General features: G+C 42.0%; 1 long non-coding RNA gene across 1 annotated transcript; it reads left to right on the top strand.

Annotated features, from left to right (window-relative positions):
- Positions 1-42,911: 42,911 nt before the first annotated feature.
- LOC116575241 lies at positions 42,912-66,482 on the top strand. The gene is made up of 3 exons (XR_004279668.1): positions 42,912-43,059; positions 50,706-50,802; positions 65,949-66,482. It is a non-coding gene; the product is annotated as an uncharacterized LOC116575241 (long non-coding RNA).
- The last annotated feature ends 5,607 nt before the right edge of the window (positions 66,483-72,089 follow it).

The raw sequence follows: 72,089 nt of genomic DNA, 5'->3' as shown, positions 1-72,089 counted from the left end.
CATTTAAAGTGTACAGATCAATGAATTTTAGTTTATCTACAGAGTTGTGTAACCTCCAGTACAATCTAATTTTAGAATATTTTCATCACCTCCAGAAGATACCTTGTACCCATTTCAGTCATTCCTCTATTGGTTGGCATTTAACACATCACTATTTTTAAATACTGAAAGGAAAAAAAAAAAAGAATGCCTCAGAACATCTCCATTCAATAGTGTGGCCTATTGTTGAGGGAAAGCTATTAACCAATTTTTAATGGATTTTTAAATCTATTGTAAGTTTTCCCATCACTCACCAATGCTTAAAGCTACTTGGTTAGGCATTCCAGTTGTAAAATCCTGTTTGTTCCTTGATGCATCACACCCCAGTGCATAAGAACATTTGGCTGTTGTGCAACAGCAGATCATTTTTGTTTTTTAACAAGAAACTGTGTCAACAGGACAGCTAATTCAGCCATCTTGATTGAACTGATGAAAAATGATTATTTGATCAAGAACATTTGCCATTTTATTCAAGGTTGTCAAATAATTTGAGTTTGTGGACATAGCCTTATATTTGCATTAATTAATTTAAAAACTTGGAGTGAAGAAATGGGACCTAATACCAAAAAAAAAAAAAAAAAAAATCAAGGAAACATCTCTTTGGGATCTAGCTATGTGTCTAGTTCCAAAGCTCCATGTACTTCTTGAAAATTGACAACAGTAATTTAAAACATCTCATTAAGCAAATGGGCCTGGCTTAGTGAGTAAAGCCATGGCTTTATAGAAGGCAAATCAGGAGCTGTAGTTGATGGAGGGACCTTATGCACTTGTGACTACTGCCAGTATTTGGAAACCATCAGTTGAAGGCTGACATTTTAGTATCTCTTTACTTCCTCATGGTTTTACATGGAACCTGTTGATTTTACCTTCTAAACATTTCTTGGATCTGTCATCTTCTAGCATCTCCCAGCACAAGCTCTTGTGCTCACTCTTGGGTTTCTGTAGCTCAGCCCTAAATCGTGTTCCTGCTTCTGCTCTCACGCCCCTTGCCTCTAACCCTGTCCCTAAGCTGACGTCTACTTGGCAGCCAGAGTGAACCTGACCCTTCAGACCAAATCCATTCAGGGCAGTTCCCTTCCGTATACTTCTACCACAGAAAAACGAAGGACAGGCTTCTTAGCACAGTTGATTAGGACCCTCCATGTCTTGTGCCCTCCTCCTTTGCCACCATTACCCTGCACATTTGATGTTCTACTCACACTTTATTGCTGGATGCTTCTCTGCACATACTCTAATATTTCATGCTTCTCCTCAAGTAGTTCATTCCGCCTGCACTGGTTGCCCTTCCGTCTTTCTTCACAGAGATAATTCGGATTCATTTTTAAGGTCAGTTCAGGTGTCCTCTCTATTGGAAAACCTTTCCTTGACTGCAGCTTAGGCAAAGGGCCCTTCTCTGGTGTGCCATCTCCTCGTTGTCAGGGAGCGTGGTTTAGTTGTCTCCGTGTTCCCAGTGCCTGGCAGGAGGTACCTTAAAAACGTTTGCCGACCTGAAGGCAATTTTGTTGAAAAAGTAACTACATTTCCTGATTCATGGATTGCCTTTGCCTTTTTTGTGCTTTCTTTCTGAATGCATGTTCATCTCATTCTAATTTACAACCAGTGTTTTTTAGGACCTGGTAGGTTCAAGGACACTTTTTCATCAGATCTAGGGGAGGGGATCAAGCCTGACCTTAGGATGGAAAATGAGAGGTAAAGGTCTGTGTGGTATTTCTGAAACTATACTAACCCTAGGACAAAAGGGCTCTTCAATAACTTTAGCGTCAACCTGATATTAACTCTTTACATGTTTATATTTATTTGTTGATCAGATATTTTCCAGACTGAAAGTTAGATTAACATATTATTATAGCTGCTATTTCTTCATTTATTGAGTACTTGCTATATACCAGCCTCTGTAAAAGCACCTTCGCATTTACTATATTTAAACCTATTGATAAAGGCAGAAGAAATTATTATTCCCATTTAACCCAGGGAGACTGCATCTCAGAGAGGTGAAGTAACTTGCCAAAAGTCACACAGCTATGGATTGCATAGCCAGGATTTCAGCTCTGAGGTGTTGAGCTTCAAAGCCCATATTCTTTCCACTTAGTCTTAGTGCCTCCATGAAAGGATCTTTCTGTAAGAATGAGCCATAAAGGAGCATGTGGGTGGTAAAGGAGCATGTGGGTGGCTCCGTCGTTAAGCCTCTGCCTTCAACTCAGGTCATGATCCCAGAGTCCTGGGATCAAGCCCCACATCAGGCTCCCTCCTGGGCAAGAAGCCTGCTTCTCCCTCTCCCACTCCTCCTGCTTGTGTTCCCTCTCTCGCTGTGTCTCTCTCTGTCAAATAAATAAAATAAAATAAAGAATTTTAAAAAATGGGCAACAAAGTAGGTAAACTGTGATAATGAGGTAGAGAGCAGGCAACACTCAGACTACTTGCAGGGGTAAGCATGGAAGTAATAGGTCAAAATTAGGGTGGCAGAGTCGGTGTCCCTGGTGGGAGAAAGGTAGGCCTCTTACGTGTGTAAAAAAAAGACACCGGGAAGGGGGTGAGGACCTGCCAGAGACACAGTGTATCCAAACCCCAATTTTGCAAGTGACTGGCTGTGATGGGAAATATTTTGGTGCTTGTTGCTCATCACATGAACAAGGAAAAACTATGAATGGAAGATTCTTCCTCTGCCCCTAAGTTTCTTTCTTTCTTTTTTTCCTTCTTAGAAAGTAATGAGAAAGACAACAAAGAAAGTAAAAGGAAAAAAAAAATGTCTGTATAAATTGGTAAAGAAATAAAGAGAAAAGGTTGGGAAATAATTATAACAGAGCTGGATGGGTCACCAGGCAGTTTTATATGCAAACATCAGATCTTTGGAGAAATTATTCTTTTCCAAAATATTTTGGAAGCCAAAATTATGTATGCCACAAATTATTTTTCAAGAAAATCCATTTGGCTGGATTTAACCTTAGTATTTAAAGACCTACAGTCATGGGTGCCTGGGTGGCTCAGTGGGTTAAGCCTCTGCCTGCAGCTCAGGTCATGGTCTCAGGGTCCTGGGATCGAGCCCCGCATCAGGCTCTCTGCTCAGCAGGGAGCCTGTTTCCCTTCCTCTCTCTCTCTCTGCCTGCTTCTCTGTGATCTCTCTCTGTCAAATAAATAAATAAAATCTTTAAAAAAAAAAAAGACCTGCAGTCATCATTTCTTTTTTACACTTTATGACTTTTTGAGGTTTTATTTTCTCAAGATTTGACCAAATTATTAAAACAAATGGAAAAAACATGGATTTCTCCCAGATGGTGTGAGCATTGCTTTATAGCTTGGTTAGCATGGAGAGCTGATAGAATGGTATTTCATTTTATTTGTAAACTCTAGGTGTGATGTTCAGTTTTAAAATGAACATAATTTGTGAAAGTTGTTATATCACTTGCTTCTAGAATTTTTATAATAAATCAATTTTTCTATCTCTTTGGTACTGAGTTAAAACTTTGTTGTAGGTGAGCTGCTTCCCAGTATAAAGGCAGATTTGAATTCACAGTCTTTTTGACATTAAAAAAAGGGTAAGTGTATTGATAAATTCTGTGATAAATGGTTGTGTAGAAGCCATTGACAGACATTGCATGGTGAATTACAATTTAAAATAAGGCTTAATTTTCATATATATATATATTCATTCTTGTAAATTAGACTCAATCACATGCCTTTGCTTTTAGCTGCATATCTATGTAAAATAGTACATTTGAAAGTAGTTTATTTTAAAATGAGACAAAATTTAAAGATTTGATGGAGAGCAAAATTGAACAATGGGGAGAATGAACTTCCTTTGACCTGGGACAAATGAAAAAGTGATTTCAACCAAAAATAACGTTTCTCCCTCTAGAGCAGGAAGGTAATATATGGAGATACCTTTGCAGCATCCAGACGTGTGATTTCAGGATGCTGCCAGATGTTACATGTGCTCCAGGAGACCTCACAGAATTGGATAGAAAGTGTGGAAAATGTTGCCTGAGCCACACACGAGGAGGACTGCGGACCAGTAAGAATCTGCATAAATCAAGGTGCATAAATGAAGATGCTGTAAGAGCAGGCTCAGGAGTGTCCAGTGCTTGCCTTAGTTCACCCCCACCAACAGGAGACAAGGCCGGGTGGACGGGGAGAACCAGATCCCAAACATACTCCTAATCTCGTTCCTTCTCCTCTTCCTCTAGGATGTGGGACGAAAGGGCATGTAAGCAGTTCAGATAATGCAGAGTTCACTTCATTTTAAATTTCAGGCCATAATGATATACCTACAGTGGTTAGGCCTGCCACTTATATATATATTCTCCTTTTACATATGGGCCATTTTTTTTCAGTTATTTCTTCATTCTTCCTTCCTTCCTTTAGGTGTTAAACATCAATCACATTATCATTTTGCTAGAAGCTGATCGTGAGGCAAGGCAGGGGCCCAGCCTGCAAGGAACCTCTGGAGGGGTGTTATCAGCCATGGCTCTTGGCATTTGGTCTAGGTAGGGATATGCTCAGTAAAGTTATAAATTGGACAGATAAATTGATTGTCGCACATTGTGATGGCTGCTGTGAAAGAAACGCGCAGGATATAATGATAGAAAACATTGCATGACAGCCCTTTTTGAGGAGACTCACTCTGGGAGTGAAGAGGAGCCAGCTCCGCAAAGAAGGGGAGAGAACATTCCAAGGAGAGGGACTAGCATGTGCAAAGGCCTGGGCGTTTGCCCTCCTTGAGGTGTGAAGGAGTGTGGTATTTTCAAGGGACAGAGAAATGGCTGTTTTCTTCCACAGCTGGAGCTGTGAGTAAGGGAGACGGTGGCAAGAACCAGGAGGACGGGGACGGGGGTCGCTGCACACCAGCTTATTCAGGGTCTTTTAAGGCCAGGCAAGGATTTTGGATTTTCTTTGAGATGAAATGTGAAGTCACTTAAAAGGGTTTAGTCAGGGGTGAAATTTGAACTCGTTTAGGTTTTCAAAAGAATGCTGGGCCTGCTGTGCGGAAGACAGCTGGAGGTGGGCAGAAGAGGAAGGAAGAGAGCCATTGAGAAGCTCCTGAGCCGGTCTGGGTGAAAGAGCTGTGCCTGGTGTCCGCTGGCGGTGGCGGTGGCCGTGGTGGTGGCGGTGGACACACAGGCTGGAGCCGACCGCAGGAAGCGCCTGCAGGCCCCGCTGTGGGAGCTGTTTCCTGCTGCTCCGGACGCCCAGCTCTGTGGAGCCCTGTGGCTCAGGGAACACAGTTTGAAAATCACGAATCCATATATCCCGAGTGTCGTAACAAGAGACTGACTGATGTTTTTAGACACGACTGACCCAATGACCTAGTGGTGGGGTCTAGGGTCTTCTGAAGCCAAGATCCTAGTTTGTCGTATTTAAAGAGGACAAGACACTTTTTGTTGATGGGAGTATATTTGTGGAGGTATACAAAAACTGTTGACCACAGCTGTTTCAGTTAATGTATTCTTTGGAGGAAATTCTTTTTAAATCCTTGACTTTCAGTCTCTTGATTGAAATCTCATGAGTGGACGTCAAAATCAAGTCAAAATCAAAACTGAGCAAGGGAAAAAGTTCATTAGGACAAAGAAAGAGCAAAGAGAAATTGAATCAGTGATTGAATCTCTCTCTCTCTCTCACACACACACACACACACACACACACACTCACTCAAACTAAGTCACAATGCCGGGCTTGATCTCAGTTTTTTTTTTTAAAGATTTTATTTATTTATTTGACAGACAGAGATCACAAGCAGGCAGAAAGGCAGGCAGAGAGAGAGGAGGAAGCAGGCTCCCTGCGGAGCAGAGAGCCCGATGCGGGGCTCGATCCCAGGACCCTGGGATCATGACCTGAGCCGAAGGCAGAGGCCTTAACCCACTGAGCCACCCAGGCGCCCCTGATCTCAGTTTTGAAAAACATTCGACCCCTCTTTGAACCAGTGGCGTCTGCGGGAGGAAGACAATGCTGTTTTGCCTCTCAGGCTTTAGGCAGGTTGTGCTTCTGTATTTAATTTTGCTGCAGTCACACATGTCCTGATGGAGCACAGGCTTGATTATTGTAATTCTCTTTTAGTAGGACTTCCAGCAGGGCTTTTCTGTCACTTGCTGCTCACGCAGAATGCAGCAGCACATCTGCTGGCTGATCTGAGAATGGGCAATCAGATTACCCCATCCTGTATAATTTGATATGTGCGGGTCACTGAGGACTCTGGCAATGTTTCTTTGTTTCTCTCTGTCTCTCTTTCTCTCTCTTTTTAAAAAGGATGAAAATTACATTTCCTCCATATCCAAGCTTATCTACTTTCACAATCATTTATCTTTTCTTAGAATTGTGAGTCAGTTTACCTCCTCTCAAGTCACCTGTCATTTTAGGCTAAAGGTGGATCTATATGCTGTTTGTCATGTGATGACAGGAAAAAAAGTGAGACTATGTGGTAAGATTATGTGGCGCTGTTTTAATAGATTGTATTCCTACTTAGCGAAAGAAGCTTATATCCCATGGAAGGATGAAGGGTCTATTCTATTCTATTCTATTCTATTCTATTCTATTCTATTTCATTCCATTCCATCCCATTCCATTTTGTTCCATTTCTTCCATTCACTCATGGATTCTTAAGCTGGCCAACAGCCTGGAAGAAGGAGACAGCTGCCATAGTATTGCAGCTTTGCCAGTGGTTGGTAAGGTAGCTTTTGACCCGCATAGTGAATGTTGGAAAAGCTGTGGATGGAGAGGTCAAGTCAGGAGTCATGACACTGTGGACTTCTCTGGACTCCCAGGTTCCTGTTTGTTGTTCCCTGAGCATCCGAGTTTAAGGTTGTTTGGAATGGCGGGAAATCGGGTTGGAAGAAAGATCAGCAATTTGTGTGCACGACACTAGGCTCCTCCGCAGAGGGGAAATGTAAGACAAGGCACCCACTCAGGTTGGGGGTACACATCCTGCCTTCAAGGTCAGATGGTCTTTGGACCTCTGGTTTCCTTCACTGGCAAGTTTACTGATGTTAAATTGAGTGTGTGTGGGGGAGGACATAGAGATTGGAAAGGGTGGCAGGCTGCTCAAATATATTACACTCACCTCAGGTGGCCCCATGGATAGAGGCAGGCTGACTCTAGAGAGAGTATCTCAAGGTGCATCAGTCATAACTCTCCATTTCCTAGTTGCCTAGCATCTTCTGGATAAGGAAATCAATCCTTCTCTATGGTCTTTTATAACATTTAATCTATTTATTCTTTTGAAACTTTTAATCACTACGGTCAGTGCTCATTTAATTTTTCAAAAGACAAGAATAAACTTTAAGAAGGAAATCAAGCTCTTGTGGAAACTAATTTTCCAAATTAAGCACTAGTGTGATTTACTCGAGGCGTTGACTACCTGGGTATGGGCTGGATTGGGAATCCTATCCCCGAATTACAACTTCAGTGTTTTGGGAGGCAGGTTGCTTTGCATCATTGCTCTTGGTGTCTTCGTGTGTAAAATGTGGGTAATCATATTATCCTCTCAGTGTTGCTATGAGGATTAAATGAGATAATAATTGTGAAGCTCCTGCGAGCACCTTCTCCTGCCTCCCTCAGAGTTAATCTTGGTTCTATCAAGAACAGAGTTAATTTTTTTTTTTCTGCCACTTAAGTATATGTTCTCTCTTTTGTGATGCATTTTCGTCTAGAAAAATGGCTTTATTCAAGCAAGTTTCTCTCTCCCTCTTTCCTTCCTACTTTCCCTCCTTCCTTCTTTTTTTTTTTTTTTAAGCCAGTTATGTCTTTTCTTTTTTTTTTTTCTTTTTTAAGATTTTATTTATTTAGGGTGCCTGGGTGACTCAGTTGGTTAAGCAACTGCCTTAGGCTGGGGTCATGATCCCAGTCCTGCGATCTAGCCCCGCATCAGGGCTCCCTGCTCAGCGGGGAGCCTGCTTCTCCCTCTCCCTCTGCTGCTCTGCCTGCTTGCGCTCTGTCGTATTCTCTGTCAAATAAATAAATAAAATCTTTAAAAAAAAGGATTTTATTTATTTATTGGAGAGAGGGACAGAAAGACTGAGAGAGAAAGAGCGTGAACAGGGTGGGGGACAGAGGGAGAGGCAGACTCTCTGTTGAACAGGGAGCCCTGATGCGACCTGTACTCCGGGATCATAAGCTGAGCGGAAGGCAGACGCTTAAGTCACTGAGCCACCCAGGTGTCCTGCTTCTTTCCTTCTTTCCATCTTTCCTTCCGATAAATTACTCAAAGTAGGCAGACAAAGACAGTCTTTTTAGTCTAAAGACCAGATTAGTGATTATGTGACTCATTAAATGAATCAAATTCTATGATAAATTTGTGAAAAATGTTCACTTTAACGCCGTTTTGTCTTTTAAAACAGAGTAGTGTACCTGAAGATTTATCTTACACAAATATTGTGGAAGCATTCTGTAAGGGACTAACACATACTCTGTTTGAGTGAGGTCTAAGAAAAGCCAGGAAGAAGGAATCCTAATGAGTAAGCGTTTTAATAGACAGACTGTTCCACTGAGATCAGAGAGTGGTTAGTAGAGAGAAGTAGGGTGGCTGTAAGTAGCATTGGATGCTTAAAGCAAGGAGGTCTTATTTCACGGAGCAGTGAAAGCCATCCTTGCTGTGTAAATATCATCACTTGTGCTGGAATAAACTGTACAGTGTCAGTCTCAGGTTGGTGATCAAAGAACCTCATTCTTGGGACACTTCTCAACCAAGGAGTACTAAAGCTCTTGAGAGAGTGTGAACGTCAAGGTTACCCTTGGCTTTATAGACTTATAGTGATGTATTGCTGGGCTCTGTCAGGGAAGAGATTTAATTGGCTTTTGGAGGGATTTGAGTTTAAATCTGAACTCTCAAGCCAGGAGTGGGACCTTTATTTGGCTGTTCATTATAAATAAACAGTTCTTTAGTGAAGCTGTCTCCTAGTCGGAACCTATGGGGCAGGGAGCCCATCGTCAAAGGCATCGTTTCCTGTGGATGAAAGATATGGGATCATACGATGCTACATTACAGTGTTTTTCTAAATAGAGATTACCCTATGGTTTATACTCAGAAGTAACACATTAAATATTTTGGGGGCATATACTAGAATCCGTCACTTCATGAATTTTAATGCGAGTGTGGAAAAAAAAAGATTTGTGCCATGCCCCAGTCTGTGGCTTCCCCAGGACATGTCCACAGGAGCAGTCTGACAGACATTGCTCTATCCATAGGAGACATTTTCTGATGCCACCCTTGAAGGCGACAGTAGGCTGCAGGTGATGGCAGGACTGGGGGAAATCGCTTTCTCTTGGGGATCTGGAAAGGAGATGCTGGGAAGGATAGGACCTGAGGCTTGGAAGGGATGGGGTGAGCTCGGAGGCATCCTAGACAAGTGTCTAGATTGGTGTGATTAACATGCTTCCCCAATCTCTTACAAAAACACTTCAGAAGATCCCTAAGGGAATTTATGTAGATCACATGGGGTTTTTATAAATATGCCTAACATACAGCGTGGTGACTATAGTTGGTAATCCTCTATTGAATATTTGAAAGTTGCTAAAGGGTAGATCTTGAAAGTTCTCATCATAAGAAAAAGCATGTAACTCTGTGTAGTGATGGCTAATTAAGTTTATTGTGGTAATGATTTTGTGCTATGTATGCATATACGAAACCATAATGTTGTACACCTAAAATTAAGGCAGTGTTAATTTCAATTATATCTAAAAAAGTATACCTCATAAATTATCTTCCAACTTGTAATATCATAGATGGATCAAGTCCACAACACCCTTTATGTGATCAGTAAAGCCTTATGGAAATAACTGAATTCATAGAGAATTTTTGTTTGGAGATTTAATTAATATTTCTTATGAATGTGTGTGACTAATTTCATTTCTTTCACAGTTTTTTTTTTCTTTTTCTTTCTTTTTTTTTTTTTTTAAGTAGGCTCCATGCCCAGCTTTTTTTAAGTAGCTCCATGCCCAATACAGGGCTTGAACTCATGTCCCCAAGATCAAGACCCCAGTTGAGATCAAGAGTCAGACGCTTAACAGACTGAGCCACCTATCCACTCCTTTCACAATTTTTTGTTCGTCCTTCCTTCCTTCCTTCCTTTCTTTTTTCTCTTTCTTTCTTTCTTTCTTTCTTTCTTTCTTTCTTTCTTTCTTTCTTTCTCTCTTTCTTCTTCTTCTTCCCTTTTTTTTTTAACAGTGTGTATGTGTGTGTTTTCATTTGTGGAAATGGCCAAAGAACGTACTGAAAGACAGAGTACAAAATGGCTTGGGTTTTAGCTCATCTCTGGCTCAGATCTCGTGACCGTGTGAAAGTCACTTCACTTCTCTTGTCCTCGGTTACTTCAGTCGTAAAATGAGAGAACTGATGCAGGTCCTTGGATTTATAAAATAAGTGATGCTGCTTGTGTGTAAATATGCTTTTAATGTGTCTAGACCATTGTTTATCGTTTTCACCCACCATTATGAAGGGGATACTTACAGGAAGGAGTGGAGCAGGAATGTGGAGGGGGTGAGGGGACAGATCACGCAGGAGAGGGAGCGCTGAGTGGGTGCAGACAGTGGCGTACCAGGAACCGAGGAGGGTTATTAGCACAGCTCTCTGCACCCGGGGTCCAAAAATTAAAGCAAAAAAGAGAGAGAATTGGACCAAGTGAGCAGTTTCCAATCTGTGTACTCATGTGAGCTAGCAATATTGAAAAAACAATGTTTGGGACTTGATAAATCATCTTATGTAAGGATATTAAAAATTTAGTCTGATGTATTACCTTCTTTTTTATAAACAAAATGGCATTCAAAGATATAAAATACAGGGAGCATCTATTACCCAAAAAGGAGACAGTTCTTTAAATTCAGCAAATGTATCTTTTGGGAGACTCATCCCATTGTCCTTGTTTTTCTGATTTTATTTTTCTTGGCTCGGTAAAAAAAGGTATCTTGCATGGTCCCAGGCCCTGCGGCTGGTGTTTAGAAACCAGTGAGTGAAGTTTCTGAGAGATAGTAATGTGAGTGCTCTACTAGGCTCATTTAAAATCCCGAGAGTCTAATGTTTAGTGGTGCTAGTAATGCAGGGCTGGAGGGGAGGAACAGCTCCTTGCTTGTCGCCTTCCTGGGACACCAGGGACTGGAGGGGAGGGGAGGCGCAGTTCCTTGCTTGTTGCCTTCCTGGGACACCAGCGGAGCTGCTCTGTGTGTATGGGGGGAAATGTGTGCACGAACGCCATTGCCTTTGTCAACAGTGGGGAGCGCTGAGACAGAGCCTCTGCAACCCTGCTGGGATTATCATCTTTAGATCCAGTTTACAATTAGAAGGGTATGAATAACATAAATAAACGGATGGTGATTTACCTTGCTTTTTAAATTTCATTTCCTGGAGTTTTATGACTTGAGTTTTGTAAAAATCTCCATTATCAGTCGGCGGGTAGCCCACCCATCTAAAATTATTTGTTGAGTGTCTGAGAAGTAATTTTTGCCCGAGGAAGTCCAGCATTGACGTAGCACTGATTTGATTGTTAAACAATTCTGCTGATTTTTCCAGGGCTTGTGGCCGCAGTTAGCCTTCCCGGGTGCTGGGGCCAACCCCTCGCATTGCAGTGGTATTGTCTGTGGGAGTCAGTCCGCACTTGAGTGGGAAAGCCTGCTTTCAGGAGACTCAGGCTCCCCTTTGGGTTTGGGGGCACTGACAACCAGACAGTCATCTCCTGGAGGCAGGGATAAGTGCGTCTGTGTGCCCAATCATGAGTCTCTAATCGTACACGACCAGTGTCTATCTAGAATGTGAGTCTCCTACTACCGGAAGCCATGATTTCTTGTTGTAACGTTGTAGTGTGTATAGTGGCATAATAATCAGGATCCCTTAAGAAGAAATGAGAAAGTACCTTGGATTATTTCTCTTAGCACATGCGTGCCTTCTGCGTTTTGGGTTTTTTCCGCTCGGCCCATTTGGCAGGCAAGAGGCCAGAGTTAGTGTTAGCCCAAAGTCACACCACGGTAGAAGGAGGGTGAGGGAGGGACACGTGTCTCCCTTGTTCAAAGTTACACAAGGACCTTAAGAGACATCCCTCTGATGTCTATTCCAGGTTACTCTTTCCCTCAATGAGGGGCGTTAGGTTCATTAAGTGGAAATTTTGTTGTACTCAACTCCAACGGAATGTTGTATGTAATTGAATTTACCGTCTATTTTCTTCTCTTTTGGTGAAGAGAGGGCTCTTTAAAGAAGGAAACAAAGGAAAGGGGCCCGTATACATTGAAAAGATAGCAGCCTCGAAAATGATGTGTGAGTGAATTTCTTCAGCTTGCTTCCTGAACTCAGTCTCTTCGCCCGTCACCCTCTGCCGCGTTCTTGTTTTTGGACTTATCTTTCCTCAGCCGCATTCATGTTGCCGTCTTCCCTGTCTTCACCAGTATTGGTGCAAGTCTCACTTCTGCTCTTGGAGCTTCTGCATGATTCCTCTGCTCCACAGGTGTTTACTGAGCACCAATAATGCATCAAGCATGGTGATAGGGGCCTGGCTGTAAGACAAAGCTCTGAGACCCACCTTTGATGAGCGTGGCTTCTTGTGCAGGAGAGAGATAGGTAGTGAAGAAGAGTTCTGGAGTCCAGGTAGGCTTTGCAAAGAGGGTGAAGCCCAGCTTGAAGGAATGGACTTCATCAGACAAAAGGGATTTCCAAGGAGAAGGACGTGTGTGGGTGAAGAGGGATGAAACGGCAATGACTTCAGAGGTGGCATCAGTTCAGAAGTGACTTGGGGTGGGTGTCGGTAAGAGTGGTCGCAGGGAGGGTTTGGCAGGTCGGGGAGAGGCAGTGGCTGAGCCAGGCCCCCTCCCTGTGGTTCCCAGCCTCCCCAGCAGAGGGCTTCGGCACTGACTGCACCTCCCTTGTGCCATCCTGGTCCTTTTCCCAGCGGGGCCCTCACTCACATTTCCCCCTCACTTGGAGTGTGCCATTCCCCCAGATCTTTCCATCCTTTAAGGCACAGTTCTCATGCCACTTCCTCTAGAGTCTTCGTAGACTTTTTGGGCCTTCTGTGCAATGCCTTCTGTTTTTCTAAACGTCTTTTTTTTGTGGTAGAATTTACCTAATATAAACTTGACCATTTTAACCACTTCTAAGTGTTCAGCTCTGTGTCATTCAGTACCTTCACATTACTGTGCGCTGTCGTCACCATCCGTCTCCAAAACTTCTTCGATTTCCCAGACTGAAACTCTGTGCCCTTAAATACCAGCCCCCTCTCTTGCATTCCCTCCAGCCCTGACAACCACCATCTTCTGCCATCTTCTGTCTGTGACTTTGATTGCTTTAGGAACTGGAACCTTTCACTTAGCATAATCTGTTCATCTTTCACTTAAGCATAATACCTTCAGGTTTCATTCATGATGTAACATGTATCAGAATTTCCTTCCTTTCTAAGGCTAAGTAATATCACATTGCATGTATAAACCACTTTTCACTTAATCCAGTCATTCATATAGATGGACACTTGGGCTGTTTCCACCTTTTGGCTGTTGTGAATAAGACTGCTGTGAACATGGCTTACCAGTATCGGTTTGAGTCCCTGAGTTCACTTCTTTGGGGGTGTTCCTTTTCTTTCTTTCTTTCAAGAGCGAGGCAGGAGAGGCAGAGGGAAAGGGAGAGAGGAAGTCTCAGACAGGCTCCATGCCCAATGCAGGGACCGACATGAGGCTCAGTCTCCCAGCCCTGAGACCATGACCTGAGCTGAAATCAAAAGTCAGACGCTTAACCGACTGAGCCACCCAGGCACCCCGGTGTTCCTCTCTTTTTAAAAGGTGATTTTTTCTTGTGCTACACAATTTGGTATGAAATCACTTAGTGTCTCCTTTATTGGTGATATTATTTTATCATGCTTTGGGACCCCTCCTAACTGGTATGGAATAGGGCTTCATGTACAGCAGCATCCAGGGCCACTAACATCTCCTGAGTACTGACTTGGAACTGAGCAAGGTCCCGCCTGCTGTGCATGCAGTAATGCATTCTGTCCTCAGAATAAGCTCATAAGAAAAACACACACTATCCCAATTTTGCAGATGAGGAAATGGAGGCACTGAGCTGCTATGTATTTATAAAGGCAGACAGCAGAGAAGAGGTGTGTGTTATTAACTCTCACAGCAACTCAGACCAGCAGAATCCATCCTCTTCATTTATTCCCATCAGAAAATGATTGTTCTGAGCAATTAATTGGCATTCCTAATGGCATAGAGTTATGAAGCAACAGAGTTCAGATACCTTGTTTACTTGGCTCCCTATTCCCATGTTCTTTCCACTGCAGTGTATTTTATTTTTCTTTCCTATCCTATCCTATCATTTGTAATTAGATTGTACATTCTTGAGAGACAAAAACATCCTTCTGATTCTTTTCCAAGTTAATAGTGATCATTACATAGTTGATTTCTCATTGTTAGGTTAATAAGCAGATAAATGCATAGGATTCAAGGCAAGGACATAATAGTTTTGAGTAGAGACTTGAGGAATTTGAGGACAAGGGAATAGGAAGGAATCATTTAAAGCAATACTTTCACAAAGAAATGAGTGCTCAATAACCATTGTTTTCCTTTTGTATTTCTGTAATCTATAAGTATGTCATAATACATGGAATGCAGTGTTACATACGCTGCATCCCATGGGGGGGAAAACCCATTGATTATTCACAAGAGTTACACTACTCTCGTGAATTATTAAAATTTGCTAATGAGATGAGAAGCAGCCCCAAAGTCCCATCAGGCTGCTCTCCTCCTGCCATGGAGGGGCCCTTTCTGTGAAGAGGGGAGAGCATGGGGGGAGCCAGACTCGGAGGGGATGGCTGACAGGGAGAGTCAGTGTGAGGATGGATGGCCCCAGTGGGAGGAGGGCACGCGTGAATTGAGAAGTAGGATCCATCCATTATATAAAAATAAACAATAAGCAACTTTTGAATCGCGATGCTGTATTTCCTTCTGGGATTCAAATGACTACACAAACCACTTGAGCTTCATTTTTATGGTTTATGAAGCTCAAGGGAATTATATGCTCGTAATTTATAGTTGCTGGTTCCACGTAGTGTTTATGGCTCCGTATGCTATGTAGGATGATATCGTGTGCATGCCTGTACACGGGGTTTAATTAATGACCTAGAGATTATCCTTGGCCTGACTTATTGATGTCTGTGTGTTGGAAAACATGTGCTTCTGTGCTGAAAAATAAGAGCGGTTCAGGGCCAAGAGCAGTAGCCTTGGAGTTTGGAGTGAAATTTCATGCCACTTGCAGATGCAGTCTTTGGAATTCTGCATGTATCGTGCACCTTTCCAGCTCATTCTCTTAAGCTTTTGCAATAAGTGAAGCAATTAAAAGTTAAATTAGCTTCTGAGTCCCTCTGAATCAATTTCTTTCCTGTATGTTTTGGAGAGTGCGATGGACATAAAAGTTACAATTGATTTTTGGGGGGAGTTATTCTTTCCTTGAGAGACAGTGAGTCTTCTCTATTTGCTGGAGTTGGGAGGGCGTCCTGCAGTGCACCCCTGCAGGCATGTCTTTTGGGGTTCCACAGAAGGAAGAGCAGAAGGAAAATCAGGAATGCAGGTTGTGATTTTATTTTAAGCTTTTCTCTTTAGAGTGGCGCTTGCTAAAACGAGATTGTAGAGTGTTAAAGTGACTTCATTAGATTAAGATCATCAGTGGTCTTCAAACTTTTATTTTTATTTAGTTATTTTTTAACGTTTTATTTATTTATTTGACAGACAGAGATCACAAGTAGGCAGAGAAGCAGGCAGAGAGATAGGAGGAAGCAGGCTCCCAGCTGAGCAGAGAGCCTGATGCGGGGCTCAATCCCAGGACCCTGGGATCATGACCTGAGCAGACGGCAGAGGCTTTAACACACTGAGCCACCCAGGTGCCCAGGTCTTCAAACTTTTAAAAAAAATCCACAGATCTCTCTCTCTCTCTCTTTTTTAAAGATTTTATTTATTTATTTGACAGACAGAGATCACAAGTAGGCAGAGGGGCAAGCAGGCTTCCCGCTGAGCAGAGAGCCAAATGAGGGGCTTGATCCCAGGACCCTAAGATCATGACCTGAGCCAAAGGCAGATGCTTAACCCACTGAGCCATGCAGGTGCCCCATAGATCTGTTTTTTAAAGGAAGGGGATGTGTAGAAGCTGACAGATCAAACAGATCCAAGAGGAGCTGCCCTATTAGTCCCGTTGGGTAGTTGAGAAGCAGTAAGGCTCAGTGCTTAAAGTATGAACTCTGGTGATAGACTGTTTGGGCTCAGGTCCCAAATTTTCCCACTTACTGAGATGGTCAAGTTACCTATCCTTCTTGTACCTCAGTTTCTCCACCTATAAAATGGGGATGATAGAAGTAAAAGCTGCCTCACTGGATTATTGTGAGGTTTCAAGAAGGGAGTTGCTATAAGTTAAGCACTTAGAGCAGTACTTGCAGGAGATACTTCCTATTAGCTGATGCTCATATTACTGAACCTACCCAACAGCTCAGTGAAGCAGCTGAGCTATTCAGATATTTACTGTATACTTACCATGTGCTGGGCACATGTCAAAGTCCTGGGAAGATGGTGGTGAACAAAATAGTCTGCTTTTCTGGCTCTTAGATTCTGTAGTTCTAACTCAGGGGTTGGCAAACATTTTCTGTAAGGAGCCGGTCAGTGTTTTAGGCTCTGCAGCCCATCCTGTGTCTGTCATCACTGCTAACCTTGCCGTTGTAGCTCCAGAGTGGTTACAGATAATATGTAAGTGAGTGGGCATGATTGTGTTCTAATAAAACTTTATGTACAAAAACAGGAAGTGAGCTGTACTTGGGGTGAGGGCCAAAGTCTCCTTACCCATGTTCTAACCTAACCTCTCCTTTTTCTTATTTTTAAAGACTTTATTTATTTATTTGACACACAGAGAGAGAACGTAAGTAGGCAGAGAGGCAGGCAGAGAGAGAGGGGGAAGCAGGCTCCTCGGTGAGCAGAGAGCCCGATGTAGGGCTTGATCCTGAGACCAAGACCCCAGCCGAAAGCAGAGGCGCAACCCACTGAGCCACCCAGGTGCCCCCTAACTTCTCCTTTTATAAACTAGACCATTGAGGCCTAGGTCACATAATAGTGGCAAAATCAAAACAAGAACATTGTTTTAACCATGCTGTGCAATACTTTTTCCTTTTTACTGTGCTCTCTGGTGTACTGGCTTTGTGAGGACTTCTTTTCCTTTCCTGTCTTTTATCAAACTGCACAGTGAGTTGGGTAAAAGTGGGTGACCCAGAGTCTCACCAGTAGATCCCGTGATTGTTTGCTTTTGTATCTGTCTTTAGAATGATATATTTTCTCATTCCACAAATATTTATCAGATGCCTACTATGTACTAGGTGCTGTTCAAAGACACTGTGGCTGCTGGTTAGCAAAGCAGACAAAGATCCCTGCTGTCTTGGAGCTTACATTCTAGAGGTGAGGAGAGAGATAACAAACGGTACACACAATAAAGAAATTATCAGATGATCAGGAGGATCGAAAGATCTAATAGAAGCAGGTTGTAGGGGTTCTGTAGGGTGGCCAGAGCAGGCCTTACCAGGAAGGGGAAATTTGAGCAAAGCCTTGAAGGGGACGAGAAGATTGGCAGAGTGAAACCAGGGCAAAAGCCTCTCGGGCAGAGGGAACTGCAAGAACAGAGACTGTGGGCCATGTCAAGAGTGTTGAAGGGATGGCAAGTTGGTCACCGTGGCTGGAGAGGAGTGTTGGGGGTCCATGTAACTGAAGACAAGGTAGGGAAGGGTGGGGAGTGCTTGTGTGTAATGGGGAGCCATTGCAGCTTTCTGAACAGAGACATGCATTGAAAGAACAGGCTCCCTCCCATCTGCTCTTGGGAGGAGATAGAAGCAAAGTCCATTGCATTGATCCAGACAAGAGCTGATGTTGACTTAGGCCACAGTAACAGTGATGGATGGAGGAAGCGAGATGAAGTCAGATCCTGAATACATATTTTGAAGGTAGCATCAGTAGGCATTTGCGATAGATTGAAGGTGGCCTGTGAAGAATGAGGGGAGTTAAGGACGGCTCCCTTTTAGTATTTATAGGATTCCTGGGCCGATCACACGGTGCAAGAGCTTTCTTCTGTAGATGAGAGAACTGAGGTACAAAGAGGAGGGACGGGTCCAGGTCCCAGCAGCAAGCAAGTGGTGGCCCTCCATCTGGGGGGGTACAGCTCTGTCCCTCTTTTCTATTCTCCATCATTTATCGTCTTGGGTTAATCTTTTTCCTGCTTCCCTGGACACCGAGCTGGGTGCCCCTCTACTCTTTCTGATGTATCCTGTTTTGACCTATCCTGCCATGAGATTTTCCTCTTTTTTAATTGCCTGCTTACTGTCTCTGTCTCTACTTGGCTCTTTGAGGGCTCCTAGCCTAGTGTTTCCCACATAAGAGGTACTTTATTAATGCTGTATGATGACAAATCGCTTTTCAAATGGTCTTCTCCTAATTTACAGCCATTCTTAAAATCTTGTTCTTTTATAGTTTTTTTTTCTTACATTGACTTTCCCTTATGTATTTCCTTTATTTTTTTCCTTATGGCCCCTCTATTTGGATTTGCTTTATGTTTTCCATCTTAAGAGTTTCCCTAGAGCCTGCCACTTTGAAGGGAAAAGTCCTTTGATTTTCATTTCAAAATTACACCCATTAAACAGTAACCCACCAGGTAGTAAGGCATTTGATATTTTAAATCTCTCTTTTCACTTTCTTTGGTTCCTCAGCAGGTCTCTCGGGGGCCATACGAGTTCAGAGTGTCTTGAAATTCTGCCAGGAATGTGGCACAGCGGCAGCGGTGTGCGTAGTACTGGAATGTGCGAGGTGCAGCTGGCTGATGCCCGGATTACCCACGACCCGAGTGTGACGCATCTGCTGCAACTCGCTCCTCTCTCCTGCCGTTCCTCTTCGTCGAGCACGTGCTGTAAAAACCACCAGGTGTCAGCCATGATGGCAATCATGCCCTGACTAAGTCTTCTCAGGATGGAGGTGCCTCTGCTGGAAACTTCTTCAGAACTGTTAGTTGCTGAATTTGCAAGTTCACATAACCCCTTGCTTTTAACAGAATTATTGCTCCAAGTCCTGCAAGATACAAACAAGAAAAAAAAAAAAAGAAAAAAAGTCAGGTCAGTGTATATTATTTATATTTATATACAATGTAAGATATAATATAATATAATATCTATTGAATACTAGAAACTGATAGATTTATTCTTTTGCAGATAGTTTTTGAGGGATATGTGAGTCTTTTTGTTGTCTCAATAAGGGCTGTGAATAAGCAGTAGAATATTGGTTCCATATTTTTGGTTTTGTAACCCGTTGTTTATTGTCTTATTCTTTTGACTTTAATGATAAAATGGTAGCTAAAAGTTATAGCCTAGTACTCTGCATGCATTCTTTAATTCCTATAGCAACCCAGTGCCACACATCTGAGGTAGATGCTATTCTTTTTCTTCCCATTTTACATATGAGGAATGAAGTTAAGTAACAGGCCCCCTGACAGTATCTGTAGAGCCTAGAATATACTTGTCATCACAGACGGTATTTGTGTATCTACAGTCTCTGTGATATTGTGCTGGCTTATGTTCAGTTTTTTTCCTTATCAATCTTTTAAATTATGATCATTGGGAGAATATAGAGCATATCTCAGTAAGCTTCAAGGTTAATTTGCGTTTCGCTTGGTATATGATATTTTATGAAAATTCCCAACATCTATATACTACCGTAGCATTTATAAAATGCTTTTACAAATAATTTCTCCCTTCATTTTAGTGTTCTGTGGACACTCCCCCCGTTTTCCTAGTATCAAAGACACATGGATGATTTTAAATGTGAAGAAAATCTTCCGTGTACTTCCTGTCCCCTTTTAACTTCCCCATCTCTCACCTCTCCCCGCATCTATTGTTTTACAGTATTCAAAGCAATTTCGTATCTATTATTCATTTGATATTCAAACTAGTCATCTGAGATAGATGTTATTCTTCCCATTTTGCTGTTGAAGAAGCTGGGCACAAGAGAAGTGATTTGACTGAAGATGAGGAGAAGGGAAGTTGGAAAGGTTGGAAGTGTGGCCAAGACTTGGCCATGAAGGAGGTCATAGCCAGGGAATATGGGCAGCCTTGAGACGCTGAGAACAACTCTGGCAAACAACTGGCGAGGAAACAGAGACCTTAGTCTTATAACCCCAAAGACCTGAATTCTGCCAACAACCCGAACGAGCCTGGAAATGTGTTCTTCCCTTGTGCCTCCAGAAAGGAAGCAGCCCTGCCAACACCTTCATCCCGCCATGTGCCATACTTAGCAAAGAGCCCACTGAGCCACGCTACACCTGGACTCCTGACTCACAGAACTCATGACGTAATACATTTGTTGTTTCAAGCTGCTGAATTTGGGGTAATCTGTGGCAGTGGCATTAGAATACAAATGCAGTCACAGAGTTGTTCATTTGTGACTCGGGTGATACCCCGTTGCATACTGTTTCCACTGGTTGCACAGGACGGCACTCAGTGCTATGGTCTCTAAGGGTGGAGGGTCCATGAGCCCCAGGTGTGCACATATTTTCTTTCAGTAAAGAAAGAATACTCAGCTTTTAATCTTAGAGTTTTGCAAAGGTTTGGTACTAGAATTAGTGTGTTAGTATGGCAGAATATTTATAGTTCGCATACGGTGTATCGCTGGCTCAGTTGTACTGACAGGGTTGTATGATCAAAAAGACCTTGATAGGTTGCCTGTCTTGTTGAACAGTGACCTAGTGGGCAGCAGAAGGAAGGGTTCACCTGCTCTAGTGGAAAGCTCACCGTATTTGGAGTTGGAGCCATCAATTTTATTTTCACCTATGAAGGTAATTAGCCCGGCGACTTTGGCTAAACCACGTAGCCTCTGGCTTACATTTCCTCATGGAACCTGAGTGAGGCATCCCGGATGCTCCTTGAGCTTTCCTTGAGAATAAGGAGATGTTTCACTGACATGCATATCATATCGAACTATCATCTCTGAACCATGTCTTTGTTCTGATTGAGAGAAGAACAGAGAAACTTAGACCAAAGAAAAAACCAAAACCAAAAAAACCCAAAACAAAACCCAAACCCACAAACCCCAAATCCCCCAAACCTCCAAAAAAACCCCCAAAACAAACAAAAACAGGTATTGCAGAGATGGCTGGTTGTTTGGACTAATTGATCGTGATGTTTGACTGAGTTGATTTAATATAGTGAGTGACTTCTGAGCAGGTGTTTTTCGGATTCATTTTTTAAAGTCTTCCTAATGTCTAATCTGGTACTTTGTGCCAGATCTTTTTTTTTTTTTTTTTTTAAGATTTTATTTATTTTATTTGACAGAGAGAAATCACAAGTAGATAGAGATGCAGGCAGAGAGAGAGAGAGGGAAGCAGGCTCCCTGCTGAGCAGAGAGCCCGATGCGGGACTCGATCCCAGGACCCTGAGATCATGACCTGAGCCGAGGGCAGCGGCTTAACCCACTGAGCCACCCAGGCGCCCCGTGCCAGATCTTTTTTTAAAAAAGATTTTATTTATTTATTTGACAGACAGAGATCACAAGTAGGCAGATAGAGAGAGACGAGGATGCAGGCTCCCAGCGAGTACAGAGCCAGATGCGGGGCTCGATCCCAGGACCCCGAGATCATGACCCGAGCCGAAGGCAGAGGCTTTAACCCACTGAGCCACCCAGGCGTCCCACTTTGTGTCAGATTAATAATAAAATCTTATACAATAAATGGGTAGACTTAAAATGGTAAAATGAAAGCATTAAGGTTCAAAAGAAGTGTTAAGGTTAAAAAAAAAAGCATTAACAACATAAATTCAGTGATACCTCTTATTTAAGAGATAACTAACTTTTCCGGATAAGTGACTACTTCCAGTAGACCACAAGATCTCAAGAGGACTGGTAGTACAATTGATTGTTTCTAGGGGTGATCAACAAAACTATCAGATTAATTTAGATACATGTACATAGTACTTGTTATGCTCCAAAGTTGTTTTAAGCACTTTCTGCATATTAACTCATTTAATGCTCACAATAACCATATTGGTTTGGTACTAATATTACTCCCTTTTTACAAGTAGGTAAAGCAAAGCACAGAGAGGTTACATAACCTGCCCCAGGTCGCACAGCTAATAATTATCTGGGCAGGGTTGAAACTCAGCAGGCTGACTTTGGGGTCTTTACCCCTCAACACTCTGCTCTGTTGCTTCTCCATGATGAGAGGTGGGGGAGCAGGTGCGGGAGGTCTCTTCTGATTCCTTCATGCATAAGTATGTCTTAAATCACCAACTCACCAGGAATAATCAGGACCACTTTCCTTCCTCAAGGACTCTGACTGTGGGACCAGAATAGGAAACCCAATAGTGGGGTGTTCAGTGTTGCCACAGAGAGCAGGAGAGGGGGGATCTTGGCACCGGGAGCTTTCTGGCCTGGGGAAAATTGAACTTTCTGAATCATAGTTTTCTCATGTTATCAACATGGAACAGAAAGTACCTCCTGGATAAGACTATTATGAGGATTATGTGAAATAATGGGGAGAAAGCATAACATTTCAGGCACGGAATATAACAGGTGCTTAATACATCTTTGTTGAACTGCACTGCATCCCCGTTCTGAGCGGCTCGGGAGCCCAGTAGACGCTAAAACAGGGGAGAGAGGCTATGCAGCATAGGTCTGCCTACACAGCATCTTTGAGTCTTTGCACAAGCCAACCAAGGCTGGAATACATGCTTCTCTGTCCTTCGCTCAGTTGTTGGTTCCCAGTGGTAGTAATAGCATATTATGAATGTATTATATTATGAATATTCTTGGACACATTCCTTCAGATTTCTAATAGCCACGATTCCCTTGGGGATTGATGAAGCTTAGACAAAAGGTCTGCGTGATTTTTATTCACATCCGTCCCACCTGTGCTTCCCTCAGTCTTCCCCACCTCCGTCGGGAGGACCACCGTTCACCCTTGCATTCTTTATCCCTCACTGGGTTTGGGAGGATCACGGTTCATCCGAGCGTTCTGTCTCCCCGTTTCTGCGGGGAGAACCTCCGTGTATCCAGGCGTACCACCCTGGGTATTTCTCGACTCCTCTCTTATCCCCATCCCTCGGTGGATCCTGTTAGCGCTGCCTTCACAACCTGTCCCGAATCTAACCACTTCTCTTCTCTGCCAGATTAATCCTGGCCTCTGTCCCCTCTTGCCTGGATCACTGTGAGAATCTCAGTCTTGCTTCCTCTCGAGCCTCTTCAGTATACTCTCCACAGGCAGCCAGAGTGATCACGTCATTCTGTGCTCACCATCAGTGACCTTCTGTCACGGTCGGAGCACAACCCAGTGTCTAACCATGGCCCGAGAGGTCCCTCAAGATCCTGCCCCTAACTATGGCTTTGTCTTCATTTCCGTCATCCTTCCTCCTGCCTTCTGCTCTCCATCCACTGGCCTCCTTCCTTCTGCTCTCAGAACACTCTAAGTGGCCTCCCACCTTGGGCACTCCGTGTTCACTTGCTGTTCCCTTCTGGAAGACTCTTTCCCCAGAATTGCCCTTGCCTGCTGCTACTTATTCTTCATGTCTCTGGTCAAACTTTGTCTCCTCAGAGAAGCCTTTTCAGTGTTCATTGCTCTCTCTCCCCAACCCTGTTTATTTCCCTTCACAGACTTAAAAAAAAAACTACATATTTATTTGCTTTTCTGTTCTATGTCTAGGATGTACAGGGATTCAACACCTGGAATAATAATTGGCACATATCATGAGTTTATTAAATATTTGGAATGGATGAGTGCATTATTGGAGAATTAAAAATAAATATAGTAAAAGAAGGAATTGGATATTTCAAAAAGATTTCTTCTGAGAGCAGCAAGGGAGGTAGAAGGAAATCTGTCTAGGGGTAATTCCCTCCCCTGGACAGCAAAAGGGAATTTAACTATTCGGGGAATAGAGTGAGTCTGAGTTGAAGCAGTCCTCACTCTGCTTTATACACCTGTTACCTGCCTGTGGGCCTCCCCCCCCCCCATCCTGCTGGTTGGAGGGTTAGGGAAGAGCACCTGATTGGCCATTACCAAGCAGAGCAGCTGTGCTTTCCTCTCTTCTTCTGTGTTTGGGGTCTCTCTGGGAGGGGGCCTACAGAAGCTTGTGGGCCTATTATTCCCTCCCTGGATGGTACGGGAGGTGCCAAGAGCCTCTTCGTCTGCTTGGGAGTAAGGGTCCTTAAGGAGAAGCTCACTACTTTGGCTGAACAGCAGAGCCGTTCTCAGGGAAACTCTCTGAGGAGTTTCTGCACAGACCTCCCAGATAGAGCCGCAATTTGTAGCAGTATTAGGCCTCTTTATATTCCAGTTTCATCTCTACCCATTGATTTTGTCATTTGCAGCTTATAATGGAAATGAGGATAGCTCGTACGATGGAGCAGTTACCAGACGCTTCTCTCTGTCTTGTGGCTGGGGCCCTCCTGGGGAATCAGGTGAATGGGCATTTGCTTCCTTAACCCCTCTGTGGGTTTCACCAAGACACGGCTGCCTGGAAGATGGTCACCAATTCTGTAGATGGTTCATACTGCACAGTGTGAAAACAGATAAAAGAACTAGGATCAGCCCCCAAGGTAAAAGCTTAAAGGAGAACATAAGTATATAAGTTGTGACAATTTATACTAATTTTAGGAATACACCTCGCTTTAAACAGGATGGAAAATTCATTACATTTGGTCACTGTAGATCTTTGGATTGATTATGATGCTAGGGCCTTAAGGAAGGCTGATACTTATTTTGCTTTAAGAAAACTAAAGATGGGGGTGCCTGGGTGGCTCAGGCATCTACCTTTGGCTCAGTCATGATCCCCGGGTCCTGGAGTCGGGCTCCCTGTTTATCAGGGAATCTGCTTCTCCCTCTCCTTCTGGCCCTCCCCTGTTCATGTGTGTGCACGCTCTCTCTCTCTCAAATAAATAAATAAAATCTTAAAAAAAAAAAAAGAAAACTAAAGATATATATGGTGGCATGCACATGTATGTAGAGGTCAGTCTGGAATACAACTTTGATCTGAAAAAGTAAGGGGAAAAGGACTGTGAAGATGTGAAACAGAAGACTCAATCTCTGCCTGAAAGCCAGGCCCCAGATCACTTTCTAGTACGTGTGCTGCTGAAGCGAACACCCCTGCGCACTTTCTATTCTTTTTTTTTTTTTTTAAAGATTTTGTTTATTTATTTATTTGACAGACAGAGATCACAAGTAGGCAGAGAGGCAGGCAGAGAGAGAGGAGGAAGCAGGCTCTCCGCCGAGCAGAGAGCCCGATGTGGGGCTCGATCCCAGGACTCTGGGATCATGACCTGAGCCGAAGGCAGAGGCTTTAACCCACTGAGCCACCCAGGCGCCCCCGCACTTTCTATTCTTGATTTCTATTTAGTATTCTAGTCTCAGTATTTTCAGTTATCTTTCTCGCTAGCCCAGTTGAGAAGCAACAAATTAGATGAGGGCAGAGGAGGTTTCAAGTCAAAGTCATGCTAATGGAAGAGAGTAATGACAACTGACAGGAGGGCAGGTGACAGCAAAACTTAAATAGCAATGCAGAACTGCTGTGAACTAGCTTGGAATTGTTGGGTTTTGTCTGCAAGTTCAAGATGGATGCAATGGGGGTTGCCTTTAGCATGACAGCCAGGAAGAAGACATTGGAGGGAGGCACTCTTCCTTTGTGTTACTGCATTTGTGATTTGTAGCACTTCCTTTCAACTCTTTCTTAGAGTTTCTGTCCCTTCTTATGTTACCCATGTGTTCTGGCCTTGAACTGACTTTGCCTATCTACTTGCTTTCCCCATTAGAGTCCTTTATAGATAAATCATCAGTATTTTCAACTCCCTGTATGATAATTCCAACTTCTGTCATATCTGAGTCTGGTTCTGATGATGGTTTTTTCTCTTTGTACCAAGTTTTTTCTTGCCTTTAGTCAGATCTTATAGTTTTTTGTTGAAAGCTGGGCATGTTTGTATTGCATAATAAGAACTAAAGGAAATAGGTCTTTAGTGTGAGGGTTTATGTTAATCTGGGTAGGAGTTGGTCTGTGTATAATGCTTATTTTAGCTATAGGTGCCAGAGGCTTTAGGTTTTTGTTTGTTATTGGTTCTCTCTCTTGGCTTTGAGGCTTCCCTATGTACTACTTGAAGAGATTCTGAATTTTAAATTTTCTTTAGTTGTAATTCACTGTTATTACAATGGAGTCTGTTGGTGAGGTGATAGGGGGGGTGTGTGTGTGTGTGTGTGTGTTTCAAAAATTTGTTTAAAAATTGTGTGTAGGTGAAGTCATTTTCCCTAGAGAATAGGCCTTTGTTATGGTGATGTCTGTGGATGGGTTTCCCAATGATCTTGGCTAGGAGGGCATCTTTCTCAGATCCTTATTGTCAACCTGCTGGTGTTCCTGGAGGGAAAGCTCAGGAAAGTTCCTTGTCTCAAGACTATGGACCCCAGGAATTTCTCACTCTTATCCTAGTCTATGCTGAGTCTCCAGCAATTTGTCAGAATTACCAGTTCCTACCAATTTATGACTCCTGCAACTTCTGTTCTAGGTAAACAGATCTTGGTTGTTCTATTTTTTGGGATGTACCTATCTCTCCAGATTTCAGGGATGCAATTTGTCCCACTACCTCAATTTTATGATAGATCCAAGCAAATTAATTGATTTTCAGTTTGTCATTTTTTTTCTCCTTATAAGAATGGGAATGATGATCTTTACATGTCAGAGTTGAGATTAAAGTGCCTCACTCCAAGTCTCATGGTTTATATCCTAGTCCTGTTACTTCTAGTTCCAAAATATGTTTTGAAATATCCTCAGCTTTTGTCAAGACATCATGATTTTTTGTCTGGATCATTTCAGTAGTCTCCTGACCATTCTTGGTACCACCAGTAATGCATTCATGTTGTAGATCCTTTAAGTCTCATCTTTGACAGTCCTTATTAATACCTTCTAATGGCCCATCCACCTTAGTACAGGATACAGCATCCTACTACAGCCACTGCCTTACAGTGTTGTCCCTTAAAGTAGAAAAGACCACATGTTCAGTGTTTGGAGACAAGAATGTGGATGCGTTTTATAAGAAATAAGGAATTCTTCAATTTCTCTTGCTTTGATTAAATGATCCCTTTAAAGTGGGACATGTTCACAGAGGAAACCAGATCAAACAGAAATAAAACTCAGAACAGATTTTAATATATGATCTATTTATTGACAGAGCATACCTGTTTCTTCCTGATCACACTAACATACCCCAAATTTTTACTTGTACAGAGGAAGGGACTGGATTGAAACATCTTTTATTTTGGCCACAACTCCTATAAAGTTCTGAGGGTTGTGATTTGACACACATTTTGTTGAAGCATACACGAGAGACGACACAGGTAAGATGAGGGCCCCTAGCATAAGCATTTGACCTCTTTTCAACTTTAGGCACTCTTAACTCACTATCAAAGACCAAATGAAGTGATAACTGTAACGCACCAATAGTCTAGAATTTAGCTGGCCCTGGAGACATTGCATTAGTGTCCTGGGGGTGAGGTCTAAATTAGATGGCAGTCAGGTACGTATGTACACAGGAGCGGTCATTACTGCGGGCAGATGTGCACAGCTAATGGCTGGCAGTGGAGATTGCTGCAGGGGGAATTCCTTGATAAAAATGAGTTAAAATGAGACAATGGATTATCCAGAAGGGTACTTTTCTACAGACTACACTTTTATTGGTGAAGGCAATCAAAGGAAAAATATTGAGCTATTAAAAATGAAAGCCACTATAATGTATTTATTTAATATCATCTATGTAGCACAAACTGTATGCCTATATATGAATTTTTTCTTAGGCTATGTAAACTAAAGGAGATACTGCTCTTATTTTTTCCCCCAAACAAATGTAGATGGGAGGCTGGTACATTAAAGCAATGCAGGAACCTAATGTACTGGGGCAGAGGGACTACTTGCAAAAGAGTTAAATCTTTATGCTTGTAAGCCAAACTACCCATGATCTCATTACACCGCAGAGAGCTTGCAAGCATTGCTCCCCAATCACAAAGAAAAATCAGCGCACAAGTGACCTGTGTATTAGCATCTCTGCAAATCTCAAGCAGGAGCTGAGATTTATATACACTTCACACACCCCTGAGGAAAGACCCATTTTATGCCATTGATAGGCCAGATGTATTTTTCTCTGTGAAATGTGATCAGAATGTAATTAGAACAAAATACACTGTGTATTCAAAAACAAATAGACAGTATTCTTTAAAACTCCGTGGTAATTTAGAACAGGCAGCAATATCAAATTATAGGAGTTGTATGGAAGGCGTATTACCGTGTGATTGGGCCGGTGTGGTTAGATTAGCGACACTGCACTGGTTAGTTCTACAGCCACTGAGATGAATTGAAAATTTCACATGTCCAGAAAATCTTTGTCTCTGAATATAATTACTTCTGTGAAAAAATATCTTGCATTAGATAGTGTGATTCCTTAAAAATGCCAAAATGTGGATTGGAGTCCTTTTTTTTTTTTTTCTTCCTCAAAACCAATTTTACATGGAAGGAAGAAATTGAAGATGGCTTTGGGGGAAAAATACACACATTTGTAACAGAACTTGCTAGAGCAGTACACAGGCTGCTATTATTCTGCATCTGTGCATTTTACTGTAACAACGTGATTAATGTGGTTTAAATTTTGAACTTATGGACTCGACTGTTTTAGTGTCATATTAAAATACACAAAAACCTGACACATCTATTTTCTATGTAATCCCAAGGAGTAAAAAATTATATGCATATTTGTAATGTTCAGGCTTTTGAATAGACTGTGTGACATAAGCATGGACAGTTATATACTGAATAAAACATGAATAAAACATGGTCAAATGTATAAACAACACAGACACCAGCCAAAAGAATTGTCTGTGTGCAAGATGAATTAGAATGAAAATTCATCCTTTAATCTCTTCCAGACTTTGGGTCACAATATTTTGTATAAGACTGAATATAGGAAATATTAAGGGGGGGGCATAATTTATAACCTGTGTACTACAAGGATTTTAATCCTCAGTTTTATATGAACCAGAAAGATGAGTTAAAACATTGTTAATGTTTCTAAACCTCTCTGAAGAGGTCCAAAGAGAGTATGGATTAGTGGCAATGAATTTAAAGACAGGATTAACAAGGGTTGCTTCGGAATTGAAGGTATTAAGAACCAACTTTACAAAGCAGAATATTCTCATAAGCAGATTTGAGCATCATCTGGGACTATCGATGAGTTCCAAGAAACCAGCACCCCATCGCCTTGCTCTGGTATTGGTCAAAACCTTGCTGCTGTGAACAATGTCTAGAGAAAAGGAAAGTTTGTGGGTGCCCATTGAAGACTGACACAAGACCTGGGGCGGTTTAAAATTCTTTGATAGTCCTCTCACTGACAGGCAGGGTCATGCCTGTCCCATCTGCATTTGGGTGGGTCTTAGACTGCTTGGACCCATGGAATGCAGCAGAAGGAATGCGGTGTGATTCTGAAGCTTGGTCAGGAAAGGCCATGCAGCGTCCACCTGGTCCCCTTTGGAATGCACGGGCAGTTGAGCCTGCCCCTGGCTGCACCTTGAGGTTTTCCCAAGCACAGAGGAGCAGAGACAAGCCATCCTTCCTTCTCCTTCACCCAGTCTCTCGTCCAGGGAAGCCATGGGAATGGTAAAGTTACTGCACACGACTTAGTTTTGGGGATGTTGGGCTCAGGACAGCAGTCACTGGAGCAAGTCAGGAGTTCCCAAACTGACCTTTAACAATGGCCACTTGGGGAGCAAGTTAAAAACAGATTCCCCTGTTTCACTCGTGGGCATTCTGACTCACTAGGTCTGGCTGGGAGTAGGGGTGGAGAAATCTCTTTTTAACAAGTAGCACGGAAAGTTAACTATGATAAAATGACTCCAAGATGCCGCATGATTTGTTGGTCAATTTTGACATATGAATTTTTCATGACAAACCTATTTCTTTGATTACTTGGAATGGGCTCACGGGGCTGTTATTTCCCTTATTTTAAGACTGTAGAGCACACCACTTAAATGCCTATCTATTTTTCTAGTCCCAGTTGTGAAAAAGCAGTGAACAAGACAAGACACTCTCATTAAGTACTAAATCAGAGCGGCAAGAGGGAGGAAAAGGAGGTTTGGCATAGAAGGGAGTTTTATGGAGGACGTGGGGCTGCAGTGAGGCCTTCGATGCTGGCAGCACTGGGCGTGGCTTAGAGGAGAAGGAAGGTCTCACTGGTGGAGGATGGAAGCGAGACGGAAGGCAGACAGTGAATGATTGCATCACAGCACTAGCGATACGGGATTGTGCGTGTGTATTACTACTATTACTTCTAACAACAACGACGGCAACCCAGACCATCTTTTATTTATTGAGTGTTTCCTTTGTGTGCATTGCCCTCTTTTGCTCTCGTCTGTCTCCTGCCTTCCTAGTGCCAACACTGCATTGCTCCTGTTTGTATCCTGCATGTGGTCGCCAGGCCCACAAATGTTTGTTGAATAATAATGATGATGATGAGGATAAGAGCTGATAAGAAGTAATATTTACGGGGCACTTCCTATGGGCCTGACTTTGTGCTAGGCACTTTAAGCAGATTATCCTAGTGCATCCTAATAGTAAATCTGCCATGGAGTAAGATCCTTATTGCCATTTTGTAGAAGTCAGATCTGAGGCAGATTTGTGACTTGCCCAAAGTCATGCAGAGTGGAAATGGTGTGCCCTGTGTTCTGACCTATGCAGCTGGACTTTGAACTTGACTCTGAATCTGAAACTTGACTTTGACAAAGCTGTAAAAGAGAAGGAATAGAGTCTGTCCCTCTTGACCCCTCTGCATACTGCCTCTACGTGGGGCACTCTTCTCATCTTTCTTTGCCCAGTGAGTACCTACCATCCCGCACTATCCTTTCCTCTGACGCTTACTGCCAGACAGAAAGGATGGACGTTTCCTGCACTATGTTGAACAATCCCATAAAAAAATGCCAATAGCATGCCAGCTAAGAAACACTGCGTAGTAGCACTAACTAAAAACTCGAAAGGAAGCCCCTGCCCCCAATATTTACAGGGGTCAGGTGGTGGTTACTTTTCTTTTATTAGTAAGCAGAGGAAATATTTTCTCCTGATCCTCTTCAAGTGCCAAACTTACAGGGAACAGTTTTATTTAAGAACTGATTCCACAGATGCCTAAAAACAGTAGCATTTTAACTTTGGGGTATGAATTTAAAGATATTTTAATCTTCTAGTTCTTAATAAAGTCTGTTCATCTGTCCATGTGATCCCTCATTTAGTCAACAAATATTTATTAAACATTTTTCAGGCAAAGCACTCTTCTAGGCTTAGGAGCTAGAGCAGGAACGAGACAGGCTAAGACCCCGTCCTCACGCAAGAGGGAGTTTACAACCTTAAAATTGCAAGGGGGGAGAAAACATGAGAGGGAGGATTCAATTGCTTCTTTTGCAGCAAGAATTATTTATGTGGGATCCCTGAAAATATAACTAGGGCCACATTTCTTCATAACTAGACAAGCTTATAACCCCAAGGGTGTACGCACTGTCCGTGCCTTGCAAGAGAGGTAGATGTAGACTGTGTCATTAAAGCCGATTGCTCCCACATACCCAGGGCTGTTTGGGGACTAAGAGAATTGAGGATTTATTTAGAACTCAGAGAACAGAAGAGTTGGCACCTGTAGGAAATCTTGCCAGTGCAGTTATGTTAATATCATAAATATTTCAGTAAAATCAGTGGTTAAAAGGATATCAACGTTGACCTAATTGGTTGCAAATAAGGCAAAACCGAGACTGCCAAGAATCCTTTTAAAGCTGAATTTGATGTACTTTGTTCAGCTCATTTTCCCCAAACCTCTTTGTTGGGGTTAGCCACGCAGGAAGAATATAGGTAGAAGACGGTGGTTTTGTTGCCATCATTGTTGTCACCATGATTACTTTGTGTTTTTGTGTGTGTGTGTATGTGTGTGTGTGGTGATACATCAGATAATGTCTTTCTTAATTTGATGGACCAGAAGAAAGCAAGCTAAGATAGTTTGCTTTTCACTAGTTTGATGTAATTGAGAGAGGGAGACCAAGAGAGATATTTCCTACCTATGCCTAAAACCAAAGATACAAAAATGGGGTAAAGAGATGCTACTGCTAGAAAAAGATAACAGAGCCAAATTGTACCACATTGAGGGGATGCTGTTGTGGCAGGATCATTTCTTGAGATACGGCCTGTGTTTTGCTTCTCCTGTGCCTGACCAGGAGGTGGTCATTCCTTGGGTCACTTATCCCAGGGGACGTTGGAGCTGGGAGGTTAACTTCACTTCTTGTCTTTGGTGAAAACCTAAAGCCTAAACTGATTATACTCAAGTGTCCTGGAGATCAGGACAGAAAGAGAGAGAGAGAGAGGAAAAGTAGAGAGAGAGAGAGAGAGAGTAGAGAGGTAAGAGAAGAAAGAGCAGGAGAGAGGAGGGATCTTCTAGACCTGGCAGGATCTTGGCATAGCGGATTCTTGGACTCTGTTCTCTCGCCCCGGGCCTTGGAGGGAATGGCAGTATAGAAGACTGGACCCTCGGCGCAGGGTTTGCTAGTCAAGCCAAGGATTCCATGTCTGTTTCTACATAGGACCCTTGAAGTCATTGTCCCTATTGGGACAAAGTGAGCCTGGGCCCTAAAGCAGCAGCTGTACCCATACGGATGGGAGACTGGAGGTCTGACTTTGTTTTCTGGGCACATAGGTGCCTCTCACGTTTCTGTGAAATTTTGGAGTGGGGAAGATGTCAAGAATGGGGAAAGGTCAGAGAGCGTGACCCACTTGCAAGGTGCTGACATACTACTGTTTCATGGGTGCTGGCAGAACATGGACTTAGAGGTCGCCCATGAAGCAGCAGTCCTCACAGTAGTCCTAGCAGCCGGAGCACCAGCATTTTTGTGTCGCCTCTTGGAGCTGCAGTGCCCACAGGGTGCTGGGATGGAAGCTGGGTGATACCTGCCCATGTGGTTGCTTGTGTTGTGGGAAGAGGAACCTTGAGCTTGGGGAATACCAGTCCTGTGTCACGGGCAGGAAGGTATGTGCCCTTTGCTCTGGAGATACCACGTATGTCTTCCAATATTGTTTGCTATATAAAACATCTTTGAAAAGATGATTTGGAACAAAGGGAAGTCAGTCCACTGCTCATTAGATGTGCAGAAACATTAAAGACCCATGGAAAATTGTGTCCCAACAGAGAGGACATTCTGTAATGACTGAGACTAAATCTCTGCTTTGTAATAGGGACTTGAAGCCAGATTTAATTTGGCTAAAAGAAAATAAAGAATATGACATTTCTTAAAAACAGTCTGTGGAATACCTTTTATACCTATGGTGCTATTACTGGCCAAGCACGGTGCCCATGTATTATGTGACTTTTGGAGTCAGACAGATTTGAGTTCAAACTCCGGTCATCCCTTCCTGAGGTGGTTACTTAACCCTCAGCCTCAAGCTGCTCACCTTTGAACCAGGAATAACAATTTCTGCCTTGAAGATGGTGTGAGAAATCAATGCGGTGATGCCTGGGAAGAGCTTATCACATTGCCTGGCATGAAGTAATGTTTGGATTATTATATATATTATATAATCCAAATAATAGTCATATTTAATAATCATATATAATCCAAATGTTTGGGAGCTATGATTTAAGGCAGATAGTGCATAACACTAAATGTGTGTGGCAAATGGGGTAATTGAAGGTAGGAAAAGAGAGAAGGCCTCTTTTTCAAGTCTTTTGTCTTTGCTCTGAGGTTCTCATTCTTTTGAATCAGAAGGCTATTTTTTTTTTAAAAGATTTTATTTATTTATTTGAGGGAGAATGAGTGAGAGCATGAGAGAGGAGAAGGTCAGAGGGAGAAGCAGACTCCCCAAGGAGCTGAGAGCCCAATGCAGGACTCGATCCTGGAAGTCCGGGATCATGACCTGAGCCGAAGGCAGTTGCTCAACCAACTGAGCCACCGAGGTGCCCTGAATCAGAAGGCTTTTTGACTGGGCATCTTGGCTTTGAAGAAGATTCAAGTTTTCTGTACTTGTGTCCCTCACATCTTTGAGTTGGTGTAAAAAATGGAAACATTATTGCTTTGCCCAGAAAATCAGGGCTAACAACAGGAAGACCTGAAAAATCCAGACTGACCCCAGAATAAACCCTCACAGTAGTGGACACAGGCTAGAGATCATGCAAGCAGGCATGAATTACTTATCACCAGTGTGACCAAACAGTGGAGTCCTCAGCTGGAATGTAGCTCAAGAAGGTCCCAGTCACCTGTGACTGGGAACATTTGTACAATATAAGAACAAATTTTGTATATACATCATGGTGACTATAATTAGTAATACTGTATCATATAGTTGAATGTTGCTAAGGGAGTAGATCTTAAAATTTCTCATCACAAGAAAAAAATTATAACTCTATGGAGTGACGGATTGTAATTAGACTCATTGTGGTGATCATTTCATAATATATATAAATATTGAATCATTATGTTGTACACCTGAAACTAATTTAATGTTTTCTGTCAACCGTATTTCAAAAAAAGGAGCTAATCTTATGTTTTATGTGTGTCACGATGTGTATATGGTTGGGAAGCACTGATGTAAGAATTGAGAACTTGGGGTCCACATTAGGAAGACTGTAGAGGTAGGAGGTGATATGCAAAGTATCCCTAAAAAGCTCAGATGGAATTTCAGATTTATCAAACCCAAGCAGGGATGGGGAAGTGAATTCTAGGATTCCAGGAAGGCAAATTATTTGCCATGGAGTTGCTCACGTGGGGTTGCCCATGCACAGTTGTGTAATGTAGTGGATCCCATAGGAGGATCCAGCTGTCAGGCCACAAGAACCCTGGCGTTTAGAGGTAGCGGTTCTACTTCTGCCAGTGGGCTTGGGTGCCTGGGACTTATTTGTAGGGCAAAATACTGCCATTTACAAAGCAGAAATCTCTTTATCTGGGAACTACGGTGCCGATGCCAGAGTGAACCTGGAAACCAGTATAAAGCCCTATCCACTGCCCAGGCTAGTAGCTTAAGGCTCCTTGTCATCCTCAATATAGGGCAAGTGGACAAGTTTGGTGCCCAAGGCTGGAGTAGGGCCAGATTTTAAAGTAAAGGCTTAAGTGGGCTTAGGTTTGAATGTTAGCAAGGAAGCCAGGCAGGGGGCCAGGCAGACCACAAAACCCCCCTTTCTGTAGGGCTCTTGTGGCAGTGTAGTCTAGAATCCACCAGCTGATCGTGTCCCACCCCCGTATCAGTAAATAGCTTTGTTCCTTGCTGGAGCTGAAGAACATTTAAGTTCTATTCTGCCACATCAGATCACAAGATTTTTTTTTTTTTTAATTGAGTGGGTTAAGTAATAAGCTCAGATAATCACGCTCAGCCCTTGTAACAGCATTTGAGTCATTTATTAATGCAGGGACATTAAGCTGCTCTATTATAAATACAGGATAATTACCCAGATGATGTGTGAAGCTCTTTCCAAATTTCTTTTCTTTATTTAGTCCAACATAAGAACTAACATATGGTGCCTTTGCCATGAGTGCATGTGGGCGAGGTCAATTATGAAGAAAGCAAAAACTGATTGATCAGTGGGTGTGGTTTCAAGAATCAATCATCAATAAAGACATTAAGGCCTTCTGGTATGACTGGAACCAGGTATTGGGGGCACAGAGACAAAAAGTGGAATCCCTGAGTCTATGCCCCAAAGAATTTCTAATCTAGTAGGGAAAGGAAAGCTATGCCAAAGGAGTCACCTAGGGTGAGTGAGAATTTGGGAACCCTTGGAGATGCTTGGAAATGCCAACCACCAACCGCTGGAGGAAGGTAGGCATTTACAAAGACAGCAGCTCACATCTCTGATTTTTATCTTCTCTTTAAGGTGGGGAGGGCTCTTTAAAAAATTAAGGGTTCAATCCAGTGTAAGGAAGGTAGTTGTGAGAAGAGGCAATCCTTTAGAGAAACAACAGCAGCAGCAATGAAAAAAAAGTAAATCTTGGACTCACAGCTTTGATGCTCTTTGAGAGAGTCTGAATGAAAGGTCTAAGATCTGTGCTAAGAGATTTAGAAAAATTTCTTACCCTATAAACTTTCTGTTTTTTTTTTTTTTTAAAGCTTTCCCTGCCCTGCCTTCCCCATGGTGATTATGTGTATTGCTTGGGTGAGGAAAACAAATTTCAGGAGATTGGAGCTGGCGGACTGTTGGTAATGGGAATTGTAAGAGTAAGCGTTCAGCTGTTTGCTGTGCTGGTTGTACCAGAATTCCCCTGTCACTCCCAGAACGCTGCCTTACACCTGATTTGTGGGAGAGGGAGGAGGAAGGGGGGCCGCATCTCACTTTGGTGTGGATATGGGCTGGAGAGAGGAGAGTGACCGAAAGAGGCAAGACAACAGAGGCCGAGAGACGTCCCTGAAAGCAGGCAATCCAAGCAAAGGGAGATTTGGGAAATAGAGTTCTTTTGAGAGTCCTGAGATCCTGTGGTGATGTTAAATCATGCTTGAGAATTTTTTAAATTGATGCTAAGCCTGTGCCACCATCTTTGCCTCCTTGGTGCCAGAGGTTTTATGGGGACACCTAGGGAGCTGACATTTGACTTGTAAAGGCCCCCGTGTTTTATTTTGGGCCAAAAAGAAAGGGGTGGGTACTGCAGAGACTGTCCAACTCCACAGCCAACACTGATGGGGCGGGGGACTCAAAAGGGTGGTATAGAAGGGCAGAAAGGTAAGCAGACCTTCCCATCACTGTGGTCTGTGGTGGAGAAGAAAAGGAAGACTGCCATGCAGCTTAAGAAATTGTCCTGGAGGGCGCCTCAGTGGCTCAGTTGGTTGGGCATCTTCGGGCCGCTGGGGTCATGATCCCGGACTCCTGTGGGATCACAGAGTCGCACATCGGGGTCCCCACTCAGCAGGGAGTCTGCTTCTCCCTCTGCCCTTTAGCCTACTTGTGTTTTCTCTTGCTCTCTCTCAAGTAAACAATTAAAATCTTTTTTTTTTTTTAAAGATTTCATTTATTTATTTGACAGACAGAGATCACAAGCAGGCAGAGAGGCAGGCAGAGAGAGAGGAAGGGAAGCAGGCTCCCTACGGAGCCTTGAACCCAACTTGGGGCTCAATCTCAGGACCCTGGGGTCATGACCTGGGCTGAAGGCAGAGGCTTTAATCCACTGACCCACCCAGGCTCCCCAACAATTAATATCTTAATAAAAAAAATTGTCCTGGATACCTGCGCAGTTTCCACAGGGAGCAGTTGCCCTCCTGTGCTGTCTGCCCCCATAACACATCCATTATAGATTCAGAGAAGCGGGGGGGCCACCGGGGCTTCTTGGAAGAGACCTGGCCTCAGTTTGCTTGGAAAGAGTAAGAGGGCTTTGGCTGGACAAAGAGGAGAAATAATTTAATACTAGCCCCTGTGTGCCAGGCCCTTGCTATTTTACATGTTACTTCCTTTAATCTTTGGACAGTTTCGTCTCTTTCATTTCTTTCTTCCTTCCCTCCCTCTTTTCTCTCTTCACTCTTCTCTCCTTCCTCCCCTTCCCTCCTTTCTCTTTTCTCCTTTTCCTTTCCCTTTCCTTTCTTTTCGTTTGTTCTTTTTTGCCAGTTTGTTTGTGTCTCACTGACGCCGGTGCTCGGGCTCTGACCGTGCACCGCCGCTGCCTCGGCTCCCGCGGCTTGGTCTGCGGGTTCTCCGTGGGCTTGTTCAGCTGGGGGCCCCCGGCACGGGGCTTTCTGGGCCGCGGGTCCAGGGGTTGTACTTCTGACCCTTGTGGAAGTTCTGGAGGTTCTCCTTCTGCGTCTGGTCGATGCCGGTAAGGACAGGGGCTGTGGGATGTCTCAGAGCTTGGACGTCGAGGGGCTGGGCCAGCTCCACCTTCCGGTCCTCCTGCTGATTAAGCAGCTCCTCCTACTTACCGGGAAGGTCTCGAGCCTTAATCTTGGCCATGTCCGCACAATCCGCTGCGGCTGCCGACCACTGGACAGTTTATTTACCACATGAACAAATGAGGTATAGAGAGATGTTTTCTGGTAAGTGATGGAGCTAAGTTTCATATCTAAGAACCTTTAGGGCCTAAGAATGTTCTTAGTTTCTATACTCTGGGTCTCCTTAGGTTAGACTGCATAGTTCTAAACTGGGGACAATACTTTTCTTTGGGGGGCTATTTTGGAAAGTGAGGAAGGGGGGTAATTTAGGGTTGTCACATGAGATTGCCAGTGGAGATTCTTTGAGAATTTAGTGGAAGGGCCAGCGTTGCAAATTCTCCACTGTGGAGAATTGCCCCCAGTGTGGGTAGTTCCACTAAGAAGCACTAGAAAGTTTAAGTGTGGTAGGTAAGGCGGTGGGAAATGGAAATTGCCCACAATAGGGGACATAGAGGGGCTGAGTGGAGACTTGTCTAATCAGTGCCAACTCAGACTGGGGAGAAGAGTTTGCTTCTGAAATGTTTCCAGCCCTTTCCCATTTCTGCTGGCTGGTCCTTTGACTTAGCTGGGTTTTGCTTGTTTGTTTTTGAAGAGCTCATCCTTATTCTTTAGATCTCAGAGCAAATATAATCTTCTCAAGTTGGTCTTTGCAACCCGGGGATCAGTTTATTTCAGCATTCTTGTATTGTCACCTATTGCTGTGTAACGAATTTCCCCTGCAATCAACAGCTTAAAACAGTTAGACTTATTGGCAATCTTAGTTTTTCCATGTGTCAAGAATCTGGGAGCTGGTAGTCAGGCTCAGGATCTTTCCAGAAGATGCAGTTAGCTTGTTGGCTGGGGCTGAGTCATCTGAAGGGCTGAAAGAGCCACTTCTAAGACTCTTCACACTGCTGTTGGTGGGCCTGGGTTCTTCGCTGGCTGTTTGTCATGGACAAGTCTACTTGCCGTAGGCTTTCTGAGTGTTTTCAGTAAATGGCAGTTGGCTTTCCCCCTGTGAGAGCGTGAGAGCATGAGGTGACCAAATAGAAACCACACTGTCTATTATAACCCTTGAAAGTGACATATCATTACTTCTTTTGTATTCTATTGGTTAGACCAACTCTGTCAAATTTGAGAGGGGACTGCACAGGGTTTAAATATCAAAAGGAGGGATTCAGTGGGGGCCATCTTGGAAGCTGGTGACCACAATCCTGCTTATTTACTTCACAGCACTTATCCAAATCTTGGATTCTCTTATCTGTTTACTCATTGGTTGGTGATCTCTTGCTGGCTAGCAGAAAGTTGTACTAAGGCAGAGACACTTACCTGGCTCGCTTTTGAATGTCTAGCCTCTAGAAGAGTGTCTGGCACAATAAATATTGTCGAAAGAACGAATATGTGAGTCAACCACATGGTAAAGTCTAGGAAGCCACTAACCAACCTTCATTCCTCTATCTAAATTTGTTTTTGTCACATTAGTTTGTGATCCTGTTAAGAATGACTTAGGTCACTGACTGGACAGAGGCAGGAGCTTGATACAGATATCTAGTTCTTTTTTTTTTTTTTTTACTTGATAAGTGATTTTAAAGAATTGGCTGTATTCTTAGTCTTTCTTTTTCATTCTGTCAGATACATGTGCTAGTAATAAAAATAGTCTGGTGTAGTACATCATAGTTTCAAAATTGCTTTCACATTCTACCTTCCATTTGATCTTAATGCCGTGTTTAAACGTTGGTAGAACTTGTATTTACAGATGAGCTATTGGAGGTTTGGAAAGGTCAGAGATTTACTAAGGGATATACTTAGTGGGTAACATGGGGACCTAAACAAAGCCTCTGCCTCCAAATCAAGGACACTGCCCCTGAGCCCAGATTGCCTGGGTTTAATGCTTGCATGATACTTCCCTTATGATAATTTTTGATAGTCTTATATAAAATGATATTCTCAGAATAGCTATCTCAGAATAACTTACTTTCTTTCCTACATGCATGGACTGTTTCTTGTATACCAGGGTGATTGCTTTAACTTACCATTATGGCATGGGCTTTGAAGTGTTTATTTTATTTAATTTAGTTATCATTTATTTGAATGCCTGCTCTGTATACCAGAACGGTGTTAGTGCTGCATACAAAAAAGGTGAATAAAATATGTGCCTTGATTTTAAAGAATGACCTTTTGTGTGTGTGTGTGTGTGTGTGTGTGTGTGTGTGTGTTTTCTTTTCCTAATTATAAAAGCAACTTAGGTGTTTTTCAGAATTTTTGAAAAATATGGAAATGTGTAAGGAAGAAAAGGAAATCACCTGTAAACCAACTTACCATTAACATTTTGTAGTCTTTCCTTCCAATGTTTCACTTATATGCATAGGTACATGTATATGTATATGTCAGTATGTACTTTCCTATAATATTTTAATGCAAGAAAAAATAACATTAGATTTTTTTTTTCAATCCCATTAAAAAAGACTTAGCCCCTAATTTACCTGGTCTTAGGTTGGTTAACGACTCCCTTGAGGTTGTAGAAAACCCTGAGAGTGTGCATAGTCTGGGAAAATTAGGAGAAAATTCAGTCCATTGGGGTCCCAGCCCTCGTAGACCATTCAGTGGTGGAGGCTTCTCGGTGTCAGGGCTCACAAGGGACTGTTGAGATCCCATATCTCCAGGACCCATGCCATCCCATTGGGCACATTGAAGAGAGCCAGGGAGCAGAAACCCAAGGCTTGACTCTTCCCGTTCCGGTCTTAAAAAATCTAACTCTCCCCTGAGTCTCTTTTACACCTTTAGTCATATCCTTCCACAGAGGTCCACCTGGCTCACTTTTGCTGTGTGACTGAAATACCAAAGATGTTAACTCCTTTTTGGAACAAGAGTGTCCAACCTCACAGACCTTGCTATTCTTCAGTGAAAGGGGAGGGTCCTCTTGCTAATGATTACTCAGCAGGAAAAAAAAGAGAAGATGATAATTTATTAATTATACATATTACTTTCTGTATTTCTCTCAACCTATATTTAAATTTAAATGATACCGTGTGTAGTTTTATATTCTGCTTTTAAACTTGATGCCATAATATGAACATCTCTGACATTATCAAATATTTTACATGAAACCATATTTTCCTACATTTTGACATCCTAAAGAGTTCTGAAATCAACATTTTTGAACATAAATCTTCATTTAAACCTTATGATCAGTTTTAGAATAAATGATGGGTTTCTGTTCTTAAAAAGTTCACGCCTGGCTTGGGAATAAGAGGAAAAAATGAGAGAAAGTTTTCATGTAGTTGGTGAACTGAACAATGGAGATAGACTGTTAGGCACAAAATGGGGCAAACATGGGGGGTGACCTCAACATTGGTGACAGATTTGCCCAGATGTGTTTAGACATGCTTCCTTAAATCTGCTGACAGTCAAGGGCATAGATTTCAGATCTGACCCTGAAAGAGCGGTGTGGTTTAAGGCCTTACTACTCACAGTGTGGCCTCAGACCAGCAGCACCAGCAATGCAGGAGTGGCTAAAATGCAGAATCTCACATCCCACTCCAGACCTTGATAAATTGTAGGTAGCATCACTGTTCTCCAATCCCAAGTCTTTGTGTTCCAACCAGCTGATAGGCATGCATTTTTAGCTCACAGCCTAATTTCCCTTTCCATCAACACAGAGCCCACGTTTGAAAATGCATGAGCAGTTATTGCTATTATGATGATGACTATTATTACTATTACCTTGATTTTATAGTGCATATTTTCTTTTAAGAGCCGAAAAGGCTTAAGAAATATTATATCACTAATCCTTATAACATCACTGGGAAATAGGTAGGTGGCAAATATAAACAAGTATCAATATTATGCTAAATCATACTTAAGTATATGGTGTGAAGTCCTGAGTGATCTAATGAAAGCAATATCCTTTTGCTGCTGGTGAAGTATTTTATGTTTTTATCTCCTATGTTAAATCAGTGAGGGTTAGGGCTTGGTGACCTATTATGTTTTTCTCCATCTCTCATTTAGATAATGTTCCTTTCACATTTATATGAAAACATTTAGATACGTTTTTGAAAAATTCTAGGCCCAGAAGAGATTTTACACACATGACCTCAGCAATGCCTGTATATAATGGAAGCGGAGATACTGAGAATTTCCCAGTGGAACTGAAATCAAAGGCTGGAACTGAATCCAGGGAGTTTCTATATCGAGGCTTTTCTGGCCTGAGTCCAAGCCATCTTTCCATCTTGCTACTTATTATGCCATATTAGTCGTCTCCAAACTTCCATCATTTGTTTGTCACATTCACTAATTCTGCTTTTTATCTTTAAAAAGCAACTAATTTAAAAAATCTTAAATAACTTTTCCCTAAAAGGAAATGTTCTATTACCACTGCAAATGAAAGACCAGTAAAATGTTACTCGATATCAAATACAGTAACACTGAAAACCAACATCATGAGAACAAACAATGCTGTTAAATTCCAGTAGACTTTGGGCCTGAGGCTGGCTTTCTTTGTGAAATGAGAGATTTAGCAAGTCCTGAAGTGGTGTGAAGGATATATTGGCACCAAACTGGGGCTGTCTTCTTGAGGTAAGTAGGAGAATTAACCGAGTTAGTAGGAGATTATTCTTCTGCCTTTATAATTCAATGTTATTTAATGCCTGCATGTGTACTACTCAAAACCATTTCTGTTCACTTCCATAGTTTTGAACATTAATTCTCAAGCTGTAACCAGTGCAGGCTACTCAGTTTCACCCACGATGCCTGCTTCCTTACAACGAAATACTTCCTGCCCATGTGGGCCTTTGTGAAACTTCCACCGTCTGCTATGACTTCTCCTTTTCTCTGACCATCTGAATCTTTTCAGCCTTTGAGATGGATTTTAAATTCCATATATATATTTTAAGATTTTGTCCATTTGTGAGAGAGAATGAGTGAGAGAGAGAGAGCATGAGTAGGGAGAGGGAGAAGCAGACTCCCTGCTGAGCAGGGAGCCCAACTCAGGACTTCATCCCAGGATTCTGGAATCATGACCTGAGCTGAAGGCTGACGCTCAACAGACTGAGCCATACAGGCGTCCTGTACTCAGTTCATATTCATCACACACCAACTCAGTGGCTGAGAATCTGCTTGTGGGAGAACTGTCTCCATTACCAGCTGGCTTGTAAGTTTCCTGTGGGCAGCATGGCCTCCTAGGCTCATTCTTAGATGATGCCTTGCAAGGAGCAGGTGCTCCTATAGTAACTGTTGCTTATTTGGGACAAAATTTCCCTGAACTGGCTCCATCTGTGGTTTGAATACCCATGTGCTAACTGGGGCTGTATGTATAGTAGATTGATAGCTTTGCGGGTTCCTGTTTCACCTTGTCACTCTGTTCAGTGTCGCTACAGCTGATGTAGAAACTTTTGGCAGCCTGTAAGTGAGAACACTAAGTTCCAATTTATTTCTGCTTTGACCTGGAAGTTATGGTTTGTGCTATTTGTGACATTCTTAGGGACCTTAGGAAAGCCTGTCTAACTCAGAGAAGGTAAACTAAATTGAATGGAAACTTGGGGTTTGGATTCAATCTAGGAGTCCAATCATCTAGAATTCATAGAAAGCATTCCAGGAAGAGGCAAGAAAACCATCTTAGGCAACCGACACAGTTTTCATTACCCAGGCCACCAGATCAAACTTCTTTCTTCAGTGTGCAATATTTTTCAGGCTCTCTCTATCATGATATGATTGTTTCTCAATTGAGAAACAATTCCCTTTGGGCTCTGTTTGCCAGGTTAATTAACTACATTTGTCTCAGTTCCTGAAAGGTAATTGTTTCTAAGATTTGGATGCAATATTCCCCAAAAGATCACCGAATTTATAAACAAGTTGGTACTGCTGAAGTCTTGATATTTCACTTGGGGACAATTGTAAGTACCAAGATCATTATCTAAATACTGATATACTTTCCCTGTTTGAAATCTTCCCATTGTGTATGGTTACACTTCATATGACTTGTAAGAGACTTGATGGTTGTAAGGACTCTCTTCAGGAATACAATCTTTTTTGCAAAGGCCTTCTTTTCGTCTGTGACACTTTTCAAAAAACAGCTGCAGTGCATTTTAAACAGCACAGACGATTATTTAAAACACCCGAACTCACATAGGAAGGAAGATGTCAAATCCAACCAAGTAAATCCATAGTCCCTTCTTATTTTTGGTTAGAAGGCTTGAGATTGCATTTTCATGGCCTTTATAAAATTGTCAGTAATCATAGGAATATTAAGGGGTTAATCCGTTTCGTTTACTTAAATATTCCAAACCACGATGAAAACATTTTTGCACCTAAGAGGGAAGATTGTGGGTGAAAAACTGAAGATACATGATTTATCACTCCCCTCACAAATAAAATTTATTCATTGCATCCACCAGCCATCACACAGATGGTCAGAAAATTGGCTTTGTGTAGGGATGTGGATTCAGGCATGAATATTAATATGAGACAGATGTAAACGCATATTAATATGCATTTGCTTTGCATGGACTGACATTACAATATTTTCATTAAAGAAACTGCATTTGAAAAGAAAGTATAGGTCACCTTTTACAAAGCATAAAATTGTATGGTAGAATATATTTGTTGGCTCTGGGAAATTACTGTTGATAAGAAATGAAAAAATTCATGTTGAATCTGTGGTCGGATGTTTACAATGTGGCAACAGAGACATAGGAGAGATTTTGCTCCTCTGGATTACAATTACACTCTATTCCTACACCTTCGGCCACGCAGGGGCCAGGCCGCCGCTCTAGCAACCTAGGAAGCAAAGCCCTGTTTGGAGATGATCCCGGGACAAGTTTGAATTATGAGGAGTCTGAGATAAGCTAAACTATCAAGAAAGATCCATTCACTTCCTGAGACACAAATTTTCAGTGTGCGGTTGCCATAATGGCAGTGATTCATAAAAATATGAGATTTATGCAGGCATGGGACTTCGGCGTTTTTTGTTTTTTGTTTTTTTTTTTGGGTGCGGGACAGCGTTTATGCTCACATCAGCGCCAGCATCTGTGCTGTTAGTATCTGCTTATGGTAGCATTGTGCTTCCTTCCCAAGTGGAAGGAGAGAACGTGACATTGTAAAAAGCTATTCACGTGCTTGCTGCTTTGTACTCACAAACCATTCACAGGGTGTTTTGCCACTAAAATATTGCTTACTGGAGAGAACAGCAGCTTTCTTCTGTTGGCGAATTCCTTTAAAACTGCTGTGTTGGCTCTTCAGACAAACACGATTATATCCCAGCACACGAACATGCAAGGGAATAATTATAAATGATCTGTTATTGATTATTCAATTGATTGCTATTGAGTATTCACTTCAGCGACTTCACTAATCCTTACAAAACCTCTGTGAAGCTTCTGAATTCCATTCTTCAACCTTCATGTTTCCCCCTTCCCTGCCCCCCCGGACTTCCTCATGCCTTTCTAGCTGCCTGCTGAAAAAAATCATTTAGAGATCCAGCAGCGTGTCCAGACACAGAATTGGAATCTGCCCCCCACCCCCAACCCCAGCACTAGCTTGAATTCCTGGAAAGAGCTTGGAATCTGGTCTGGGATCAGGAAGCTTTGGGTTCAAGTCTTGATTCTCCTTGTCGCTGGCGGCATGATTCTAGGCAAATAACTTTCCTGAGCTTCGGTTTCTTACCGGTAAACAAAGGGCTACTTTGATTTGATTGTTTGTAATGTTGCTTGTGAAAACTTAAGGGAAATTGCTAGCATGTCTGGCACATAGTAATTTCTCAGTTCTATTTTCATAGTTTTCTATTTCTTTTGCTGGCCCAGCCATTTTTCGGATCTCTCTGTCTTTTTCCTCAGTGATCATCCGTTCTGTTTCTTACTCATCTTCACTGTCATCATTCTGCTTTGGCCTCGCTTACCCTTCTCCTGGTGTACAAGCATTTGTAATACAATGATTTTGTAACTGGTTTTCCCATCTACTCATCAACTGTGGGACAAGGTGATTTTCCTAAAGCATAGCACTGATCAGGTGTCTTCTTTGTTTAAAGTCTTTCCGGGGTTTAGCATTACTTATCAAGTAAAACCCAAATCCTTTGTTGGCAGGCATGATCTCTTTTTGCTGAGCTTCTAATCTCCCCCTAGGCCAATCTGTCTTTTTCTTTTTAAAGAAGATTTTATTTTTAAGTAATCTCTATACCCAAAGTGGGGCTCGAACTCATGACCCCAAGATCAAGAGTCGCATGCTCCACTGACTGAGCCAGCCTAGGGCCCTCATTTTCTGTCTTCTTGTCATACTTCTCCTGGACTGCTTTTTCCAAACTTGCTCTCACTCTCTTGCCTTGGCCTTGCCTGGATTCTGTCTGGAAGAGTGTCTCTCTGTAGCACCACCTGGTGCTTCTTTCCCAGTAATATTTTCCTCTGAATACCTTAACATTTGGTTTCAGTCCAATAAACATTTGTTATAAAGTTTATTTGGCAAATACATTTTTAGAACTTGAATTCATTCAGCCTTCAACTCTTACACATGTCCATTTTACAGATGAAGAGGCACAGAGAGTGAGTAACTCTTGGTCACAGAGCTGGTAAGTGACAGATTTGAGACTCCAACCTAGGTGGTCTGGCCACAGGTTGTGTTATTAGCCACATGGATTCTATACCATGCTGCTTCTCAGCTTCAACATTTTTAACATTTCATCTACGTTCCTACCGGTCCCTTTTCTGTTAATATACTATTGTGGTTCTGTATCAAGCTTTCCTTTTTTTTTTTTTTTTGAATAAGAGGTATTTGTCTAGATTATTGGTTATTGGATCATTTAGCCATGTTTGAGTCAAATATTAAACCATTTGATTGTCTGAAAGGGTTCTGGATGAACGTAGCTATTTGATAGTGGACTTCTGTCTGTCTGTCTGTCCATCTGATCTTTCTTTATCTATTCATGTATTATATTTCTTTTAGGGACTGATACAGAACATTTCCACTCTGGTTCTATAATACTATCAATTATGCATGTTGTTTATATATTGAAGATTTTCAACAAGATGGGATGTCTTGCATTAAGCAGGCCAAGAACATTGCCATGCCTCCAGGCACCCAGTAGTTTCTAGGCAGAAAACAAGCCTGTTTTTCTCACTGCCTTATTTCCAGTGCCTAGCATATTGCCTGGAATATGGCTAGTAAACAAATGCTCAAAGAACCATTCTATTTCCTCATGTTGTTCTAAGTACTCTTAGTAATAAGTTATTTATATGTTAATTTATTCCTTCATGTTTGTTATGATCACCCTTGGTGTGGTTCCTAAAGTTGCAATTCAGAGTTCCACATGTAGTCACTTCCAAAGAAACAAAGAAATGAATCTTTATTTCCCACTTGAGTGTGGCTGGGTGTCCTAGCTAATGGGGCCCAGGGTGATTACAGAATATATTTAATAGGTCCCTTGATCCTACTTCTCTCCACGTCTGCAGGCGTCAATTTTTTAAAGCAGGGGTGCTTAGTCAGGGGCACACATACTCTTTGGGAGATCTGTGGATGGGCTTCAGGGTCTATGAGATTGCTAAAATTGTGTACATAATTGCATATGAATTTCTGGGGGGAGGAGGTCTATAGATTTAAAAGAATAATTTATATTATTCTTCTTTGCCTTTTGAATGATAAAAATAATATGTTCATACTGTGAAAAGAATTCAAACTGTACAGAATATCAAGTAAAAAAATTCAATCAGCACAGAAATATATCAAATAAAAGGCTAGAATATGTCTTGTCTTTGCTTTTCTCTCTTTCTGTCTTCAATCTCTTAATTTCATAAGAGGATCACACCATGATTCTATTCAATGACTGACTTGAATAATACAAAATTATATTTCCATATCAGTACATATAGACCAGCATTTCTGAAAACCTTTCTTTTGATATAATTATAAATTCACAGGAGGTTGCAGAACATGTATAGAGAGGTCTGGTGTTTCAGGACCAGTGGTAATATATTGCATAACTATAGCACTGTATCAAAACCAGGAAACTGACATTGAGGTCTACAGAGTTTATTAACATTTCTCTAGGTTCACCTATCCCTGAGTGTGTGGTTCTGTGTGTTTGTGTTATGTACTGTGCATGTAACCATGACCACAATCAAGGTACGGAACTGTCCACAATCATCAAGACCCCTCCTGCTACTCCTCTGATAGCTGCATCCACCTCTCTCTCTGTTAGTCCTAATCCCTGGCAACTACTTGTCTGTTCTTTAGCTCTGTAACTTTGTTATTTCAGGAATGTTATATAAAGGGAGTCATACAATTTGTATTCTTTTGAAATTTGCCCCCCCCCCCCAGCATAAGTCCCTGGAGATTTATTCAAGTTGTTGAGTGTATCCGTGGTTCACTTCCATGTACTGCTAAGCAATAGGTGGTATGGGAGGGCGGTGTCACAGCTGGTATTTCCGTGTGCCCACTGAAAACCATTTAAGTTGTTCATGGTTTTTGGCTGTTGTGAACTGCTGTGGACACTAGTGTACAGATTTTCGTGTGAATAGTCATTTTTTAAAAAAAGATTTTATTTATTTATTTGAGAGAGAGAGTGAGTGAGAGAGAGAGAGAGCAGTGGGGACAGAGGGAGAAGCAGATTCCCACTGAGCAGAAAGCCTGATGTGGGGCTCGATCCCAGGACCCTGGGATCATGACCTGATCTGAAGGCAGATGTTTAACTGACAGAGCCACCCAGGTGCCTCCACATCTTTCTTTCTTTTTTAAAAAAATTTTAAAAATTGATTTTAAAGATTTTGTTTATTTATTTGACAGAGAGAGAGACAGAGACAGAGAGACAGAGAGAGCACAAGCAGGGGGAGCTGGAGAGAGAGCAGCAGACCCCTCTGCTGAGCAGGGAGCCTGATGAGGGTCTTGATTCCAGGACTTGGGGATCATGATCTGAGCCGAAGGCAGATGCCCAACCGACTGAGCCACCCAGCACCCCCCACCCCCATCTTTATTTCTTTGGGATAAGTCCCCAGCAGTGCAATTTCTGGGTCACATTGTAAGTGTTTGTACTATTTTGAGGTCTGTACCTTTATCACAAGTTATCAAAGTGAACTGTGATCCTAAGAAGACTGAACTTGACATAACCCAAATATGGCCTGGGACCTACTTATTTGCTCCAAATTGTCATGTGAAGAAGCTTTTCTTTTCTCATTCTTTCATTGTTACCTCATAGGCATTTCCCACAAAAACTTCAGCAGTGTTTCTTTGAGGACATTCCGTAATGTCCCTGGTTCTAGGACTTCTCTAACTTCTTTTCCGCTATAGTCTTTTCAGTGCCCAGTGTCTCTAAGAGGAGTCAGCAACAACTCTTGCTCTCAGGGATTTTGACTGCATTTATCATACTGTTCTTATTTATTTACATTGTTGAGACATCATCCACTGATTGTCTGTGTCTGCTCTGTCAATTCGGCTCTTATAGACAATTAAGTCCTTTCTGCTTACCGTTGTACTGTGTTTTTCTATGTTCTCAAAATGCAGCTCATTGAAACCCTATGTTAGCTGTTGTCTTCTTTGCTGCAGGGAAAATTGAATAGGAAACGGCTCTGCCTGGGCTGTTGGCAAGAAAGGAATTTCCTTAGGTGGAGAAGGATGATGATAAAGATTGAGTAAAGCCAGGACGATGCAGGTTTATAATTTCTTTTAAGTTAAATTTTCACTGGGGCTTCCTTTCCTGGTACCTGGCTGACAGGAGAAGACAAGACAGTAAACAGCCATTTACAAATGTAAACATATAAACATCCCAGAGATAATGAAGCAGATAGTTTGGGCTTGAAAGGGTAGCCTGCTACTGAAAGCTCCCAGTCAGTGTCTTATTTTCCTGGTAATCAGCGTGTTTGATCCAGCATTTTTCTGGCTTGAGAGTTCATATGGTTTCTGACTCCAGGATCCAATTTATCCCATGATAACTTATCATCAGAGCCAGAAAACTTGTGTTCTGGAAAGTACTTTCATTTTGCTGCATCTGATTTATGCCAGACCCTCATCTCAAGTCTGTTAGGACTAGCCTGACAAATCCTCAAGGTCTAGGCTCTCTTTGCTTGGTCTTGGTTGTACCTGGACTAGATTGCAGTGATGATGAGCAAAGGGCAGAAGGAATTGTTATTTTCTTATTCTCTCTCTCTCTCTCTCTTTCTAAGCTAATGTTTAGCACGAGCTAATTAAGTGCCACACACTGTGCTATTTCTCGTGCATTACCTCTTTTGATACTTACAGCAACCTTACACACTTACTCCATGTCTGTCTTATCTGAGGCTTTCCCTCCCTCTACTACATGTCCACTGGTCTTCACAACACACTGGTTGCTCAAGGCCAGTGGATATTCGATTATTCTTTTAGTGCACTGAGTCCTTCAGCAGCTTTCAGTGGAGGGATGTGTGAAGGATCAATGGAGCTTGTTCTCAAGCCTGTTTTCCAGATGCATTTGTTGTTGAAATTATGTACATTGGTTAAGTATTATGTAAAGTGGTAATATATAGGTGGGAAAGAAAGATATTGTTTGTATGAAAACTTAAGTTGGATGTTTAGAAATTCTTAAGGAATTCACTAAACAAGTTGCTGTTCAATTTAGTGTGGTGGAAAATCTAGAAAGATTTTGCACTTAGACTGTTTTACAAGTGTCTGCATGTTCTGTTTCTTGTTAAAGAAAGTAAAACGGGAAGATATAGATACATTATGGCTGTGCTTTATGCAAGAAAGAAAAAAAAGGCTTTCACACTATTTCATAAGCTTAATGAATGTTCATTTGTATATTTTACGTTACTATAAAATATTTAAGGTATGTTTGTATCACTTTAGGACTCCCCTTTTAATGGATATTTTTGCTTATATAACTAATTCGTGGACTGAGTTATGTGGGATACACAGTCTGCAGCAATGTGATGACATTTTGCAGGTAAGGAAACTGAAGTTTACAAAGATTATGTAACTTTTCTTCTTTTTCCAGAGGATTAATGATCCCCCAGTGAATATTGCAAAACCTGGATTGGGTATGCATGCTTCATATGTTGGGAAGTTGCTTGATCCAATATCAAGATTTTTTTTAAACCTTTATGTAAAATGCATATTGGTGCCTAAAACCATTTTTGATAGTGATGATAAATTTAAAACACTGTGACATTGTAATTAAAATACTTAAGAAGGTTGAATGATAAAAAGCAGGTTCTAAACCCTATTTATAAGGGAGTTTTCAGAAGAAATATATATACCCAATTGGGGAAAATATATATGCTCTAGATTATCACTATCAAATACATGTATCTCCACATAAAATATACCATCATTTTTACCAAGTCTTAGAGATTGTTTTTACTTCTGAGTGGTAAGAGGAGAGATCCTTTCTTTATTTTGATTTTCTGTATTTTAAAAGGTTGCCTCTAGGCATACATAATATTTTTACGATCATTGAAAATGTTCTAAAAAACCAGTCATGGTCTGATTTTTAAAATTCTGCTACACCTTAAAAAATGTGCTGATTGTTCTTGATTATTACAGTCATTTAATAATGGTGGCATGGAATCAGGGGACGTGAAGGAATCTTCTACAATATTTTCCCTTTGTCTGGTCTTCTGGACAAATCACTTTAAAAAACAGGCTTGCATTCTGACCTGCTTTTCTGATACCTGACAATTCGTCTCAGATGTTTCTCTCCTGGGTCTACCAATGTCTTATCAGTGCTGCGTTCTGAAGAACTGAATGCAGTATGAGTTGATTTAACAGAGCTCTGTCATCCTCCATCTCTATTATGTCTTAGATTATAAGAAGTCTCCCGTTTTGTGACCTGGAATGGCCCTGCTAGAATGAATAATTCACCATCTAGTCTTCTCCAGTCACCCTATCTATGCCTTACCTGTTTTTAATGGAAGTTTTCTAACACATGAAAAGATATAGGTAAATAATTTTTCAGATTTTGTTTCTAACACCCCTGTAGTAGATTCCTGAGCTATATAAATGTTCAAATGAAAGCTGTCTCTAATTATCCTCCTGGCTTTCTCCATGCAATTCATTTAGCTATATCTCTGTCTTTTCTTTTTGATGTAACAATTGCCGAGATGAGGATGAATTGTAATGTTACTTGTCTGGAATCTGAGTGAAATATGCCTGGGGAATGCAATGATTTGGGTGGGGAGGCATTTCTATGTGAGAAACATACTTTTTAAAAAAAAATCAGCATTGGTAGAAAATTGTCAGCTGGCACATGGAGATTTAGTTAAAAACAAAGTCCTAGGTTATAGTTTTCCACAGAAAACATGGTAATAATTCATAAAACTTTAACAGTTTAATCCAGAAGTCAGTGATAATGGGGGGCCTCCATGTGAAGCATAGAAAAAAAAGGTCTCTCTGAGGTTTGGTGCAATTTTCCTGCTTTTAATCTGGTGTTTGGTGTGTTTCCAATCATCCTTGCTTCACAGTTGGGAGTTTTTCCTTGGTGTTCTCATAGATTGTAGAAGGACTGATAAAGCAGCTGTTATCAGGCTGCGCGTGGGAATCTCTCTCTTACCATGATGAGGGGGGGTGAGATACAGATGTTGTTTAATAAGGAACTTAAGAGACGGGTCAGCCTGTCCAGCCTGGATGAACACAAGGCTGTAATTGCTCAAGTGGGGACACATGTTACACCCCAAAGAGGATTCTCTTTGACAGCTCCAGCTTTTCTGGCCGAGTCCTCCGAGAGGTGAGAAGAATGATGTCTGTGGATGTATATAGATGTGTGTAAGGGGAAACAGGAGGGTGGCAGGTGGCAGATAGGAGGGTCGAGAAACGGTTTAACTTTCCCTTTGTCTTCCAAATTTAAGACACTTGTGGCATACGAATTGTCCTAAGAATTCAGTATTTGACATTTTTGATCAATTCTCAATCCACCTTCCAGTCAACAACTTGGAAACAAATGGAAAAGTATAAGAGCATGAGTCCAATGCTTTCTTCATTGTAGAGGTTTCATGAGCAGAGAACAAGAGGGAGTTCACGCAAGTGATTTCTCAGGACAGCATCCCCAAACTTCTGCTAACAGTAAACTGACCCATAGAGGCCTGATTCTACTTTTGGTCAAGTGACATAGGCTCCCCAGCCGTCCAAGTGCAGGGCTTGAAACTTTCCAGTGATTAAACACTTCTCCCACTTTGGTGGGCACACAAATCACGTATGACTGTGATAAGAGCTCTAATAGAAAGAACTGTAGAAGATAAGTTTCATATTTTTAATGCAATGTCACTTTTAATATGTTTTTTAAAATACAATATAAAAATCTTTCTACGAAAACAGAGAAAAAATTGAAAAAATAAAAGAAATAAAATATCTTTGACATGTAACCCCATTGTCCAATGATAAATATTGTTAAAATGTTGGTGTATGCTTTTCCATACTGTTTCTTACATTTGCGTAAACGACCCCTCCACATACATTTTGATTTTTTAAAATAATAATCCATGAATCATCACATTCATGTTGTTTAATAATCTACTTTCACTTGATAATATGGTCATTGTTTTGTGTCAGTACATTAAGCCTAGGTTATAATTTTTAATAGCCACATTGTAATCAGTTGTATGGCTTTATCAGTAGTTATTAAGCTGATTCTTTAAGATGGACATTTAGTATGTTTCCACCATTCTCTGATCATAACAAACTCTATGATAAATACCTTTGCAATCTTTTTTTTTTTTTTTTACACATTTAACAAATTATGTTAGAAAATAGAATTTCTGGAAAAAAAAATTGATAGCTACAGCCAAACCGTCACCTAGAGATGTTAAACCAGTTTATGTTGTTGCCAGTAGTATATGAGAATTCCTGTGTTTTCTCAAATACTTGCCAACATTAGGTTTTGTGGTTTTTTTTTTTTTAAGATCTTATTTATCTGTTTGACAGACAGAGATCACAAGCAGGCAGAGAGAGAGAGGAAGGGAAGCAGGCTCTCTGCTGAGTAGAGAACCTGACGTGGGGCTTGATCCCAGGACCCTGGGATCATGACCTGAGCTGAAGGCAGAGTTTTTAACCCACTGAGCCACCCAGGTGCCCCTAGGCTTTGTGCTTAAAAAAATCTGTATTAATCTATTAAATTAAAAATACTATCAGATTGTTGTCCTGATTTGCATTTATTTTCTAACTAATAGGATAGAGCACTGTCTGCCTTTTTATAACTTTTGTTCATTTTTTATTCTATTGGGATGTTTATATTTTCCTTATTGATTTATAAATTCACTATATATTAAGCATATTAATTATTTTGTCATGAATTCTTCCCCGTAAGTCCCCAATTTGTCAACTTTTCCAAACCCTTGTTAATGGTTTTTTGGGTCAAAGAGAAACTTGAATAATGGTATGTAACAAAATCTATTCATCTCTTCTCTTTATGATTTCTATCTTTGCTGTAATTCCCAGACCAAGACTATATTAATTTCACTGATATTTTCTTCTAGTACTTTTATGATTTATTTGTTCTTTTATGAATCTTTAGTTTATATGGAATGTTTCTTATATTCCGTGTACAGCACTGGTTAGGAACTTAACCCTTTCTCCTTAAATGAGTAACTACACTCTTCATCATCACATATTGAATTTTCCATCTTTTTATTATTGTTTTGAAACACTTTATCAGATTATAAATTCTGATGCATATGGGTCTATTTCTGAATTTACTCTTCTGTTAATCTGTCTACTCTTATGCCAGCATCACTAACATAATGTAGTGAGCAACTGGAGGGCATGTCCTTTTGTCTACTTAGCCACTGCACACCACCATCTCTCCATCATGGTTGTGAATATATGCCTGGACTTGAGTCCAACCCTGTTACTTACTACATATGTAAACGCAAGCAAATTACCTACCTCTTTCATGCATTGATTTTTTCTTGTATAAAATGGAGAAAACATACCTCATAGAGTTGTTGTGACAAGTGAAGTAGTCTGTGTAAAGCTCTCTGTGCAGAGCTTGGTATAGAGTATGTTCACCAATAACTTAGTTCACAATATAGACATTTAGGACATGGTCCTTCTCATGGTTTTGCTCATGACTTGTTTGGAGAGATTAAGGACAAACACGAAAAGGGAGATAATTTGATGATACACCATAAGGTGAACATGTACGTTTCCAGCCCTGTTAGGTGGCAGACTCGGGGCTGCTGTGGCAGGAATGGGGATGTGGATAGGGCAGCTGGCTGTTCAAGACATATATCAGGGTGGCAGTGACTCGATTTTGTCATTGTTGTCCAGGAATTGGTTCTCAGCTTTGTGGTCCAGTTGATCTGGAGTTAGCTCAGATCTGGAGTCACACCAGGCCAATATATGGTTTCAGATGATCAGATCGGAGAAGATGCCCATGTCTAATGAAACAGAGCTCACTTTCAGATCATGTGCCCTGTCCAGAAGGCATGGAGATCTGCATTCTGCTGGCTGTTTTTATAAACATGGTACAATCCTTCTCCTCATTTTTTGGTCTACCAATCATTAAGTTCAAGTTTCCCAGATCAGAGGGGTGGTGCCTCCTGCAGGAGCCCAGATGCATTTGCAACTTATCTGGTGCCTTCTTGCTCATGGAGTCTGGGTCCCTTAAATTGTTCATGAATGTGGATTTCCAGTTTGGAAGACTTGCCTTTGATACTGTGTATGACACTAAAGTGACTTACCGTGACTTATATTAACTTGTTATACTCCTTTTCTATTCCTTTACCTGGCAGCTCTTCCTTATGCCAGCCTCTCAAAGCTGGGTACATTATTTCTGCACCCCCAAATAGAATAACTCTTCTAGAACAGGAATAGTTACTTCTACTGCAATGTCTGTCTCCTGTTCACTATTGGATAAATACAAAGTCACATTCTTTACCCAGTTTTCCTTGATTACACACACCCCTCTCTTCTGTTGCTACAGCTCTTCTTTATACTTGTTATCAAATACAGTTGATGAAGTTATAACCTTTGTTCCCTACATTCTAGCCTTTGAAATGTTGGGCTTGGTGGATTCCTTAGTCCATGCAACAACGCATTTACACACCAACTCTTAGGACGGCTGAATTGCTAATCCCTTGTATGCAGTTTCTCTTTCAATGGTTGGTTGTTTCCTGACCTTGCCTCCGAATTCAGAGGGTGTAGATTCTTGATTATGGCCCCCAAGTGAGTGGTGACTTCTTTAATGCTACTAAAAGGAAGCTTGTGCTTTCATCCTAGTTCCATTTTCCTTGGGTGACACCAGATAAGGGAGTTACAGTTTTCACATCTAATGTTATCTATCTATAATATAATAGCGGGTTTTATTCTTCCAAACTGCTGTTGAAAGACACAACCACTACTGAGCCATTACCTATATATATTTTTATCACCCACTATTCATTATAATGCCTTTGTGTTCTGTCAGCGTTATCAGAGGCAACCAGTATTTATTAGGTATCCACTGGATGTGTGACATTGTGGGAGGTGCTGCCAAGGGCACTTGTTTAGAATGAAGCATTATGTAGGAGGAGGGTGACAATTTTTCTTTAGAGCTAGTGCACCATTCTACCTTTCACTGTAGTTTTGGCCACCAGGTTGGTCAAATTATTCATTTTGTCTTTTGGTCCCTGTTAGGATTTCCTAGAAATTTGAGTATGTTTGTCATGTCTTTCAGGTGGGCTCACTGCAATATGGCCTTTGTGTGAATAAAATAAGAAAACATAATCCCTTCCATGATATATAAAATGTGTGTGTGTGTGTGTATTTATGTATGAAGTGGCATAAGAACTTCTGCTTTCATTTCAGTATGTATGCTGTGGAGCTGGGTTAATTTAATAGAAGACTTAACAAATATTTCTAGACCCATTTACCCAAATAAACTTAGCTGACCTTATTTCACATCATATCCTGGAGTTTCTGGTGAGGACTTAATGTTTCTTTCTGTGAGTAGTTTCTGACTTCTTGGCCTCTGACCAGTAAAGAGTCTGAGCTCCCAGTTTTCTTAGTCTTTAGATTCATCAACCATCTTGAGCCTCACAGTGTATGTGTAGCTGCAATAATCACCTTGTCGGGATAGTGGGTCTGAGGTATCTGTCCATTTTGGCATACACAGTATGCCCTTTGATCCTGCTGTCTCTTGGTCTCTGGGGTGTCTGCCATTATATCATAGTGTCCTGCCAGATACCGACAGGTGGCAAATACACCATGATCCTTTTCAAGTTTCAGATGCTTCTTTTATTATGAGAATGATGATGGTTTGAGTTATAACTCGTGTCTTGTTCTCTACCCAAAGTGTCTTGGCAGAGCTAGAATCACTACTGTTGTGATCACTGGTCATACTAGGTAGAGAGTTGCATGATACTTTTTTGGACACCAAGAGGGACTTATTTTATCAAACACAGAAGCAAGCTAACTCATTAAACAAAACATTTCAGTGCAGTGGATCTCACTTTTATACATGATAGCCATTATTATTAATAAAAGTATTGATAAAGAATTTTAATGCATGCAGTATCATCATTTTACATAATAGCCAGGTATTTATTAGGCTTTAATTTGCATGATGTTGTATGTTCTTCATGTGTGTCCTTTTATTGAACGTAGGCAAAGTAGATAGCATTGCCTTGTGGGGAGTCATCATGAGATATTGGAGAACCAGACAAACCTGGGGTTGGATTCCGCCCCAGCTATTCTAATCACTCAGTAATAAATGCAAGGAATTTACATGCAGGCAAACAACTTGAAGGTTGTATCATTTGGGTTCCAATCAGGAAGCTGCAACCATATGAGTTATGGTTTAATTAGAGAATTTAATACTAAGAATTATTTACTTAGTGTTAGAGAAATGAAAAGTTTAAAAACAAACACCTAGGTATCATGGTGGTGATGCAGGAACCCCCCAACCCCTCAGTTGGGGAAGCAAAAGGAAGAAGATGGAATTATTAAAACTTAGATAGTTGGGGGGCAAGGGCAAAAATGAACTATTGGGACTTCATCAAGATAAAAAGCTTTTGCACAGCAAAGGAAACTGTCAACAAAACCAAAAGACAACCAACAGAATGGGAGAAGATATTTGCAAATGACTTATCAGTCCAGTTCAGGAACGTTCAAGGTGGTATGGGCATTGACTGCAAATGACATATTGGATAAAGGGCTAGTATCCCAAATCTATAAAGAACTTATCAAACTCAACCTCCCCAAAACAAATAATCCAATCAAGAAATGGGCAGAAGACATGATCAGACATTTCTGCAAAGAAGACATCCAAATGGCCAACAGACACAAGACATGTGCTCAACATCACTCGACATCAGGGAAATACGGAGTAAAACCGCAGTGAGATAGATATCACCTCACACCAGTCAGAATGGTTAAAATTAATGTCAGGAAACAACAGATGTTGGTGAGGATGTGGAGAAAGGGGAACCCTCCTACACTGTTGGTGGGAATGCAAGCTGGTGCAGCCACTCTGGAAAACAGTATGGAGGTTCCTCAAAAAGTGGAAAATACAGCTACCCTACAACCCAGCAATTGCACTACTGAGTATTTATCCTAAGGATACAAATGTAGTGATCCCAAGGGGCACAGGCTCCTGAATGTTTATAGCAGCAATGTCCACAATAGCCAAACTATGGAAAGAATCTAGATGTCCATCAACAGATGAATGGATAAAGAAGATAAGGTATATATATACAATGGAATACAATGCAGCCATCAAAAAATGAAACATTGCCCTTTGCAGTGACATGGATAGAACTAGAGGCTACTATGCTGAGTGAAATAAGTCAATCAGAGAAAGACAACTATCATATGATCTCTCTGATATGAGGAACTTGAGAGGCAGGACAGGGGATTGTTGGGGGTAGGGAGGGAAAAATATGAAATAAGATGGGACCGGGGATGGAGGCAAACGATAAAAGACTCTTAATCTCATGAAACAAACTGCAGGTTACTGAAGGGAAGAAGGGTGGGAAGGATGGGGTGGCTGGGTGATGGACATCGGAGAGGGTATGTGCTATGGTGAGTGCTGTGATTGTGTAAGCCTGATGACTACCAGACCTGAACCCCTGAAACAAATAATACATTATATGTTAATAAAAAAAAAAACCAAAAAACCCAAAAAAACAAAACTAGAGGTACCATTCCCCCAAACAAACAAATAAACAAACAAAAGTAGAGGTAACACACACACACACAGACACACAGACACACACACACCCCAAAACCTTAGAAGACTGGGCCTGGTAGGGCCGGGATGCACATCTCTGAGGAGGGTGCGCTGGCTGGGCTCGTGTCACCGGAGTGCTGCTTCGAGGAGTGTTAGAAAACCTGTACGCTTTTCCTCACTGTTGCTACTGGACTGAAAACTGCCACAGTGAGCAGAAGTGAGCTCCTGCTGCCAGAGCTAGGAAGTGTTGTTGCTGGAATGTAGCCGCAGAAACAGGGAATAAACCAGGAAGGCACGAAATCATGCTTCCTCCCGCAGTCTTGCGGTCTCTCTGACGCCCCCTAGTGACAGAGCTTAACAGGGAGCAGCGGGCTCCAGGGTCTGCAGAGTTCCAGAGCAGAGCAGAGAAGACGTGAGAAGCAGAGCAGAGAGACCTGTGAGACGGAGAAACCATAGTTTCATAACCAGCGCAGGCATGAGGTTGCCTACCCAATGGGCTGTCATTGAAATTTATGGAATTTATGGAATCATGGAAACTCTCTGATGAGAGTTCGTAGGAAGGGCTAAAACTCCTCAGTTCTGTTCTTTTCTTTTTTTAAAATAAGATTTTATTTATTTATTTGTCAGAGAGAGAGAGAGGGAGAACACAAGCAGGCAGAACAGCAGGAAGAGGCAGAGAGAGAAGCAGGCTCCCTGCTGAGCAAGGACCCCGATGCGGGACTTGATCCCAAGACACTGGGATCATGATCTGAGCCGAAGGCAGCAGCTTAACCAGCTGAGCCACCCAGGTGTCCCCCCACCCCTTAGTTCTTTGCAATTCTTATTACTTTACAAAGTCTTGCGCTAGCCTAGTTCTTAAAGATTCTCGGTTACACTTTGATACTGATTCCTTTGTTTTGACCCCAGTCCCACCATAGTAGCATTTTATGTGTGGATCCGCAGCATTGGCTGTGGAATTCCTTGGTTATTAGCTGTGGCCTCTGGGCAAGTTAATTTAAGTTCTCCCGGCCAAAAATTTGCATTACATGAGATAAACATGAACAATGCTTAATTCAAAGCCTGGCAAATAAGTATTTAAACATGTTAGCTACCATTATTGTCATCCTTATCATCACTGTCATAATTTAACGTGTATGGAGAAGGAGGAACCAAACAGCTTCCGCTTAAGATACAACATCGGAGAATCCAGCCTGCTCCAAAATCACCACTGATTACCTTTATCTCTGAAACCTAACCATTCCAATGAAAAAGAAACACCGTTTCCCTTGTTAGCCATCTATCTCATTTTTGCTTCTCCCCCAAATTTCCGTTTTTCTAATCTTTGATCTGATATGCTAAAAGAAGCCAGTCTTACCAATTCTGCTTTGTATTAGGGGATATTGAGACCCGAGATTCTTTTGAGACTTTCCCTGAGTCATGCATGTATTTGTAAAGAGGCCTGGAAGGGATTCAAAAATCCATCATGCCACTATCAGGGAGTCTCGAATTCTGAAGCATTCCTGGCTCCCACTTGCTCAGGGGTATGGAGACTGTCACTAGAAATTCAGAACGAGTGTTCTGCATGGTAATGTGGTACATCACTGCTAGGTCCTGAGGCAAGCTGAGGACATCCTGAATTTTATGCATTATGCATGAGAGGGTGTAAGAAATAAAGGATCAATCATCTTCTCCCTCAGATAACATTGATCATTTGCTACACATTATTTGGCTGGGCTCTGTGCAGATTTATTTTCTCCAATGAGAACGAGAAGCAGATTGCCTGTTTTCTTAATGAGCAATGACATCAATCTAGCCAAATCTATCTAATGTACTGGATGACTCTCTCTCTCTCTCTCTCTCTTCCTCTCTCTCTGCCCCCCTCTCTGCCATAGTTAGAAGAAATGGGGACAGCTTCTGAAGACCGTGCCAGCTCCTGTGAGGGTGGTGACAGAGTGGGAAAATCGGGTCTAATTCAGGGTGATGAAGAGTCTCTTTCTCTCCCTTTACTTTTCTCTCTCTTTAATTTAAGGCAGTGTTTTCACTCTTCATTTTTCCAGATGGCATATTCGGAGGGGCTGATCTGCAGAAAAGGCCAAGTGAAAAGTCACCCAATAATGAGAAAGGAGAAAGATGGCATGTGAAATGCATGACTCCGTAGTGATGCTAGGGCTCTGAGCAGGCTGGAATGGCACAGTCACCAGGAAAAGTAACAAATCCCAATCAGAGGATGTTATTATAGGCACTCTCGCCAACACAAATGACTCTCAATGACATTGGAGTCAACACGTGGCACCCATGAGCAACTGGAGTGGAAACTTCTATTGAGATGGTATTCCCCTCATCATGCTGGCCAATGCGCAGTAAATCGGCAGGTGTCGGAGATAATGGTGTGATTGAAGGTTCGAGAAGAGAGTAGGATGTCCTGCTGGGCACGTTCCCTCCTTCAGTCGGACAAGTGTCCACTGAGGGAGGCGGGGGCTTTGGGACATTTGGTATTTGGTGGAATAGATTACAGATGGCAGATGAGGGCTGGCCTGGAGTCCTGGCAGGAATGGTCCCACTAGAGGCCGTTTGCGGGGAATCACCATGCCTGTGGGAGAGCAGATATCACAGGGCCCTGGCCTGGCAGAGGGATCCCAACAGAGGAGGAAAATGTGTTCCTAGGTGGAGGGAGCAGAGGGATAGGGCAACTTCCAGGAGATCCTGCCAATAAATAGGTTCAGGCCCCAGAAGGAAGAGAAGGCTCTGGTGAGAACAAGACAAGACACACATCCCAGGCAAAGGCCAGAGTGGTGGGACACAGGGCTTCCCACCTCAGAAATTTCCTGCTTACACTGTCGTGTAACCACTTCTACTGTCTCAAAGTCACAGAGAAAGAAATGGGTTTGAAAGTGTTGGAAGCTAATTAATCATGAGCCACGATAGCATAGGGAATCAGTGATGATATCGTGAAACTAAGTCCTGCTTCTGTTTTTTATTCCTGCAGAAATGGAAATATGGGGGAATTTTTGCCCAACTAAAATTTAAGAACGAAGAAGCCTGGGGGAGGGGTATTGCATAGTGTCCTGCCTCTACCACAACGGGCTTGCTGCCCACTCGGAAGGTGAGGACGTGGCTTATTGGAACCACAGCTCAGGAACAGAGCCGGGGGACCCCGTTAAACAAGCGGGCCTTCAGTGGAGGGGGAGGAGAGGCAGGGAGAGCGTCGGAGGCGCCACTGAAGTAATAGGTCACTCTGTGCCAGACGGTGCTAGAACTATAAAGATTTTCCCATTAAATGAGGTGTTCTTAGAATTTTTTCTTTTCTATTGTTTCTTTCCTCCCTCCCTCCGGCCCTCCCTTCCCCTTTTTTTTAATTTTAAAAGGTTTTACTTATTTATTTGATAGAGAGGTAGAGAGCACACGTAGGCAGAGCGGCAGGCAGTGGGAGAAGGAGAAGCAGGCTCTCCACGGAGCAGGGAGCCCGATGCGGGACTCCATCCCAGGACCCTTGGATCATGATCTGAGCCAAAGGCAGCCGCGTAACCAACTGAGCCACCCAGGTCCCCCATTCCCTTTTCTTTTTTTAACAGATGGAGGAAGCCCATTAAGGAGAAGCAAAGGAACTCACCCAAATTAGTGTCAGGTAGAGAGCGGATCTCTCATGTGTTGTGTGAGTTCAGAGTCTGGCTAAGCCCTGTGTCACACAGCATCTCAGTCACCTGCCCTGGGATGTAAAGTCTGAGTCAGCCCTGCTCAGAGGCTGCCCTGAGCCAAACCATCCCCTTTCCCATTCAAGAGCTAGAGATAGTCCTTTTATGCATTCCCCCTGAGATCAGCTTACTGTTTGGGGGAGTTCAGGCACAAGCCAGTGTTGGCGGCACTAACTTGCAATCGGCTCCTGAAGGGTCCTTTTATTTTGTACTCAGATGTAGATCGTTACATTGTAGATCTTGCTTAAAGTCATCTTTCCATATTTAGCCTCTTGCTCTGGCCTGTCAAGATCTTTTTAAATCCTTACTAACAGCAGATTCTTCTTCTTCTTCTTTTTTTCCTTTTTAAAATCCAATACAACATGAAATGAAAACCACAACTCTCTTAAAAGCCCTCCTGTTTCCGAAAGCTTTGACATTCAGCAAAGATCTATTCCTTGGTGTCTGTCTGTGCTATGTTTATTTTCTGCTTTGCCGATTTGTGGAGGCTAACTGTACCCAAATGTGCCTTTAGACGGCAAACTCTTCAGGGCAAGGGCTCTGCTCTTTGTTTTGGCACGTGCTACCTATTACAGAGCTCAGTGTGCACCTGGGGCTCCAGATAAATAATAACAATCCAGGAGTATTTCTCACTTGGAAAGCTGCACAGGTCTTTCCAGGATGCGTGTTAGCTTTCTTTAAAGAATATCCGAGTGACCGATTTTACCTTGACATTGGGTGCCCATCTCTCCACACCTGTTCCACCTGCTGCCTGGCTGGTGTCTCCCGCTTTATTGTTTGCTGTTTCTGCACTGCCCTTAGGAGCCATTCCTGAGAAGTAGCACTTTGGCTCGCAGATCATGCACGCGTTTATGAATGTTTTGGTTCTGACTCCCGCCAGGCAGCATTCTCCCCCCTTTCGCTCCCCACCCTGTCAGTGCTGAAGTGTGCATCCCGGATGCTTTCCAGTGGACAGAAGCCAGAGCAGGAGGAGGTAAAGAGGTGGGAGGGGACAGTTATTTGTTTTATGGCAGTTTTAAAAACAACTAGCCCAAGCCGGAGTTTCATAGTTTTTAGCAAAATAGTCCTTGTTTTTGTTTTTGTTTTTCCCCTCTCTCTTTCTCATGAGAAGCTGGAATGGGGGGTTTAGGGAGAGGATTATAGCTTTTTTATTTTTTGTAAATGTATTTATTTTGTTAGCTTTGAAAAGAATAGTTTAAATTTGGTTAATGCACATGCTATCATTTTCCAAAATCTAGAGCGAGAGAAATCCTGGATGGTTCCAGTGGGTTTGGAAGCAAAGTTGCCTGCTCTGGCTGCAGCCAGATTCGATTACTGTAATTCTTTCAAGTGGCACTTTTGCTAACAATTAAAGTGGGTCTTTTGGAGGGACCAGGATTCAGCTGAGAGGAAGATGTCTTACAGCCCTGAATCAACCACTTCATCTCAGATTTAGAATAAAAAAAAAAAATCAGCTTCTAATCCCCCCACTTTTAAGTTGCCATCGCATAAGGAGGGCTTGCTGTTTAACAGAGCGACACCTCAACTCTTGAGTTACCTGGCTCCATCTCACGCCTTCGGGCTCTTCTTGGCAAACCAGACTCCATCATTAGATGGTTCTTAGATTCTCTGTCACATGGTCCTTTTGAACATCACGCTTACATCTCCTTCCCTCAAAACTTGTCTGTCTAGGAAACTACTATTATCCTGTAGTGTGTGATTCATGTAGCTGATATCAAGTGTATGGTCATACATTGCTGTTCCAAATGGTAGCTTTTTTTCTTGCCTTTATTCATTTACTTATTTGTTTTGACTGCGAATGTTTTATTTAGTCATTTTTATTTGCAACAGAAGCTCTGGAAACTCAAAGTTAACATCTTTGCCCATGAGCTTCTTCTTGACTAACTTTAATTTCTGCCTCTGAGTCTTCAGTCCCCCCCCCCCCCCCCCCCCCCGCCCTTCAAATTAAAGGTATCTGGTGCACTAGCTTCTTGGTCAAGATCTCTGAAATGGACATAGTCTAGTTCAGCATTCAACTGTATCAAGCCCATTTTTCCCATGCAAAGTTTCTTCCTTTGTTTTTCTTCTGATCTAACTTTTAAGTTACCCCGAGGTGATGGGGAGTTAGTCTCGTGATGTTGAAGGCAGAGAGGAGTCATATGCATTTTCTGCTCTGCTGATGTGCCTGTCCTCCCTTCTCCTGCTATGTCTAACACCTGAAGGAATCACACAGAGAAGCAACTGTCCCTCTCTCCCCCTTCTGGTGGCTGCATTCCCTTCCTCTTCCTTCTCCCGTTGGGGGTCCCTTCTCAGATAGGCTCTTAGAGCCACTCATTGGCTTGTCTTCACGGGCCTATGAGACACCTGTCATTCTCCATGCTTGGTTTGTGACTGATGGTGGTGGTGGGCTGCCACACTCTTATTTCCTTCAGGTTTCACTGGGGCTGGACTGCAAAGACTGCCACTCTCCAACTGTACCTAGGAAAAGTATTAGCGCCCCCCACCCAAGATATCCTAAACGTTACAGGACAATGTCCTGGTACCCCTCCAGCTCCAAGTTTGGCCAGAGCTGAAAAAGAGTAAAAAATTTTTCACTGCTCATTTTTTCCATCTTTTCATCTTAGTTGGATTCCTTCATCTGCCCTCTTTTCATGTGCTCAACTGCTTACCGCGTGGCAGTAGGCAGTGGTGTTAGGCCTGGAGAGAGAGGTTGGGGACCAGCTCCCCTGCTTTGGCTATATGTACTGGTATCTTCTTTCTTACTCCTGAAGTCATTTATCTCAAAGTCAAGACTTGGGCATATCTTTTTACTGCTTCCTACATGTAATATGTCAACTATGTTTATTTTCAGATTTAGAATAAAAAAAATGAACTTTTCATTTTCTCCCTTGGGTTGATGTTGCATTGATAATGGGAACAACTGCTTCCCCATGGCAAATGGTAATTCAGTGTAGCTAGGTCTGGGTGCAGATGTTGCCATGAATATTTTATATTTCTTCCTGCTTCATATGTGTGTAAATATGTGTGTACATTTGTGTGTGCATTTTGGCAACTAACATAATCAAAGTTGGTATTCACAAGAAGAACAAATTTCTTAAGTAGAAAAAAAATGTATTATTAATGGTGCCAAGCATACAACTACCTAGTAATGTCAACTCTGATGTCACCTCAAGAGCCATACGTAAGAAAGGGTCAGCATCACATTTTTGTTCCTAGAAGAAAATACACATGACTATATCAAAGCAGAACCATCCTGATTAGTTGTACGCGAGTATTTGATTATATTTTGTTGTTTTACAGAATCTGGAAGCAAGACAGCAATCTTCCTGTAGTACTGGGCTGAGTGGCGCTGGAGCTGGGATGGGTATGTGTGGGATGCTGGGCTGGAGGTCTGGTGGGAAGGACCCACTGCTGAGCAGAGAGGATTTTATTCTTACTCTATAGGGTTTCACCATGTAGCCTTTATTTTGTTTGATTATTTGAAATGAAGTCCTATTACCCTTGTGTTTTCTTTGGGAGGCACTTGAGGAGGTTTAGTTGCTCAGGTTATGGAAATCCAGAGAGGATAAACTAGTAGGAGAAATAAAAGGTAACATGATATCAATCCAGCTGTTACTAGAATCTAGTGTTTGAACTGAGGGAGCGGTCCTGGCAGCCGGGACCAGAACTAGCATGAGGAGTGTATGGGCACCAAACATGCTCTAAGAAATGTGTGCCATCATCCCAGAGACACGGATCATAGATGCAACTGAATAGGAACAATGTCTTTTATGGTCACATACATCTGAGACATGCCACCACCTTATACACTTCTTTGGTCACAACCTTGATCTTATTGAGTCTCAAAGTTGTATTGTTACTATAAACTAGAAAGTATTAAATTTTATTCTAGGAATTTGATGTGGAACTTCAGTCAGTAGACCTATATTAAAAAAATAAAGAACTAAAGAAATTGTTTAGAGTCTTGGATCTATAGCAAAATATACAATATTAAATTTGTGATTGTGTGCTTTAAATTAAAACAAATGATTCAAGTATATATATATATGTATATATGTTTTATTTTTTTATGATTACTTGCTTTAATGTTGTTTTGATCAACTCACCAAGTTGTACTGGATTTCATTTAGGGCTATATCATATGTAATCAAAATAAATAAATAAATAAATATAGGTTAATGTACCTATATTTATTTATTTGTTTATTTTGATTTCTTTTCAGCTTAACAGTATTCATTGTTTTTGCACCACACCCAGTACTCCATGCAATACATACCTTCCTAATACACACCACCTTGTTCCCCAACCTCCCACCCCCAGGCCCTTTAAGACCCTCAGGTTGTTTACCTGTAAAAGCAAACTTAATGTAGGTGAAGTGTGGGAACATAGTTGGCTGAAGCAGCAGCAGACTCCGCTCTTCTTTATCAAATTCAGTTTAGAGTCATACTCGTTGAGTAGAATTGTTTAATAAATTATGGTTGCAAATGTAAATTATTTTTTCTTATGCTTATACTTACTCTCCTTCTTTTGCAGAGATCATAGAGTTAAATTCACATTAATTAAGTGCACATTTACATTTTATTGTTATCTTCTCCTCACAGATGAAGAAATAGAGCTTAGAGCAGTTGAGAAACTTGTCAGCTTCTCAGAGCTTTAACAACCAAGGAGAACATTTTGAAAGCAAGCCCTGGGGAATGTTTAGGCTTGCATCTGAGGCTAGGAGAGCTGTCTCCCTCTGTGTTCCTTATCCGCTTTCACCTAGCTATTTGCTTGAAGTCAAAACACAGTAGTCATTCTCAATTCCCCCCTCTTTCTCACCTTCCACACAATAAATATTTAAGATCTATCCATTTCCACAGTTTAGGCCATCATCATCTCTCACATGGATATTAAGAATATGTTAATAGCAAATGTGTGTATAAACCACTTACTAAGCATTATACCAAGCACCTGACTTATACTTACCTATATTTAATTCTCACATTTACTTCTTGAGGTAAGTGCTATTGTTTTTCTCATTAAAACAAAACAAAACAAAACACAACAGGAAAACTAAGGCACTCTTGGATTAGAGGCAAAGATAACAAACAGCATCCTCCCTGATTTTCCTACCTTAGTTTTGTTTGCTGTAGTTCCCTTTCCACAGCACAGCTAGAGTGATAGTTATAACATAATAATCTTCCTATGTTGCTCAAGGTGTTAAAATCTTTTTAAAAAATTTTTGGCTTATGTTGCCATTTGGGGTCCATATTTTGTACCCCTTTTCCATGGGTCCTTACTCATGTAAGAACAGTAACTGATGGAAAATTACTGGTGGGAGTTGGGTATCACATGAGGATCGGTGGAAGTGGAGAGCGGGCTGGACCAACACCTTCTTGGTGCCTTTGACAGACTCTGTTTGAAAGATGACTGCCACAATGTCTCCCTTCCTACATGGTCTTATAAAGTGACAATGAGAGGGGCGCCTGGGTGGCTCAGTGGGTTAAGCTTCTGCCTTCAGCTCGGGTCATGATCTCAGGGTCCTGGGATCAAGTCCTGCATCGGGCTCTCTGCTCAGCGGTGAGCCTGCTTCCCCTTCTCTCTCCCTGCTTGTGATCTCTCTCTCTCTCTCTTAAAAAAAAAAAAAAAAGTGACAATGAGAGGTGCTTCTTTCTCTTGAATCTGGATGGGCTTGTAACTATGGTTGCTCTGAAATCATGAGACTTCCAAGTCTAGATCACAAAAGGAGATGTGACTTCTGCATGGATCATTGGAATTGCTCTGGATCTCTGTGTAAGCAGTCAGAATTCCCCAACACCACTGTGTTATGAGGAAGCCCGGTCTCTCCCTGGGGAGAGACCCCCTGGAGAAGCCCTAAGACTGCTAGACAGAGATGGCCAGCCACCCACCGGCTGCTCTAGCACCAGTCATTGACTGTAACTACATGAGAGACCTTGAGCCAGAAGCAGCCAGGGATGACCTTCCCAAATAATGACCCAGAGAGAATCAAATGATTGCTGCTCTTCTAAGCCATTAAAGTTTGGGATGACTTGTTATACAGCAATATATAATGGGTGCTGTGTCTTGTAATTTATACTCCTTGAGAGTAGCTGTATTCTAGAGGAGGACACGCTCAGTGTTTTGATCCCCAGGTTGTACTGGGAATGGCGTCTTCCTGTCTTCCCAGACTATTGTATTTGGGGCTTGTCTTGCCTGGTGCTGAGCTACAGCCTTGACTTGGTGATTCCAGAAGGTGAGTGGCTAAGACAACTGTGTGCACTTGAACTATGTTTCTTACTGAACTTTCAGCATCTTGGTGTGTCACAGGTGATGAAACACCCATTTTCTCAGTTGATGACTCTGCCAGCTGTCTGCTGCCTCCTGTTGTAGCTTGGCAGGGAGACAGAGTCACTAGATATACTCACTCTGATCTTCCTCCTACAAGCTCCCTGTCGGGTAGTTCACAGGTGTTCTCTTCTCCCTTCCCAGCTTCTTGACAAAAATTTCCAGCAACACTAGCAAAAATGATCTCTTTTCTAGACCATTTTCCATGGTCTGTTCACTGGGCTGATAGGCCCCATTCCCTGCATGAGCTTGAGGAATTAAAGGCACTCCTTTGCTGATCTGCTTGGGTTTTTCTTGGTAAGTCTCACTTTAAGCTTACACCTTTCGTCACTAGTGGTGTCTTACATTGTTTGTCTGTCTCCTTAAAATAAGAAGTAGGGTTAATGGCCAACACATTCTATGGATTTAGTCAGTCCAAGCTGGATAAATAGTGACAGAACGGGGATGGGGTGGGGAATCCCTTTCCTAGTTAGTGGTAAGAATACTTCATCAAAAATATCTCCTCAGATATCAAGATGCCTGTTTTTGTGCCTGGTATTTTACCATTAGAGATTTATGTAATCAAGGACCCTAGAGTATAGAGGGGGAGACAGATGAAGGAGCTGGCAACTACTACTCAGGATGAGCACTGCCATGCCAGGACAATGCACAGGGCATGCTGGGAGGCCAGTAGATCTTGCTGGGGGGGAGCGGCGAAGGGGAAGTCAGGGACATCTGAGGAAGCCATAATGTCAGGGTTGAGACCCGAAGCCCAAGATGGCACTGGCCAGGTGAAGGGAAGGAAAGGGAAGAGAAAGACTTCCTCATTTCAGGGATTGAAAAACCACTCTGCTTGTGGAGATGGGTGGGGTGGGGGGCTGCGGAAGGAGGAGAGCAGCAGGATGGGGCAAGAGAAGGTGCAGAGTACAAGCAAACCAGGCAGGAGAGTTGGACTCTTATTTTGAGGGCAGTAAGAGCTGCTTGTCATTATTAGGCTGAAGAGGTACAAGGTGAGATTTGTCTTTTAAGACTATGGCTTTGTCTGTAGCGTAGAGCATTGGAAAGGGCTATGCTGGTCATGCAAGTAAGAGATGCTTGTGTTCTCGAAATGGAAAAAAGTGGACACGTTTTAACACACTTTTCAGTGTGACCTCAAGAGTATTTTTGTTACCCTCATCCTCCTTAATTCCCAGTTTCCCAGTCCCACACACATGTTGTTCCATCCTGCTAGTCTTTAACTCTTCATCAGCTCTTCAGCAGTGTCAGATAGTACAGCCCTTTCCCCCTCCACACTTTTTCCTGTCTGTAGTGTTCCTTGTCTTCCACATTTGGTAAACTGTTCTTCATCCTTTAAGATCCATCTCCTCTCTATTTTCCCTGACTTCCTCAGGAAATATCATTTTCTCCTTGATACTTCAGTAGATTTTCTTTCACTCTTCTGTTATGTGTGTTGTATGCTCCTGTTTCCTCCCTTCAGATCTACTCTCTCATCCTGTCCACGCTACTGGTTGCCTGGAAAGTCAGTCTGAATGGATTCCAATGGACTCTCTTCTCTGAGAATGATTGGGTATCAATGGACTTCTCTCTCTTCTCTGGCTTCTCATTGGGTTGGACATTTTCAGGAGAAGAGAAAGGAGGAAGAGAATAAGTTTGGGCTATTTATTCCCCTAGTTCTCTTTCTGTGGGGTTACTCTGGACTGTTTGCCTCCCACAACACAGGTTATACCTATCAATGCACTGGTAAATGGTTAACAACCAACCTGAGGGATGGGAAATCCCTGACTTGCAGTGTTTGCCCATTTCTGTGGTGTAAATACTCCTACCATGACCAATTTCAAGAAACCAATGTGATGTCAGTAAATGTGGAGTTGGGAAGTGATGCACACTGTCTGTTCTCTCAAAGTGGCACAAGTCGGCTTCAGCCCCCCACTCCCTCACCCCCTACCAGGTTCCAGTCTTTCCTTGTAGATAATTGTATCTGTTGTTCCCCTAGCCCTTCAGGCCTGTGAGGAGGGCTGTGCCACAGTTTTTAGACTTGGGACACTGCCCTATCTTCTGTGGCTTTCTTCACAATACCCATACCTTTGAAAATAGTCCTTTTATTAGACTCTTCTCAGATTATCCAATTTGAGGTACCATCTGTTTCCTGATGAGATCCTAATTGATTCACCAAGTAGGAGTGTGTGGAAATTAGTCATTTAGAAATCTTTCTCCCGCTGTATTACAAATACTTAGAGTGCAGGGATTATGATTTATTGATTTTTGTATCTCCAACACCTACTCAGTGGAGGGGTGAGAAGGGGAAGAAGAACTAATTTTCAATCAGATACCTACTATGCACCCGATACTGTGTCAGAGGCTCTAGAAATGTTTTCCATTTAATCTTAACAAGTCAAATTAATTCTAGTACAATCGTTATAGGCATTTACAGATAAGGAAACTAAGGCTCAGAGTGGTTCAATAACTTTTCCAAGGTTCCACAGTTCAGAAGTAGCTGAATTAGGATTTGAACGTGCGTATCTGGGTCTAAAATCTATTCTCTTTGCTCTGTTGCCTCAATTTGTTTTTAGTAAATGGATGGATGTTTTAGTCAATAGAGAAGACACAGTGAGGGCATCAGAGAGAGATCCCTGCTGAGAGGGATCTTCAAGTGGGAGGAAGATGGCAATGGGCTTCCTTCTGTTCCTTGGAGTAAAGTTTCTAGCAATTTAGCACCTTATGAAATGTAAACTGTTCATGTATAAAGTATTCACACTAAACAGGGTATTTTAGGGAACATCAGGGATATCATAGTTTAGTCATAAATCTGGCAGATATTTTGTTAGTAGCTTAACAAATTCATATCTGATAGCAGTACCGGGCAGCTTCTTATCTCCTTAGGTCTTAACATTAGCTTAGTACTTGGAGATGAGGAGAACCATGTTTGTACAGTTGCATTAAATGATGGAGGAAATTGCAAGAATTCAGCTGATCAATTCAAGATAAGTTTTTTTTTTAATTTTTTATTTTTTATAAACATATATTTTTATCCCCAGGGGTACAGGTCTGTGAATCACCAGGTTTACACACTTCACAGCACTCACCAAAGCACATACCCTCCCCAATGTCCATAATCCCACCCCCTTCTCCCAACCCCCC

This window comes from Mustela erminea, chromosome 16 (genome assembly GCF_009829155.1).
Source record: "Mustela erminea isolate mMusErm1 chromosome 16, mMusErm1.Pri, whole genome shotgun sequence".
NCBI classification, from domain to species: Eukaryota; Metazoa; Chordata; class Mammalia; order Carnivora; family Mustelidae; genus Mustela; species Mustela erminea.
Note: the sequence above shows the minus strand (reverse complement) of the source record. Positions and strands in the feature narration are given on the sequence as shown.